This window comes from Callospermophilus lateralis, unplaced genomic scaffold, assembly GCF_048772815.1.
Source record: "Callospermophilus lateralis isolate mCalLat2 unplaced genomic scaffold, mCalLat2.hap1 Scaffold_101, whole genome shotgun sequence".
Lineage (NCBI taxonomy): Eukaryota > Metazoa > Chordata > Mammalia > Rodentia > Sciuridae > Callospermophilus > Callospermophilus lateralis.
Window position 1 is genome coordinate 2,344,356 of NW_027510272.1, and position 72,089 is coordinate 2,416,444.

Sequence of the window (72,089 nt, forward strand, 5' to 3'; positions counted from 1 at the left end):
CCCAAAATATACTGTCTGACCCTAAGAACTCAAGAGGAACTCAGCAGCAGGATACGCCCTATTCTAAAGGGGGAACACCCTAATCTCCTATTATCCTAAACCGCCCTATTCTAAAGGGGGAACACCCTAATCTCCTATTATGCTAAACCGCCCTGGTCCTTGAGCAAGGTCACCTTTCAGAAGTCCTTCCACTAGACAGCATGGAAGTAAGCTGGCAAGGAGATTGTCATACCTACTTGGCTGATGGCTCCCAGCATCTCCCCCCTTCTGATTAATTAAACAACAAGTAATGTGGCTTAAGGACCGTGCCTGGTAGGTTGTCCAGTTCAACATATGGCTCTTACCCGTCATTGGAAAACTGACCTTTAGGCGTCAGCCTCCTGTCTTAGGTTGATACCACTGCAACTGGATCATACCCGTCACTGACTACCGGTCCAGCATACAGCCATACTTGTGGATAGGTCTATGCACCAGTGGGGGGGTGAGGTTCTTTGCCTCACCTCTGTTGGCCCCCAAATTTGGCCTTGGTGCCAGTGGGGGAGTGAGGTTAATGTGGCTTAAGGACCGTGCCTGGTAGGTTGTCCAATTCAACATATGGTTCTTACCCGTCATTGGAAAACTGACCTTTAGGCAACTGACCTTTAGGAGTCAGCCTCCTTTCTTAGGTTGATACCACTGCAATTGGATCATACCCGTCACTGACTACCGGTCCAGTATATAGCCATTGGCCCCCAAATTTAGACCATCACTAGCAGAAGGGAGGAGGATACAGAAATGCCACGACACCAAGCCAATTGACAGTTCCTTTGGAAAAATTGCATCATTGGTGACACCTTCAGCAAAGATATGCCAGCATTACCACAATTAACATGTGGTGCGCTGGCAAGAAAATAAAAATTGCATCACTGGTGACACCATCAGCAAATATATGCCAGCATTACCACAATTAGCTGCACTAAACGTAGTTACATAGTCCAGGCAAGTTCTGCAAGCAGTTCAAAGTGGAGGAATCTATCAATATGTCCGTCTTCTCCCAAAGTCCGTTGCCTCCCAAAGTAAGTTGGCTCCTTGATTGAGCATACTTGTTGAGTTATATTCATTGGGATGAAGATAGGAATTCTGGCAATGATGCTAAAAAGACATTATCCTGAAAAGAATTATTAAATATAATGAAAAGGAAAGGTGAAAGTAAACAAACAGATCTGTTAACCTTCTTAAAAAACAATCCTTAACAGCTGTTTACCTGATTTAAATTAGTAAACAAGCAGATCTGTTAACCACCTTTAAAAACAATCCTTAACAGCTGTTTACCTAATTTAAATTAAGCCATTTAAATCACGTGAATAGAAAAAATAATAATTTGGATCCATTTTCTCATGAGCACTCCTCATATATGAAATATGGACATACGCACACACAGACATATAACACAAAACACAAATGTGCAAACAAACGTACAACACAAGATAATAATAAAGGCCTTGTAGCTTTACCTAGGTGAAATCTCCATTGCAATGTTTAAAAACTCCACAGTCAAAAAATAAAACTGATCAAAAAAAACATTAACCTAAGTTTGTATGAGCTCAAAAAATAAAAATAGAACCTTATGATGTGGAAAAATGCAATAATAAAATCGATATTGAAAAAAGCATCCTGGTTAATCACAGTCGCAGATGTAAGAATGGCCAAGCTGGAGTTCTGGATATCAGCTGTTATGGATTTGAGTCAAATCATCTTCTTTTCGATCTGTAGAAATCGTTTTAGTTAGTCTTTCTGGAATCCAAATCGGCTGCTGTTCTCCCTGTGGAAACACGCAAACAGAGCCCCGACTCCAGACAATCACTGGATCAGGACCTTTCCATTGTCCTGTTAGAATATCTTTCCAAAGAACTTTAGGCTTATGCACTTTTTTTGGATACATATGCCTTTCCGCAGCACTAAGTCCTGATGAATCCAAATTTAAAAAGTTTAGAGTAAAAAGGGTTATTTTAAGTTTATCTTTGGGGGATATATACCCCTTTCCCATTTTTAAGATTAACTAGGCTTCGAATGATGCAATCTTTTCTCCATCATGAAGGCATCTTAACCACCTTCAAATTAACCTTTTAAAGTCTTACAATTATCATCTATACTGTACTTTTAAACGTACTTTTTCACCACCTACAGCTTCACTATTTTAAACGAGGCTTAGATTCTGTTTAAATCGCTTAATATTAGTTTACATGGCTGCCCTTCAACCAAAGGCCTTTTTTACTCCATTAAGAAGCTTTGTCTCAATCTGCCATGTACAAATACCTTTTTCTTTTTCTTCCTTTCTCAAGCTTTTAAGGTAAGTCTAGTTTCCTCAAAATCTTTTTAAATGGCATTTTACAACTTTTTACTTTAAAACAGAGATTATCTCATCTAGAAACATTTCTTTTTCTTTTAAACTTCCATATTAAAATATATTTCCACATCTTGAATCTTTTTATATCTCTTTTTAAGCCATTAACCCTTTTTATAAATTCACATTCTGAAACAACCCTTATAAAATTTCTGATTTAGACAAATTACTCCACTTTAATAAGATGAAATACTTTCATGTTTTTTTTTTTATGGTACTATAATAATATAATTGAAACCCAACTGAAAATTCTTATACTCTTTGTATATAAATTACACCTGATAGAATCTTAACTCTTAGTAACCTTGTTTTAGCAAAGACATAGACCAAAGCAATATTAAACTTTTTTTCCATTTACCAATTTATGAAAACACACATAATGATTAAATATATTACCTTATGGAACTTAATAAGTAAAGAGTACTTGATTTCATATTTAGTGGTTGATATTTTAACACTCTAGTTTTGTAAATTAATCAGATGTCTGTAAAAACCAAGATTTTAGACAAGCGTAGTAAACAGAATTAGCCATCTCTTTCTTGTTGAAGAAAAATCCTTCTACAGGATACCATGATGGTCCCATTGATATATTTAACAACTTTTCATTTAAAAGCCATGGGCTGCATTTTTGTATTGTATCAACATACGCCCTAGCTGTTCTTGGTCTTACTGGGGTGCCTTTTTTCTCTAACAATTTCTCTCCCTCGCTGGTGAACAACTTCAAACCTTGAGTTAACCATTTTCCCCAGTTTGCCTGAGAAAGTTCTAGGAACAGGCAACTTGAAATAAAAACAAAATAAATCAAAAAAAGAACACATTGTTTTTTGAAATGGTCACCCATTATTTCACACTTCCTCAGGGTCGAACAATTTCACTTACCTTCTTTTCAGATGTTCCCCGTATGGACCGCCAAATGCCGCAGTCTCTGGCTGGGCACAAATCATGAGTCTCCACACAGCTTGTAGATTCAAACAGCAATTCTTTATTCCCGAACTCACACCGGCCATCTACAAACACGTTCTGGGGGAATCCACGTTCTCTGCCCAAATCCACTTCTCCCAAATCCACTACTCTGCCCAAATCCACTCTACATGGGCTTCTGTCTCCCAAAATATACTGTCTGACCCTAAGGACTCAAGAGGAACTCAGCAGCAGGATACGCCCTATTCTGAAGGGGGAACACCCTAATCTCCTATTATGCTAAACCGCCCTATTCTAAAGGGGGAACACCCTAATCTCCTATTATGCTAAACCGCCCTGGTCCTTGAGCAAGGTCACCTTTCAGAAGTCCTTCCACTAGACAGCATGGAAGTAAGCTGGCAAGGAGATTGTCATACCTACTTGGCTGATGGCTCGCAGCACATGGCAACATGTGTGCATCTTAAGAGCATAGTGCTGAGTTGAAAAGAAAACATATATATATGGCATATTATTTATATAAGTTAAAAATATGTGTACCCAGATAACAATACATATTTTACAAAGACACTTGCAAATAAAAAGGTAAATATTAAACTCAAAACATGATTACTTATGGGGGGAGAATGGGAATGGATAATGGAAAGAAAGGATTTGCCCAAATCAAGGATGAAAATGTGTCATGAACTAAAAGACATAATTTACTCTATCCTTTGAATTGAGATGGGTATCAAGAGAGATTGTACCCTAATGGTGGATTAAGAGCCCACTGGGTATGCAAGTGATTACATGATCTTTAAATATGAGTCTGTCACACAAGATCACATGATCAAAAAAAAATCAAATAATAATCATTAGCCAATGATTATAAGGGCATATGCATCATATTACATACTCTTACTCAACATATTTTTGTTGCTCATTTTGAATAACTGATTTTCTCTCTAATTATAGCTTATGTTCATATATTTTACTCTACTCCATTGATTATGTCATTCCTATTAATTTAATATTTTTAACTTGAGTGATTTTACTACAATATTAAGCTTTTTTAAAAAAACATAAATTACTATACCTTCCCTTACCATCAATTGCATGTATGTTTGCTTTATTCTTAATAGAAATTCTACCATCATCTGTCTGTTTTTCTTCATGGTGAATAAAAGTGGTGCTTTGTCACTCTGAAACACAACAAAATAGTTTATTCATGAAATTACTACTTCCCAACTAAACTTAACCTTACAAAATACTGTATGAACATAAATATATAATAGTCATGTAAATTAAGAGTAGCCACTCTCTTCTCTTCCCATTCTGCTTCCATACATGCTGCTATTTCATTTTTAAATGCCTCTCCTCTGCCTAGAGTGGCCACATGAACTCCAGTCATTTTCAAAATTGCTTAATACATTACTGTTTCTATGGATCTTTGCCACTATCAAGCATTCATCATGGCATCTAGGAGTTATGTAACATGCATCCACCTCAACCAAGAGCATCTTGAGGACATAAACTGTATCTTCTATCTCAGTAGCCCCATTCCCTAGTACATATTAGTAAAGGACGTAATTATTATATTCAATTAAGAAGCCAAATTCTCAAGTCACTAGTAGGGTGTATCAATCATATTCTGAAGAATGTCTACTTTTTCAGAAATACCAAGCTGCATAGAAAAACTTTCCTTGTAAATGGGTGGAATAAAAGAATATCATGCTAATTGAAATAAGTCAAACTAAGAAACTCAAAGGTCAAATGCTTCATATGTGGAAGCTGCAGTTAAGTAAATAAAAAGAGAAGGGAAGAACAGAATATTAAAAGATGTAGGGAAAATCATTAGGGTACAAAAAGGAGATTGAGAGGCAGAGTAGGAATGGGAATGGGAAGGCAAAGAAGAAGGAATTCCTTAAAATTTATGTTAAATGCATATATATCATAGGAAACTGCACCTTTATGTATAAGTAAAAAGAAACAATCAAAAATAAATAAATAAACAAGTTCAAGGAAGTCCAGGAGTATAAGAGGAGGAGAATAGAGAAGGAAGAGTAGGACAAGAGGGAAAAGAGGGAATCATGAACTCAACTGGAATTCCATGCATGTATGATTTTGTTGGGATGAACTAAAAACTACTATGTAAAACTATAAACTCTAATAAAAATAATATTGAAAATGTATTCTCAATTATAATGACAATCCTGGTAACATAATGCTAAGGTACTTTTCAATTTTTTTTTACTCTCATTTCACTTTAATTGCTACTTAAATTATTTACAATTTAAGGCAAAATTTAATTCAGAATTATTATGTATCAACAAGATTCATGCTGATCTACACAGATTATTTTTATTATCATGAAAGACACTACATCATTTGCATTTTTAAGGAACAAATCTGAAGAGTAATACATAGCACATCTTGAAAAATCCATGAGTGATCTACTTCTAGCAATAATTTATACACTTCTAGCAATAAGTAACCTAACCAGCCTTTCAAAAATTTCAATGAGAACATGATTTTTATAGTATATAGAAAGAAAACTATTTAAATGCCATATTTTAAATTCAAAAATTTAATCCCATTTGAAAGAGATTCATAATATATTATGTAGGCCATATTCTTGAATATCAGTAGAAATAACCATGAAATCTTTATCAGAATACATTATAAAACAGGAGTTGTAACCTCATTTATAGAGGCAAAGTAGGTGATCTGAATGAATACTACAGTTGCCAGTAGCAAACTGAAGAATATGTGTGCCCAGCATGTGGGAGGAAAACCCTGCACACCATACCACACAGTACTATGGTTCAAGGGGGACCACATCAGGTTTCCTCACAGAAGCTTGAAGTTAAGATTCCTGCATGAGTCTCTTCAATTCTAGATGTGGACTCAATTCATGAAGGCAAACTAAACATACACATGAGCTACAAAAGAATGAGTAGGAATACAAGGAGAACTTCCAACATTTGCTACTATTCCAATCAAAATAATTCTGCTTCTACTCAGTATTTGTTAACATACATCACTGTTAATTTTAAAGAAACATTTCATATATTTTGGAAATAGTGGTGATTGATGTATATACCGTGTTTTTGGCTTCAATATCTGCATTGAATGAAAGCAGTTTTGTTGCTAATGATGTGCTCCTATAAAAGATAGGACAGTGGAGAGGAGTTTCACACTTGTTGTTGTGAACATTTGTATTGGCAACATGTTATAGAAGAATAATTGCACATTCCTCTTCTTTGTATTGTTAGGGCCTGTCGGGTTTTAACCAAGAAATACAATGTAAATATGAGAAATACAAGAAAAATATTTCACATTTCACTCATTAGTTATAACTAACTGGCATTACTCATTTTTTTCTTCTAAGCATTTCATCAAATTCATTTCCTGCAAAACCATTGGCTACATCTTCCTTCATCAATGATGTATTGCCTTCACTGTCACACAGGTCGACACTTCATTTCCTCTTTACTAGAAGAGCCACCACTGATGAATTGCCATTGGCACAGGCATAAGAGGCAAGTAAGAGGCTTTGTTAGGAATTCATAAGACACATTTTGAAATACACAACTATTTATGCAATTATAAACATTAAGTAACTCATTATTCCTCTATTTTCTTCTGAAAAAGATATAATATTTACTAGCTGTCATTACTTATTAAATTAATGAATGATTGGCCTATGCCATTGACACTTTCTTTCTTATTTCTTGTTTCTATACTACTGGAGATTGCACCCTGGGGCACTCAACTATTGAGTCATATCCTAAGCACATTTTATTATTTAAAAAAAAATTGATGCAGGGTCTCACTAAGTTGCCCACCCTAGCCTTGAACATCCAATGCTCTTGCCTCAGCATCCTAAGTCACTGGAATCATGGGCATGTGCCACTGTACCCAGTTCCATTGATTTTATTTATTTTTGTTTCTTTGTTTTCATGGTGCTGGGTATGGAACCAAGGCTTGAAACATTCTAGGTAATGAAGGGCTCTACCATAGAACCATATCCTCAGAGCAGAGCAGCCCACTTGCTTAGAAAGTATGTGGCCTTGAGATTTAGCTCATCTTCATTATAAGTTCTATTTTAGGCTCTGTGATATACTAGTTATCCCACAATCTTTGTCTTAGTCAGTTTTCTAAAAAAGTAAGGATTAAAATGAGTATCTCTCAGGGTCTACAGTGATACTTATTGGAGAATGTATGTAAAACATTTGAAGAGTTTCCAGCACAAGCAACAGCTCTATAATTGGTATCTATTGGAATCAATACTATTGCTTTTACCAACTATAAGTATTTCAATTAATAAATTAGTAGCATTATAGTGATTTTTACAAATATTTTTAAAAAAACTATATTTAAATAAGTCTTAGATGCTTTTTTCAATGATTTTAACAACACTGATATTGGAATGCCACTAATAATTTAGGCTGCATTACAACTATAATTGGTAGCATTTAATTTTTTCTTCATACACAAAATAAAGAACCATCATATAATCCATGGTGCTTTACCTTAAGTGAAATGCAAGACAAATAATTGATTTATGGCACTTCTCATCACATTGATGGAATTTAAATTATGTTCAGTTTTTAAAAGTACTATTGGAAAAGTAGGCTGGATAATAACATCCAAATACCAAACTAAAAGCAAAATACCCCTTATTTATCTTATTTTTTTCCCAAGTAACTTAATGCCAAAGGAAAAAGAACCCAAATAAATTAGTATGTTTAAATTAATTCAGTATTTAGATATACAGAATATATGTGAATCCGGTATTTTCAATGTTCAGTATTTAATACTGTCTTAATTTTTCACAAAGGCAGTTTAAAATTTCTTACCTCCATCAATGCCTAATTGGAAAGGAGGAAGAACTGATTTATTTGAAATTGAATCCTAGCACTTCAGTTTTAATTAACTGGTCATGTAAAGGAAGTTTTTATGTAAGAGTTCTGTGAGATAGTAGAATATGTGAAATACAAAATAAGTAGCTGTGCAGTTTTTTTAGCATAAAAAAGTATTCAGTTATGAGTAGAAATGAATAGAATTAAATAATAAATAAGAATAGTTGAGAACTTCAGTATTTTTAAGCAAAGCTTTTATAAAGTAAGCAATAGTTTTGCAGTAGTAATAATCTTTTATACTCGCTCTCTTCTATTTTCTTCATGATGCAATAAAATATTGAAATAAAATATACATATATAAGAAATGTATGTGTAATAATACCTACAATAGATGAATTGCACTATAGGACGTCTTTATAGAAATGTATAGAAGAAAACACAAATGCCTCTTCACGTTGGCAAAGGTGTTCTAAGAAATAATAAATTGAAAAGAATTCCTTTTTTTCTACCTCTCTTTTTAAAATCTATTATGTTGATGATGATGACAGTGTTGTTGCTGTTATTGTTCTGGGGATTGTACTCTTACCCTTGACTTTGCCATGCAAGAAGTACTCTAACACTGAGCTACATTTCCAAACTTGGAATTCTAATTTAAATCAGATAAAGTACTTTTTTACAAATGCTCAAGTGACAGTGACATGTGAACATAGAAAAAATATATAGTGTCCTTGGTAAGATAAGGAATTTAAGTCTAACAAATGAAATAGATTTCTCAGGTACAATGTTTTCAAAATGCAGAGTAGTGGTATTGGGCTGTTGATTAAGGTTTGAGCTGTTTAATGCTCTTCATATAGATGATTGGATGGCAACTTCTGTGCAACATTTAAAACTGTGCATGTCACTACCTACCAATTCCATTTTACTATTCTTCCAGATATTTCAGTATTCTTTTTATCCTGTTCTACTCCCTACTCTTTTGGCCATTGGTGAACAAGTAATTTGTGAAATGGTTCAGAAAAACTAGCACTTCTTTTCTTTTAGAAGATGACTGTGTTCCTTTAGTTGTTGTTCTGGATAGCTTGTATGGGATGAGATGAAGGAAGGCAGCCTGAGTCATAGCCCAGCCATTGTTTTGGGCTATCAGCATCCTCTGTAGAGTACAGAGAAACCAAGAGCTCTGGAATTTTATGCCTCTCTCTGCCTCTTACTAGCTACATCTGATTGTGGCATACTAGTAGAGTAAGGCTTCTTTGAGATAGACACAGGCATTGGCTGCACATATCTATGTGCTCAGATTTGTGTGTGTGCTGGGCCTCATACATGCCAGGCAAGCATTATGCCACTCAGTCACACCCCAATCCCTCAAGATAATTTTCAGTACAAGTAGACTTATGCTTAAAAGAGGATTAACCTTCAAGTGTATTGGCTGGGATTGAGAAGATGATCAAAGATGACCTCAAGACAAGATGATGAAAAGTATTTTTCTGGAGTCTTTTATAATATGCTTTGGGCCTACTTCTTTTCTATTTAGTTTTTTTTCTGTCTTTCATATAACTATATTTAGGAAAGTTATGCCTTAATAAGTTTCTTGTCATAAATAGCTAATTACGAAGCTTTTCTTTATTAGGAGTATATCTGTAGTTTATATGCTATCCATTTTGAACACGTTTGCTAAAAATGTTAAGGCAGGAAGTATTTAAAGTGTTATCTAAAAAAAACTGATTTGACTAATTTCTTCTTTCAACAGTGTTTCATAATCTAGACCCTCAGTGAAGACATATTTGGTTTTCTTCTTTCCTTTTTTTTTTCCAGTCCTGCGGATTGAATCCAAGGTGCTTTAATCTACAGCCTACTAATCTACAGCCCTAAACCTTTTTATTTTTCCGCCTCAAACATACAATCCTCCTATCTCAGCCTCCTACATTGCTGAGATTATAGGTCTATGCTATCACAACCAGCCATGTTCTTATTTATTTATTTATTTATTCATTCATTCATTCATTCATTCATGTACTTTTCTTTAAGGAACTCATGGCTGGTGGCAGAGGGAGACCAGTGACAGGAAGCCCAAGACAGTTAATCCAGGAGTTTTTAGAAAGTTTCCCAGACAATATAGTATCAGAATAAATCTTGAAGGAAGAATAGGAGTTAGTTATAGTAATAATTATAATAAATGGCACAGCATGTACTTACTGAGGGCCCAGAACTATACTAAGTGCTTCACTTCTTCATGCAGCTACTACTGTCATCTCCATTTTACAGATGAGATCTCTTTTTTAGAGAAATTTTAATATGTGCAGAAACTAGGAAGAAGCAGATAGAGATTTTATCCCCAGGCTGTTTTACTCATGAAAGTAAGCTCTTAATCTGGCCATATGTGAAGGTAGAGGAAAGGCATTTCAGTTTTAGGCAAAAGCTGAAGAGTACAACACCATAGTGCATTTACCAACCCACAGAAGTTCAACATGACTGAAATGTAGAGTCTGGATTACCCATTTATGAAAAGAAAGGCAGGAGTCAATTTATGGATGTCAGGCTAAGGAGTTTGGATTTCATCCTGTGTGCAAATGGGCCCTGAAGAACTTTGAGATGAGAAGTTACATGATAAAAGGATGCATTGGTAGGGGCAAATCTGGCAGCAGGTTTAGAGAATGATTTAAAAGGGAAGGCTAGACACTGTTTATGTTTGGAGTGTTTGAAAGGTTTGAGAAGAGAATCACTTGAGAAAATTGAAGGATGTAAAACTGATATGACTAGTGATTGTATGGGCATGAGGGTAGGGGGAATCAGACATGGAGGGGTAACGGGTGGAGTCAGATCTGGATTTCTGGATTAGGTAACTGGGTGGATGGTGGTAACATTCATTTAGGATTATAAAAGGAGTAAAATTTTTCTTAGTGGGGAAGAAAGAGGGTGGTGGATGCTGGAAAATGCTTAGATTTTTTTTTTCAATGGACTGAGTTCAATATCCTGGAGCAGTCTATAAAATTGTTGGAAATAAGTCTGGAACTTAAGATAGAGATCTGGCCCAGAATAGCTGATCCAGATATCACCAGCATATAGTGATAGTTGAAGCTGAGAACAGATGAGGTCATAATGCAAGACTGAAAAGGAAAGATGTGCCTAAGAAATAATATACTAACAATGTCTCTTTTCCACTTAGAATACAAGTTCTGAAAAGACATGAATGGATGATTAAATAACATAACCCCCCCCCCAAAAAAAAATTAGGGAAACTGAATCTATGAGGTATAAAAAGTGGTACAAAGCAGTTGTGAGGCAATTGTTTGTTAGAAGGAACAATGTTGAAGATACACATACCTGAGTCTATATAATAAACTTGCCCCTGGAGCTATGTTGGGTACTGAACCACCTTCCTATCTCTGAGTACTGATTGTTAAGTTTTCCATAAGTTTTGTGAGGCTTATGTATCCAGCCAAATCCTTCTGTTCTTTATTTACTCATATAGTTAATTTTCTGTGTACCCAGAAGAGTCAGACTGATAGAAGGTACAAATTGGAGATGAAGACAATGATTAGAGATAACCAGATTAGAGAGTCTTGTATATTCTAAGAACTGGCAAAAGGTCATCAAACAAAATATTAAATGTTGAAGGAGAGAAGGGCCACAGCAGTTGTGGGTGTAGCTCAGTTGATACAGAGTATACTTAACATGAATGAGGCTCTGGCTTCGATTCCCAGCAATGAAAAATAGAAGGGTATATTTTTTTCTATAGCTTTCTATTTCAAAATAATTTCAAATTTAAAGAAAAAGAATATAAAAAACTTTTGTTCATCCTTTACCCAGAATTCCTAATTATTAAATTATTTGCTTTTCATCATTCTCTCAGTATATATGTACACATTACTTTTTTTCTATGCTATATAGTGGAGGGAAAGGAAAAGGTCTGCCCCAGGATCTGATTAACGTTATGTGTATATGTGTGTATGTGGTAGTGGAGCTATAGGTATAGTTCAGGGGCATGTCCAAGGCCCTGGGTTCAAAGCCTGGTACCACACACACACCTACAAAAGATTATGTGTACTAGTAGTAATTAGTGATTACTTGTATAGATAGAAATTTTATTAATAAAAATTAAAATTTTAGAAATAAATAATTTCCTCAAGTGACCTTGAGTTACATAGGTTGGGCTCAAGCTATTCCATTGGGTTTTTAAATAATTTGGTTTTTGAAGAGAGTGGCATAACTAAATGAGTAAAGTAATTCAAAATTAGATTTCCTTTTCCTGATTTTTCATTTTTTTGCTTTATATAATTGATTCATATGTTTTTAAAATAACAGTATTGAAAATATGTTGTTAGATTTTGTTTTCATTGTATATTTAAATGATTTTTGACTAGTAAGAGAAGTATTTCGTGTACAAGTTCTACAGTATCCTTTCTTTCATGACAGTAAAGTTGAATCAGAAGATAACCAAGAAGAACAGAAACAGGTCCACATAGGAGAAAGCAGCCTGACACCATGGGAGGTGTGGTTTGTTGGCAAAGAAAAAGAAGAACATGACCTGCTGCAACAGAAAGCTCTAGAGGTACAAGTAGACAGTATTCTTTCTATATGACAATGAGCTCACAGAGTAGAGTTGCTGTTGTAAATTAAAATGTTAATCTTATTGTTCCTGAAAACAATGTGTGTGCATTTATTTGTATTTGTTTACTATATTAATCTTAATAAATCTAATTGTAGAAGCAGTATATTTATTAGAAGTACATTTAGAAAATATAGCTAAATATAATTAAGAAAATGAAAAGCTCTTTTAATTTCACCACCTAATAATAATCTTTGTTAAAATTATGGAATATAGCCTTCTAAACTTTCTTTGTAAGTTTTTTAAAAAATAAAAACAGTCATCTTAAGTATCCAAGAGGTTTGATTCCAGGACTTTCTTGGATTCCAAAATACTCAATGCTCAAGTCTTTCTATATAAAGGCATTTAATGTATATATCTCCCAATCTACTTTTAATCTTTTCTAATGTAAAAGGGAAATGCCAGAATATACTAATTTACACAATCATTGTAATATCACCTAAATATCACCTAATACAATATGAACACTACCTAAATAGTTATTATACTGAATTGATCACAGCATAATGACAATAAAACAATGTGTCCCTGCTCAGTATAGGCACAATTTTTTTGGCATATTTTCAATTTATGCTTGATTAAATCCATGGTTGCAGAACCCATGGATACAGAGGGCTGATTATATGTACAAATGTATATCTAGAGAGACATACAATAGAATTTTGCTCTTAGGTAAATTAAACTATATACTCAGGAAAAGTTCTAGGAAAGAAGAGAAAAATTGAAATAGAGACAGGAATCTATTCTACCTACCAAAGAGCATGTGCCCTGGCAAGTAAATAGATTTGTGTAACTTGCCATCGCCTAAGCTCCCTATCCAGACTCACTCTCTGATTTCTTTTTATCACAGAAATGGTGAAAGATACTTCTTGTTTTTAGTGAAATAGTTTCAATCTTTTTAATCTGTTTTTTTGCCTGTTATATTATTAATATATTTCCATGTTATTTTAATTTTTTTTGTATTTTTTGGAGCTGCATTGGGGATCTAACCCAAGGCTTTGTGCTTGCTAGGAAAACATGTTACCACTGAGCTATATCCCAGCCCTCATTAAATATTTTTCAACACCACTATAAAATGATTGTTTATTATTGGCTGGGGATATAGCTCATTTGGTATAGTGCTTGCCTCTCATGCACAATGCTCTGGGTTCAATCCCTAGCACCACAAAAAAAGAAAAGCAAAGAAAAGAAAAAGATTGCTTATTATTAAAATGTATTAATGTGTATTAAAATATAGTAAACTGGTACACTATGGTTGGATATTTTAATTTATTCTAGTCTGTTAGTAACCATGTTATTATAAAAAATCATGGGAACTAAAGCTTTGCACATTCTTTGCCCTTTATAATCTTCCTTGAAATTTTTCATATTGGTTTTGAAATTAGTTGTTATTTTTGTGATGAGTTTATACCAGGTAGGCAATCATCTGTTCAGGAGACTTGGAATGATTCAAATGATTGTGTAAATTAGTATATTCTGGCATTTCCCTTTTACATGATACTTTGTATTCTAGAATACAAATTTATTCCTGGAAATGTACACTGTGAGAGTAGTATTTATTTTCTCTTAGCAAGCACAGGGCTTGAAAAAGACTTTGTGGTTTGGTTTCAGCCAGGCTTAATAAAAGCCCTAGTTCTAGTCTTTTTACTTGCTGGATGATCTTAGCCAATTTATTTAGATTTCATACTTCAGTTTCCCCATCTGGACAAGGTGGGAAAAATAGTACCTGTCATGGGATTTTTGTGAGGATTAAATGAAACAAAGTATAAAGATGGCTGATTTGGTTTTTTATTGGTATTGGCATTTTTATCATTGCTAGTTTTAGCCTTTGGGGAAGATTTTTTTAAAATTTGTTTTCAGAATTAATGTTTATTTTTAAGACCCCAGTCTCTTCCCATTACCTCAACTTTAGATTTTAACATTACTAGTTCTTTTAACATTACTAGTTCCAATGTTTAGTGTGGCTTTTATTTTTCCTGCTTCTTTTTTTTTCTTAGACTGCTAGAGATCAAACCCAGAGCCCTGCACATGTTAGGCAAGGGTTCTACCACTGTTCATCAGTCCTTGGGTAGTGTTTTTGAAAAATATTTGTTCACAGTGAGAAATCTAATTTTTTCATGTTGAACATAACTATAAACCTATACATAGATGTATATACATATATATTTGAAAAAGTATCTTACTTTATTCAAAACATGGTATTCTTTTTTATGATAGTCAATTATAATCTGTTAAATTGATTTTAGACTTACAACTTGGAAAACACTGGTAGAGTAAGTTAGTGGTAAAGCACAGTTCATTTGTGGTTTTTTCTAGCTACTATAGAAGTCACTTGTAAGGAGAATCACTATCAGTGAAAGGGGGAGAATAATATTTACCTCTTATTGTTATTATGAGGTCTAAATGAATATCAGGATATGGCCTACTATATATAAAAAATTCAATACGAGTTAGTTATTACATATGAAAGTATATAATAATTACTCTGAAAATTTGTTTCAAGAACAGATTAAAATAATAAATATAAAGCCCTTACCACAACCATTAAGCATATAGCAGGGTGTAATTATTTGTATGTATTAAAGCCTTTTAATGTTTTGAGTAATTTGACATTTCTTATGGCTACTTCATTACTTAACTTTGAAGAAATTTAAGATATTTTTGAATGAACCTTGCCTGTTAGTTATGCCAAGGAATTGTACCTATCAACCATAACATACGGATCATATACTCAGTGTTTTGTTAGCTTATTTTGAGCTATTATGGTCTTTATATTTTATTTCTTTTGAGTGAAAACTTTATTTATTTTTTTCTTTTAAAGAATACTGCCTAAAACTATTATAGCTTTCTGCAGAAATAATATTTAACTTCTGTCATCCAGAAAGTGTAAATTGGAGGTACTTTCATTGGAAGTAGGATCAGTTTGCTTTGCAGGATATATGAGGGACATTTGGTGTTGGGGGACTGATGATATTGGTAGAAAACAATGCAGAATTAGAAGATGGCTTATCATCATAAATTTCAGCCAAAATCTATTTGGATTTTCATGCCTTTCTCTTTATTTCCTAAGTCATGCTTTTCCTTATTTTTCTATTCCCTAATTTGCTTACAAACCATGTCATTAAAAGCACAGATTTTTGACCATAAGGAATTGTTTATTTCAGATCCTTATAAAAGCTAAGAAGCATGAAGGAGAGAGAAGTAACTTTGCCAAGGTTTCGGTTAGTGGCAGAGCTGGAACTGGTATTAAGTTCTTTAGATTTTCAATTTATGTGCTTTTTATTAAGAAACATTTTAGAAATAAATAGATCAGACATATTATTTGCTTTTTAAACTTATTCTTGCTTTCTTATTTTCTTCCTTTAACATTTAAAAGAAATTTTTTTTCAGTACCACGCAGAGGTACTTAACCACTGAGTCACATCTCCAGTCCTTTTTTGTAGTTTATTTAGAAACAGGGTCTCACTAAATTACTGGGGGCCTCACTAAGTTGCTGATTGCTTTGAACTAGTAATCCTCCTGCCTCAGCCTCTCAAACTGCTGGGATTACTGGCAAGTGCCACCATGCCCCACTTAAAGGAAAACTTAAAGGATAGTTGAATCATTAAAAAGCTCATTTCATTCATGAATTTGTTTTCAGTAACAGACATTTAAATTTGTTTTAGACATCTCTGTGAGATTGAGTTAAAAAATTGTTTTAACCCTTTACAGTTACCCTATTAAAAATGTTATACATTTGTAATAATGTTGAAATGATAAACATGGTAAACACTGAAAATTAACATTGACATTATGCAAGCTAACATATTGGTTTTGTAGGTTATTAAATATATTTACATTTTTATTATTTAAAATAATTCTTTAATTCTTCTAAGTTCTCTGTGGTTTTTGGCTAATTCTAATTTTTAACATTTGACTTAACATTTTAATGTAATCTGTTCAAAATTATAAAAATTATTTATTTTGTGACTAGTCCAGGTACTTTTTTTCCTGTTATTTTTTAACCTCACCATTTAATCTTCAGCTATTTAATTTATCAGCCATTAAGGAAGGAATAGGGTAGGATATAGAGTTGGTGAAACTCAAAATTGTCAGTTTGTTTTTTGTTTTTGTTTTTGTTTTTGTTACCTTCAATAGTAAAAAATCATTTGAAAACAGGCAAAGTGTATTGAAATAATGATGCATGTTTAGGACCCTCTTTGGAGTTTTGTTTTCCATTACCAAATGTTTATTCTAAGGGAAAATAGCTATAATCCTGTTGAAATTCAGTGGTGTGCCAGAAGAACACACAGGGTCTTTTGGAAAGAAGACTCCTGCTGTATCCTGGAGGAGGCCTGCCTCAGTGGTGAATAGATGGAGCCATTCAGCATGGGAAATTCTAAGAGTAGCTAGCCTTGGAAGAGAGGGTAGTGTATGAGAACGTGATGTATATTCTGGGTAGGCAAATACTTAAATAGACATTATAAGAATACAGTACTATTCAGGTCAGTGGTAGCATTTTCTAGGTACTTTTGGATCTTTTATTTATTATCACCTATATCAACATTAACTAAAATTTGGTATTCATAAAATAGTAATGCAACATCTTAATTTTCCCCCTTTTGAGTTACTTGAAGACTGTTAAAAAGTATATAAATATAATCAATTATGCTTAATCATACACTTAAACTTTTTTAAATGAAAATTTAGAACTGGTTTGGAAAATTTTGAATGTATAGTTGTCAGATTTATATCTAGCCTTTTACTATATGTAAATTTATACACATGTATATACACATACATACACACATGCGTATCTGCACACCCACACACACTCTGTGTGTTTTTCCTTTTACTTGTTTTCTGGCACAAGTCCAGACTGTCTTCCCCTTATAGGGTATATTGTCGTAACCTTCTAGTCAATCTCCCTCAGAATAGTACTGATCATTTCAAACTCAGCCTTCAGTCTTAATAAGAGCAGTAAATCATCACTTTTGACTTTTATTCTTCATCATAGTGTTCAATTTACTGTCTTCAAAAAACCTCTTTCTATCTAAAGAAGAAATTAGTACCACACTTTAAATTAATCATCATCCCCACCCACATCTTTCACTTCTTTTAAAGTCATCTTCTCTCACTATTTTAAGAACTGCTCATTTCTGACTATCCTGGTTCAAACCATTTTTCTTTGTCTTCCCTTTTTGTTCTTTTCTCCAAACTCCTTTTTTTATACCCAGTAACTCACAGTGTAGCACTTTATTCTTTGGTATATAGAGAAAAGATTAGATGAGAGACTTCTAAAATTTCATCTTTCTGTGTGTGTGTGTGTGTGTGTGTGTGTGTGTGTACATGCACAGTTCTTGTTAGATCAATAGCAGGCACTCAATTAGAGTGTATTGAGTGAGTAATGAAGGAATAACAGCTATGAGGTAGTGAAGAATCCTATCAAGGTGGATATTTGTTTTGTGGGATATGGTATTTCAAGGTTTGAAGATTTTCTAAGTGAGATAGGGCAACTATTTTCTTTGCAGTGAAATTTTAAGATCAGAAGTCATGGTAAACAAGTATCTTTTGATTAGTCATTCTAAAATGCAAAAAAATATGTTCTTGGTGTAAAGTTTTATCTTCATTTAAGACCCTGGAATTAACCTGAGAGTTGGAAAATTGCCCATGGAGGTAAGTATTTGGAGAGAAAGGAAAGATGGGAAGGAGAAAGGGAGAACAATGGAAGATTCATAAATGTATCCGATTATTAGTATCTAAGGAAGAAAGAAAACTAACCAGTAATTATGATTGTAGAGTCCTAGAGAAGTCTAGTTTGAATAGCTTTCTCAACTAAAGCCATAATTTAGTTGATGAGTGACAGAGTGGTAGCATTCAACTTGTAGTTTTATTTGGCCATGCCTTCCACATTCTTTCTTCTAAGGAAATGCCCAGATGTGTAGATTCTGGTGACAACAAGACAGTTAAATAATCTGAGGTATGAATTTGGTTTTGTTTTATATCCCAGTAGCTATAAAATCTGTGAAGAAAACTCTGATTCTTCTTTTCTCTATGGAAAACTGAATACCTTCTTTAGATTTCTTCTTGGGTGTAACTCAGATTTAAAATTTTAATTTAGGGATTACTTAATTCCTATTCTGTAGCTTCAGCAAGAATCTTGAACCTTTTTATAACTGTAAAAAAGTTGCAATTCTCTTGAGCTACTGCCAATAGCTTACAGTGGTGCCAAAATTTATGTATGGGAAAGTTGATTTCAATGAGGGTAATTTAGCTGAAATTTAGTCTAAGAAACTAGTGTTTTACTGCCAAGCAATTATTTGCATTTCTAAAAAATGACTTATATTTTTACCAATGCTTTCTTTCATTGTAGACTAGTTACTTAAGTAAGTTATTATCAGTAGTGGTATATATTGTATAATGGAAACTATATTCTTGTTTAATTTGGTTAAGCTCAACCTTTTTTAAAATATGTGATTTGGGAACTTCCCTTAAACATTGCCTTTTGTTTAAATAAAATCCACAGGAATTAAATCAACAACTAGAAAAAAAAATGAAAGAATGTGAAAAAAAAAGATAATTGCTGAAGAAAAGCACAAGGGATGGGTTCAGAAAAAGAATGAACAGGTAAAAAGGAAAAAAAATGCATAAACAAATCCTAACATCTCTTTTCAAAGTCTTTCTTCCAATTAGTCCTTAGCTATATTTTTCTTATATTTCTCTTAGGTTCTTTCTCTTTTGGGGTTTTGCTTTTTTTTTTACCCCTACCCTCATGAATATTTATCAAGTCTCTTGTCTTCTGCCCTTCGCCCTTTACTCTTCTTTTGTTTTTGGTACTAAGGATTGATCCCAGACATGCTTTACCACTGAACTACATCTCTGCCCTTTTTATTTTGTTTTGAAACAGGGTCTCACTAAGTTGCTGAGACTGTCCCTAACTTGCCATCCTCCTGCCTTAGTCCCCTTGAGTCACTGGGATTAAAGGCATGCACTACAGAGCCTGGATGCTCTCTAATTTTATTCTTTTCTGTCCCTGTGAACTCTACTAGTGTCTGCCTGAATTCAGCAATTCTAAATATTTTTAAAATATTTTTAGTTGTATATGGACACAATATCTTTATTGTATTTATTTATTTTTATGTGGTGCTGAAGATGGAACCCAGCACCTCACATGTGCTAGGCAAGTGCTCTACCCCTGAGCTACAATGCCAGCCCCACCAAGTCTGAATCTTTAGACTTGAATTTTTTGAGTCTTGGATTTCTATCCATTAGATCAGCAGGAAACTCCAAATGTGTACACCTAAAAAAATACCTTTGCCCCATTCCTCTTCATAGACTTTTTCCTATTATTCCTTTATTTCTATTACTTCTACTGTGTCTTCAGCCACTTAATAATAATAATTATTATGTTGCTCCAAAACATCCCTTCCTTTACTATATATAATTGCTGCTTCTATTTTATTTTCTGAATGGTCTCATTACTTCCTTCAACTTTATTGTTTACTTCTCCACACTAGGATATAAGTTCTTATAAGATCAGGAATTTTACTTCTTTTTTTCAGTTATCCAACAGCTTATTCATTACCACACATTAGAGGTACCCAGAAATATTTGTTAAATGAATAAACCCTTCCTGTATGTCTCTGCAAGATTAATCTTTGCTGAATAGATCTGACTGTCATTCCTTATGTCTATTTTTTTTATGTTCCACACCTGTACTGTCTTCTGACTGAGATTTTACCAACTCTAGACTGACTGTTCCAAAGTAGCATTTCAGCCATGTCTACCATCTGTTTTCTCTTTATTCTATGCTGATTCTTTTTACTGAGAATATTTAGGGAGCTCACACAAGATAATCACAGCTGCCCCCAATCTTCTTGGAGTATTAGTTTTACTGGAAATGTTTTGAGAGGAAAATGTTATATTTTTATAGTAAAGCAAACATAGGTATATAAAGAAGTAGACTGTAAGTTTTATTTTTATTTTATTTTTCAAAGTGTTCATGATCAAACCCAAGGCCTTGCATATACTAAGAGAGCACTAAATTTTTTACATTATTTTAAAGATACAAATAAATTTCCTAGAAATCTTGAGCTTTTGGCTGTACTGCCCAGGCCTCAAGAGTATGTATTCTTGAGAAATTTTGAGAATACTTATCTTTTTACTATTTTTTATTTCCTAATTTTTACATATGGTATTTTATCAGGATGGAATCTCATCATATCCTCTGTTCTACTTTTCCATTTGTCATCTAACTCAGATTACTTCCTATATACAGATTGGCTGTTCACATGTTAGAGATTCTTTCCTGTGAATCTTTGATCAATTTATATTAACTTTTATAGCACTTTATCATATGGTGCTTTGTATTTTCTGTATGTTTTATAAAAAAGAAAAAAAAATGGCTGTATTGTATTATGTACATCCCTTTGCTTTCCTTGTAATTTTAAGATCCTTAAGAACAAGAATTCTTTTTTTATTATTTTTTATCCATTACAAGATTTATAATCCTTTGTATATAGTAAGCTTTTGTTAATTGAATGAGTGAATGAATTTTTTTTTCTTTTTCTTTTTTGCAGTGCTGGGGATCAAACCTAGGGTTTCACTCATGCTGGGTTTTACCACTGAGCTATGTTCCTATTCTTCCTTTCAATTTTTTTTTGTTGTTATTATTATTATTATTATTATTATTATTATTATTATTATTATTACTTTTTAATTTATGGTGCTAATTGAACCCATGGCCTTAAGCATGTTAGGCTAGCATGCAACCATTGAGCTATCCTTCATATCCCTACTTTCAATTTTAATACATTCTAATGTTGGATCACACATTAGAATTTTTTTAAAAGGTCTTTATTTTGTTTATTTATTTTTATATGGTGCTGAGGATCGAACCCAGTGCCTCACATGTACAAGGCAAGTACTCTGCCACTGAGCCACAACCCCAGCCTGATACATTAGAAATTTTAAAATAACTGGGCGTAGTGGCACATGCCTGTTGACTCCAAGTACTTTAGAAGCTGAGATGGGAGAATCACAAAGTTGAGGCCAGTCTGGTGAATTTTCTGAGACCCTGACTCAAAATGAAATGAAAAAAGGTCTAGGATAGGGTGTAGCTCTGTGATAGACTGCTTATCTAGCATGCATGAGGACTTGAGTGGAATCCCTAATATTGCCCCCCAACCTCCATTTAAAAAAAATACTCTGCTATCACTTTGTTTTATATTGTGATTCTGTATTTTTCAAATTGATTTTATTATTAAAATATAACTATGAATTTAGATAAATGCTCAAATTATAGGACAAAGATTTAAATTTTTAATTATAGTTTATGTCCTTACCTATTGTTGAATGTGATGCCAAGTGATATTATTATGAGTATCAAATAATTTCAGTAAGTTAAAGATAACATAATCTTCATCATCCAGGCATTAGAAGAAGGAAATTGGTTAGAGAGGTGTGTGTGTGTGTGTGTGTGTGTGTGTGTGTGTGTGTATTATAACCATAAAAGTATTTGATCCTTACTTAGATTGTGTTTGTTTAGAAATCAATTATTATGAATTGTGTTTGTTTACTTCATCCCCAAAAGAGTACTTTGAATAAATGTCACAATCAAAATAAGTCTATATGACCATTACAAAATTTTGATTGACACCTTTTTGAAGTTTATATAAAAATAGTTCTCCATGTATGGTGTGCTCTCCATTCAAGAAGCTTCTCTTACCTTCTAACTTCATTAAGCTAATTTTACCATGCCAATCAAATATAATCGTTGTTTTTTCTAAGAATGTAAGATGCTGCTGAGGGATATATGATATATATTCACTGTTTTAGTTAGTTGTAGTAGACCTAATCCAATTATTTTTGAGGAAAAAATTCTTTTGGAGTAAGTGGCTTGCCATGACATAAATCACTAATTATTGAAAGCAAGATTCCATAAGGTAGAAAATGATTCAGACATGAACCCTGAAAAATTAATTTACCTATTCTGCAGCATTCTTGTGCATGTTAAAGAATAATTGATCCCTCTTTTTTTTCTTAAAAACTATCAGATTTCTTATTCAGCCTTAGTTACATTTACTTGTATTTGTAAAGACTGCTCTCCTGGTTCTTCTCTTCCTGTCTGCCATCTAGCTTTCTGTTTACATTTCATGGTGTGTGGTCCTCTGCTGCCTACAGCTTTATTTTAGTTTTATCTTGGGCTGCTATTTTCTCTAAGTCATTTTCACTGTGTTTTATCAAAAAATCAGACAAAAGAATTTATGTATATATTAGTAAGATTGCTTTCTTCTAATATGACTGTAAATTGTGAAATTTTTTTAAAACAAATATCTTATCTCATTGAGTACACTTAATATTTGTGTTGCTATGCTAAATTATTTTCCAGATTAATGTTTTTACACATTAATACAAATTTTGAAAAAGACCTCTACTTTCAATGTTTTGAAAAGTTATTTAAAAATAAAATTGTTTTTAATTCTCAAAGCACACTGATATTTTATTTGAAAGACTTAATTCAAATCAACAAGGTGTATGATTGATAACACTGTTATCAGTGTATCATTCATGATTTCAACAAATGTTTACTTAGCTTTTTCTATGTGCCAAGTAGGCCCTATTAGAAGAATTAAAATAGAAAGTCAAAAACTTTAAGTATCCAGTTGTTAATTTCTTTTACTTGTAAGAAACAAAGGTTCTTTCAGGGCACCATTTTAGAAAAAGATGATTAATTATTGTCCTCTGTGATATAGAACCAGTGTGCTAGAAATTCCAAAACCACTTAATGGCTGACTGCTTTCTCAGTAGCAGTGACTATTCTGACTGCCTGCTGTGCAATAAAATACACCTATTTTAAGTTTATGAGTTTGACAGATGTGCATACCTGTATGATTAATAAGCACCACAGTCAAGAATACAAAATTTTCATCACTCCGGAAATTTCCCTTCACATCCAACCCCCATTCCCCTTCTCATAGCCAGCCACAGCTCCAAATATCTTGGTAATCTTTCTATTCTGTATATAAGATTGTACTGTCTATACTTTCTTAAAAGCAGAATGAAAGAATATTTTGGACTTTTTTGTGTTGGACTTTTTTTTGTTTTTAAATATATCCTGATATTTCATATATTGTTGATTCATTTTTATTTATGAGTAGTCTCCCATGGAATAGCACAAATTGTTTATCCATTCACTAGTTGATGGTCAGTGGATTGTTTTCCATTAGGAGATATTATGAATAAAATTCCATGACCATTTATATACAAGTCTTTTTTGGACATTTGTTTTCATTTGTTTTGGGTAAATGTTTAGGACATGAATTGCTGGGCTATGTGGTAAGAATGTGTTTATGAGAAATAGCCAAAGTATTTTCTCAGGTGCTTATACCAATATATCTTCCCATGACTATTTATAAAAGTTCCAAATATTTTACATCTTTGGCAAACCTTATAATGTCAGTCTTTTATTTTTGTTCTTCCAGTGTATGTGTAGTATATGCCATTGTTTTAATATTCATTTCCATGAGATCTAATGCTGTTTCACATCTTTTTATAAGCTCATTGTATTAGTCTTTCAGGGATGCCATAACCAAATACCACAGACTTTGGTGGTTTAAACAACAGAAAATTTTCTCACATCCCAGTGTCTGCAGGTTTGGACTCTATTTAGGCCTCTGGCCTGCAGATGGCTTGTCTTCTGGCTTTTTCTCTGTGCACACATATCTTTGGTGTATTTTCTTCTTTAAAGGACTTCAGTCTTATTGGATTAAGACCTCATTTAAGTTTGATTTACTCTTGGAAGGTTTTATCTCCTCACACTGGGAGATAGGGCTTCAACATAGGAGGTGAAGGGACATAATTTAGTTGATTATACTTGTTGACCATGGTAGGCAGCATTCTACAACTGAGCTACATTTGTTGTTAGCTTCTTTTGGACTTGTTTTGTGTCAGTTTAAGTCTTTTGCCCATTTTTTTGAAGGGGTTACATGACTTCTTATTAAGATATAAGAATTTGTAAGAATTCATGGTTGAGTAAAACTTAGTGGCAGAGAGCATGCTTAGCAGGCTCTGGGTTCAGTCCTCAACAAGTCTCCTTTCTCCGTCAAAAGACATGTAGGAATTATTCTTTCTTTTCTTTTCTTTCTTTCTTTCTTTTTTTTTTTTTTTTTTGAGATGGAGATCTTGGTGATATCACTTTTTTACCCCGGTTGACCTCAAATTCCTGGGCTTGTCAGGTGATCCTCTTGTCTGAGTCTCCCAAGTAGCTGGGAATATAGGTACATGTGACACTGGGTGAATTTTGTACATTTCTCTTCAATTTTTCTTTTCTTTTTTAATGTGGTGCTGGAGATTGAACTCAAGGCCTCACTCAGGCTAGTCTAGCACCTGTCAATGAGCTAATCCCCAGTCTTTGAATTCTTTATATATTCAGACCACAAGTCCAATGTCAGATAAATGCATTGCAAATTTTTTCTCCCATTTATTTATTTTCTTTTTTCTTTCTTTTTTTTTTTTTTGCCAAGGACTAAATCCAGGGATGTTTAACTACTGAGTCACATCTCCAGCCAGTTTTTTTTTATTTTTTGTTTTGAGACAGTTTCTTACTAAGTGGTGTAGGAGGGCCTTGCTAAGTTGCTGAGGCTGACTTTGAAGTTGAAATCCTCCTGCCTCAGTCTGCTGAGTCATTGGGATTACAGGTGTGTGCCATCACTCATGGCCCATTTAATTTTTCTGAATACTATGTTTTAAAGAGCAGAATGATCTTCCTTCCTTCCTTCCTTCCTTCCTTCCTTCCTTCCTTTCTTCCTTCCTTCCTTCCTTCCTTCCTTGCTTCCTTCCCTGGGGATTTAACCCATCTAGTCTTTACCACTTAGATATATCCCCATCCTTTTTTTTGAGACACAATCTTGCTAAATTGTGTAGGGCCTCCCTAAGTTGCTGAGGCTGGCCTTAAAAATGTGATCCTCCTGCTTCAGCCTCCCTATTCACTGGGATTATAGGCATGCACCTCTGTGCCCAACTTAAAGAATACAAGTTTTAAATTTTGACAATATTCCATATTTCAGTTTTTTCCTTTTATGGTTATGGTTTGTATGTCTTTATTTAAGAAACATTGTGTAATTCAAGAGTATAAAATATTTATTGTTTTCTTCTAGAAGTTATAACTTCAGCTTTACCTGTATGTTTATTTTGAGTTCATTTTAATATCTTGTTGAGTTAAAGGTTGGGGTTCATTCATTTGCATACATATATTCAATTGTTCCACTGTTAATTGAATAGATAATCCTTTCCCTTTCAAATTACCTTGGCACTTTGTTTAAAATCAATTGAACACACACACAGACACACACACACACACACACACACACACACACACACACATACACACACATAGATCTATTTCTGAATTCTATTCTCTTCTATTGATTTTATATCCTGTGTCAGCAGTAATAACTTATTACTACAGCTCTATAATTATTGAACTTATAGTTTTTTAAAAATAGATATATAAATCAACTTTTGTCTTCTTTTCCAAACTTATTTTAGTTCCTTTGCACCTTTCTATATGTAATTCAGCATCTGATTATCAGATTTGCTAATTATGCCTGCTTGAATAGTGCCTGGCACTATTGGGATTTTGTTAAATGTGTAGATCGTTTTGGAGAAAATGGCTTTTAGTAATATCAAATTTAAAATCTATGAATATGTTTTTTTTTCCATTTATTTGTCTTATTTCTTCTCAGTTTTATTTAGTTTTTAATGATGGTATTATGCATCATTTGTTACATGTATTTCTAATTATTTCACATTTTGGGCTATAGAGCAGTTATCTTGCCTTGTTTCTGATATTATCTTGAATCATAAAATTAATTTGTGTAGTCATTTGTTATTATTTCTTTCTTAAATGTACATTGCAAACTACCAATGAAGCTATCAGAAACTAGAGTACTTTGTGGTAAATTTTTAAATTTTGATTTTTTTTATAATAAATGGTTATCCAGATACTATTTCTTCTTAAATTAATTTTGAGAAGTAGTATGTTTTAAAAAGTTTTGACATTTCACTTTGGTTTAAATTTTTTGGCATAACATTATTTTTAGCATTCCTCCATTATGAAGTCTTTGTGGTCTATAGTGATCTACTACTTACTGTGTGATCTTAGACAAATTTCTTACCCTCTTGTGCCTTCCTTTCCTCCTTTGTAAATAGGATAATAATAGTACCTACCTCATACTGGGATTGTAAGAATTAACTGATGGTCCATATGTATAATAAAGTACATAGAGTAGTGTGAGGTATAGATACCAATGAAGTGTTAGTTTCTGTCATTAAAAACATTGTAGGGACTGGATGATTTCTTGTTGGTGAGGTTAGGCAGGAGAGTCATAAATCACACAGATTAAGAGAGATATATTCCAAGACCATTTTCAGTTTGTAGATTTTCTGTCAGTGAGGAGTAATTAAAACCCATTATTGTTCCATTGGCTACTGAGGTTTTGTTATGAAAGGATTCCTTTTCACAACTATTGACTGCAGAGCAAGAAAGAAATATATCAACTTGAGGAATGGTACAAGCCCTGATTTTCAAGACTTGCTTGTGCTGCTCAGCACTGAACAGGACATGTATTGTATGTAACTGCTGTTTATTAATTGGGTGTTAACTTATAATACAGTATTTTACAAGATACTTTCAGGGAAGGAATTTCTCTTTTGGGATCATCTCTCTTTGCTCCATGAAAACTGACGTGTGTGTGTGTGTGTGTGTGTGTGTGTGTATATATATATTTGTATTCCATATTCCTTTTATACTTTTCAGGTTAATTTCTAAAAGTTTGATAAAGAGAAATCTCCATGTCATTATTTATTTAAAATTTAACTACAGGTGGTAGGTTATCATTTGAGTAAGGAGAAGAAAAGCATTGAGTTATATTTTATGTCAAAAATTATTATTTTTTTTCTGAAAAGGGCCAGATCTTAAACATCTCAGGTTTACTGCTCATGCAGTCTCTATGGCAACTATTCAATTTTGCTATTGTAGAATAAAATAAACCATATGCAAATATATAAGCAAAATTAGTTGGCCATACTTATATACAATGTTGTTTACAAATACAGATGGCCTGTGGGCCGAATTTGATATTTAGCCTTGTTTGCAAATCTCTGATCTCTATAAAACAGTATACCTAAATATTTGCCCAATTATGTCCTTATATGCAATCTTCAGCAGGCATTATTCATTTGAATTCTATAACACACTTTTGGTGAATACTTATCCAAGTATTTGTATTGAAAAATTGTCTATCTAGAAATGTTCATATATATGAGGGTAAACATCCATTAAAAATACTAGGATTCAGCAGTCTAACAGATAGAAATATTTATTCACTAATTTATTTAAAGAATATTTATTGAGAACCTGTTATTTACTCAGTACTATCCCAGTTGCAGGTATATGTTGGTGAGCAAGATCTTTGTCAGTGTCCTAATGAAACTTACAGCCAAGCAGTAACTATCTGTTATTGACATTGAACAGGTAATTGCAGTATGTTATATATTCTCATAAACCGCATTGTGCCAACCACTGTTACACCACTTATTTTAAGAATAATAGAAGTTTAGAAAATTATTTCATATAACAATCCTTCCTTATGTGAGAATAATTACAGGTATTTCAATTAAAATTTCTATTTTTATTTAAGAAAAGGAAAGAAAGAGAACAAAAAATGAATAAAGAAATGGAGGAGAAAGCAGCAAAAGAACTAGAGAAAGAACATTTGCAAGAAAAAGCAAAAAAAATATATATCAAGAATGGTTAAAGAAAAAAATTGCTGAAGAATGTGAGAAGAAAAAGAAAGAAAAGGTATTTTTATTAAAGTATCCAGTTAGAATATATGTTTTTGGTGTTCATAGGTGCCAACCATATTTTAGAAAAAAGTATAAGATTAGAAAATTGACCGTATCATAGCATAAAGATATGAAACTATCCTTACTTATATTATGCTGTCTTTAAGCTTCAAAATGAATATGTATTTTTGGTTTTCTTACATTGAGTAATTTCAATAAGCTTATATATTTTTCAGTCATATTCAAAATTGTTGTTAGTTGTTTTAAATATTTTTTCAATATACTTTTATCTAGTCATATTACTGTATAATAAATTACTTTAAAAAGAAGGTGGATTCCTTTTTCTTGGGTTTGATATCTTATTGTTTAGAGGAAGACACATTAATATCACATCCCTGATCATGTTCAATTTTACTCCCAAATTACAGAAATATAATTCAATATTGTGGCCAGTAAGCCATTGAGAGAGGAAACAGCTCGGAGAAAAGACTCAGTAGAATTTGAATGGAAAGTTTAGTTATAGAATATCCTTGGGAATGCTTTGGTCTTGTCATTTTAAGGAAAAAGAAAAACAATGGCAAGCTGAATTACAAGAGAAAAAGGAAATAGCAGATAAAAGTTTAAGGAATGGTTGGAAAATGCAAAAAGTAAACCTTGTCCAGCTGTAAAGAGCTATGGGTATGCCAATGGAAAACTTACAGGTTAGTTTTAATGTTATGTGGCTTACATAAGTATGGTTTGCAAAAGCAAATTTTATACATTTTGTTTCTTTTTCACAGAAATAGAAACTTATAAAATTTATTTTTCTTTCAAATTACTATCTTTTAGAAAATTATACTATGTTGGTAGGAATTTATTCATTCTCCATAAATGATATATAGAGGTAATGGTTGTAGAACTTCAAACTTACACTTTTAAGCAATGATTTCTAACATTTGGAAATAAGTTAAATTCTCAGGAATGGAATTGTAGTTCAGTCACAGAGAACGTTCTTAGCATGCATACAGCCCTGCGTTCAATTGCTAGCATCCCTGTTAGGGCTCTCACATTCTTGGATGAAAAAGCCTTACTCAGGGTGTTTTTAATGGTTCATCTTGCCTACCCTTTTTCTAACCTTCTCTAAGGCAGAGCTTCCAGTGTCTTTGGCACATTATTTTTACAGGGTGGGTTATAGATAGCACATGATCAAACAAAACCAATTGGCCTTTAGGCTTGGTCTGATGATAAATGGCATTGCATATTTTTCGTTCTGTTTTATGTTGAAAGCTCATAACTTGATGACAGCTGCCTTCGCTTGTTTAAATGATTTATTTTTAAAAATACTCCCATTCTCTTTTGTTCACACAGTGGAACATATTCCAGACTTTGTTTTGACCATCTTGGTGAAGTGTGTGTTGACATATTATGCAGTCAAAGTGGGCTGCCAGGGTCTGAAAGAAACATTCCTGCTGTCAGGATTAGACCTCTCTTATATGTCATAGAGGTCATCCATTGTATCCATTAATGCATTTTAGCTACTGAGGATGGCTTCTTTGTTCTCCTTCTCCTCCTCCTCCTACCTCAACATTCCTCCCTGCCACCCTCCCTTTCTTTCTTTCTCTCTTGCTTAAAAATAGGGCAATAAGCAGTGATTTTAACCTACTGATTAGATAGTAAAGCTAAGACTTTAGGTGGGAATATACATATTGACTAGAAATTAATTGCTAAAACAATGGACTATTTTATTAAATTACTTTGCATTTTGAATGAGTTTAATTCTTTTTTATTTGATTGGTTCTCTTTAGTCATACATGACTGTAGAATTCATTTTGATATAACTAAACAAATATGGGACATACCATCCTTATGGATGTACACGATGGTGCAATTATATACATCATGTGAAAATTATTTTAAATTCATTTCACTCTATTTTTTTCCTATCCCCATCCCTTCCCTTCATTCTAATAAGCAACATATTTGGCTGCATGCTGTACTTCTGTTAAGTCTTTATTCTTTATCCTATCATTTTTATAAATTATGAAATAAAGGAATTTGTGTGCCTATAATAACCAAAGAATTTGAAGATAATTTACAGAATGTTCTTCCTTCACATAGTTATTATTGTCAGGCATCACAATTTTTAAACAGTATGTTCATCAAAAGATGCTCTCTCTAATTCGTAATAAAATTTCACTGATTCTGTGAAATCTTATTAACTTGAATAACAATAAATCAAAATTCCCTTGTTCTAAAAAATCTGATTCACTTTAACTGTATAAGCAAAATAAATTTTTCTGTAAATTTTAGTCTCTGACAAGGGGAAACTAGTTCAAAAATAAGTCATTTCCTAGACAGGGTTAAGAAAATGAAGGTTTTATTCAATTTTATGGTTCTGAAATTAATTCCATATTAAAAACTTTGCAGGTATTATTATTTGCATTGATTTTAACAATATTATTTGGGTTCTCAGCATTATTTTTTGTATATGTTTTAACTATTTTTTGGCTTCTCAGAATTATCTTTTACTACATTGCTATATTTGAAAGTGTTAGATTTTTAAAAGTATTCAGATTAGCTTGGTGTGTCAGTGATAGTTCGCCTTTTTGACAGTTTAATATTTTCTAGGAATTTTAAAATAAGTAATTGTTGTCAAGAAGTTTAGTTGTTTTGTTTTGTTCTGATTTTTCAGTGATTGTAGGTTTTTACAGTGGAACTTCCTATCCAGAACCAGCCTTTTGTAATTCAATTCCATGGAAACCAATTCATATGCCACCTCCCAAAGAAGCTAAGCATCTATCAGGAAAGAAGAATAAAAGACCTGTGATAGGTCAGCCACACAGGTAATCTCTGGTAATTCATAAAGCCAGAAGCAATCTCTGCCTGGGAACTCTGTGCAAAATGGAAAGATAGTATATGTGGAAAATACTATGCTTTTACCTAAAGCTACTTAATTTTGAAATCAAAAAGATTTTTTACCTCTCAATCAGCAAGTTAGTACTTGATGTGATTATTTTTGTATTTTATATAGAGTCTAAATGATTAATTGAGAAAGGTATTTTTTACATTTTGGTTTTTCTTCTAAGATTGATCTTGGCATATTGTTTTGCATGATAAATCTAACAATTTTGCTTATGTTTAGCTTGTTTTAAAACCACACTGTAATACCCATAAAACCGAAAATTTTTCCTATATTATTTCATACTCTATATTGTTTGCTGATGTTTATGTTCAAGAACATAACATTAAGATTAATTTGTCTAAATATGCATTTCTAAACTGCATGATTTATTAAATGGGTTACAAACCAAGAATAATCAAAACAGTCTTTATTGATGTCTTTTAGTATACTTTTTCCATTTTTGATATTTTAAAAATAACTGAGTAAAAGTTTATTTTGTTACAGATATAAGAGTTGGGACTTCCAAAGGAAAATCTAAACACATTGTTTTATGCTCTGTGTCTTAGATTGATGTGTCATAATCTTGAGACCTTAGTAATATTGTGCTTTATTTTGTAAAAATAATTATACATTAATTGTACTTCTTTGTTAGCTTTGAAATTGGGATTGTCATTGCAATATTTTTTAATATTGAAAGGTTAATTGTCAAGTTTATGTTGCTGAGGTTAAAATCACAGATCTTATTCATAAACACATTTTAAGGATAAAAGTTGAAATGATTACTAAAATAGCACACAATTTGTATTAAAGTTTATTAAATATGCTTTTTAGGAAAATCCTGTTATCTTTTTTAAGGCCTGAGAAAGAAATGAAAATTTATTCATTTGAAAGTGATTTCTATTTAGAATATATTCCATATTTTTGCCAGATTAGTCACCAGCCAAGTTTCTGGTGATCAGGTAGTATGTTGAACAATGCAAGAACACAATTTTTTAAGCATATTCATGTAATCACAACTTTAGAAAAATGCAATTCTAAGCATAGAACAATTTGTTAGCAATCAGTAGTGTTTGTTTAGTCAAAATGTTGGTGAGATTTAGGTTTAGTTAGTTTGTTTGTTTTTATGCAGTACTAAAGATTGAACCTAGAGCCTCACACTCATGAGCTATGCTGAGTTATGTTTCTGGCCCTTGTGACCCTTGACCATATTTCTTAGAACTCCTAAAATAGTGATACTTCCAGATAATCATTCCATTTTAACAAATTTGCCTTTATAGAAAAAATGTAGAATTTTTCAGGGTAGCAATATTTTTTTTTCTGTTAAAAATATATGTGCATTTTCCCTATAAAAGCAATTTTGGCTTTATATAATTCTGTGTGTGTGTGTGTGTGTGTGTGTGAGAGAGAGAGAGAGAGAGAGAGAGAGAGAGAGAGAGAGAGAGAGAGATGTGTATCTGAAGTATCTGAATTTCTGAGGGTTTCACATGTAGTTGTTATATCTAATAAACATTCTATTTCACAGCTGAGATTAACTGTTAACTATAACTATTGTAGCAAGACTTTTCATTCAGTCATTAATCATTTTAGTGTATATCCTGAGTTCAATAGATATCAGTAGTTTTAATTTAATTCTTTCTCTTTTTTAGTACTGTGGATTGAACCTACAGGTGCTTTACTACTAAGACACATCCATAGCCCCTTTTTTTTTATTTTGAGACATTGTCTCACTAAGTTGCTTAGGGCCTCGTTAAATTGCAGAGGCTAGCCTCAAACTTGTGATCTCCTGCCTCAGCCTCCCTTGATGCTGGAATTATAGCTGTCCACCACTGTGACTGGATTTAATTATAATTGCCTCTGAAGATTTTAAACAGGAAATTGATAAGGTGTGGTTTATTCTTTGAAATTACATTGGCTGCTCTGAAGAAAATTACTTAATTGGGAGGAGGGGAGAATGGGAGGAGGGAAATGTTTAGAAGATTTTTTATCATCTAGCAAAGAGATCATGATAACTTGGATTAAGATGGAAGCAGTAATAAGAAGTAGAGATGTGGGCTGGGGATGTGGCTCAAGCGGTAGCGTGCTTTCCTGGCATGCGTGCGGCCTGGGTTCGAGCCTCAGCACCACATACCAACAAAGATGTTGTGTCCGCCAAATACTAAAAAATAAATGTTAAAATTCTCTCTCCCTCTCTCTCCTCTCTCTCACTCTTTCTTTAAAAAAAAAAGAAGTAGAGATGTATCTGAGGTTTTTTTTTCCAAGATGAAGCAAACAGGCCTGCTATTATTTGAATATCAGTTTGAGAAGAAGGAAGAATCAGATATGACTTCTAGTTATTTGGCCTGATAACTATGTAAATAATGATAATTATGACAGATATAGAAAGATTAATAGAGCAGATTTATGGGCTAAGATGAAGAAAGAGGGAGGTCTTTAAGAATTCAGTTCTGGATTTGTTCGATTTTCAGTACCAACTTAATATCCTAGTGGAGATGGTAGTTAATTATATGTGTCTGATGCTCAGAAGAAAGCCAGGATTGGAGATATGAATTTGAGCAACATCAGCACATAGATGATATTTAAAAACATGAAACTTGATCAGAATACCTAGGAAGAGTTTAGATAGTAAGAAGGGTGGGCTGAATATTCTAATTTTTAGACGTTAAACAGACATCAAATCCTGAATCAGCATCCAGTAGAGTAGAAGAAACCCAATAGAGTGTGATGTCACAGGATCCATGAATAGAAGTGAGTTGTGAACTCTATCTACTGCCTCTTGAGAACTAAGACAAAGAAGAGCCTTCATTATTGGATTTGGTAAGATGAAAAATGGTTCTTTGTTGAACATAATAGTGAACATGTATTGAATTATTTCTACAGTTCTGGTATTCTTATGCTTTCATATGTGCCATTTAATCTTCACAATAATCTTATGAGATAGTTACTTTGATTATTTTCATTTTATACTTGAGGAAACCAAGATACAGAGAAGTTATATTGCACTTATTGATAGTAACTCACGGAACATTAATCAGAGCCCAAGAGGTTAAGGTTCAAGCTTAAAAATCAGATTTGTTTCCTTTCCTATATAATAAATATGAAGAAAAACTGGAATGAAACTATAATGAAATAGACTTCATAGAGAATCAGAGGTAACTTTTTGCAAAAGTTTTACAGTGAAAGGAGAAGCTAAATGGGATATGAGCTGGAACGAAATGTAAGGTCAAGATCACTTTGTTTTGTATTAGATGAGTGATATTAAATGTGTTTCTGCTGATGGTAATGCTATAGTTGAAAGACGACTTGATGATTTAGGAGAGATTAGGGATGATTTGAGAAATGCAGTTCTTAAATAGCAAAAATGGTGGCCTATGTAGAAGTAAGGAAATTTCTTCTATTTTAATAGAAAGCACATTGTTCAGAGATTCAAATGTAGCTGGATTGAGAGTATTATAGGAAATTGATGTAGGTAATTCTTGTCTTGTGGTTTCTTGTTTCTATAGAGAAATCAGAAGAGCTAATTGGCAATGGTACTTTCCATTTGATATTTTTGGTTATAGGGTAAAACCAATTAGCATTGTTCTATCATGTTTTTCTCCCTTTCTGGAGAAGAGTTTAGCTATTTGGATTTAGGCCCAGAGTAAGGTTTATTCGGGATTATACAAGTAGACAGTTGGATGGAGAGAAAGAGGAACAAAGCAGTTAAAGTGTTTTCAGGGAGTGATTATCGTTCTGGAACATGATGTTTCACAAAGGATGGGTAAAGAGGGGTGAAAAAGAAGAGGAGATCTTTAATAGAAAGTTGTTTGTTAAGATGTCACAAAGGCTGGGTGAACTGGAAGGAGACTGGAGAGGCAAGGGCTTGTGGTCGAGACTAGCAGTGACTGTATCCAGAGTATAACCAGGGCAGTGGGTCGTCCAGATAGAAAAAAAAAAAAATATATATATATATATATATATATATATATATATATATATATATATATATATATGAGAGAGAGAGAGAGAGAGTGAGAGTGTGTGTGTGTGTGTGTGTTGAGGAAATTAAGAATTTGGGAGACCACAGTATGAGGAAGAGGATTATTATTTTTAAAGATGGGTACTAAAATTGCCGAGAATGTGACACAAGTAGTGGAAAAGAGGAAGACAGTAAGCCAGGTACTAGAATTTCAGTGAAATGAGGTCATGTCTTAGCCAAATGACAGTCAAGAGGAACAGTATTGGCTAGTGTGGTCAGATAAAATAATCTTCAGAATATCTGGCAGTTTTGAAGGAAGAAAGGGGGATGAAGTTGTTTTGAAATAATATTGGAAACAAGGTAGGTGGGAAAACACCTATCTACCAGTATCAAGCCTCAAAGTTTCAGAGGGAAAACAGTATTTTCAGGAGGTTACTACAGGCAAGAGCAACTTTCAAAAGCATGCCTGTAGTAGGATGGTTTGGATGGGTAGAGACCAAAGGTAGAGCCACCAGTAATAAGACTGTGGAACTATTTCAGGGAGAGGTGAGGATCAGACAAGGCCAATAGGGTTGGAGAGAGATGTTTGAAAGATCCATCAGAAGCATAACTTGCAGGACTGTTTTAGAAAAAAAATGGTAAGATAATTGGTAATAATATTGGCAGAGAAAGAGAACACAGAAATGAAGGACAGATTTCAGGGGAGGAAACTGAAGGTCTTTTTTGGGGAGGGTACTAGGAACAGAACTCTCAGGAGCGCTCGGCCAATGAGGCACATCCCCAGCCCTATTTTGTATTTTATTTAGAGACAGGGTCTTGCTGAGTTGCTTAGAGCCTTGGTGTTGTTGAAGCTGGCTTTGAACTCTTGATTCTCCTGTCTGGGACCCCTCAGCTGCTGGCATTACAGGTGTGCACCACCGTGCCCAGCTTTTTTTTTTTTTTTTTAAGTCAAATAGTACTAAATTTTTTTTGTTAGGAAAACAGTATTTTGTTTCACTTCTCACTATCTCTTAGTGCTTCTCTCAGGAGGATATTATATTTTTTTCTGTAGTAATTGTCTCCTATAATATTTTTTGTTCATTTCCCCCTTAGAATCCTGTTTGGCAGTTGTTGGCCTTTCTGATTTAATTCTGTATTTTAAATGTTGCTTTTCTTCTATCTTACTCCTACCACCATGAATCTCTACCTAGTGAGGAGACTATTTTCTGAGAGATTTCTTTAATATCATCTTCAAATTCTTAGATAACTTTTTATGGTACCTTATTTTTAAATTCCAAGCGTTCTTTTGCTTATTCCATTTTCATAGCATCCTATAGTTATTTATGGATATAACATCTTCTCATTTCTAAAGACATTAATTACAATTTTTCTTCTATTTTCATTGGCTCTGTTTGCTCTGTATACCTTTTTCCCTTTCATTTTATCATATTCAGAAGTTTCCCTCAATTGTTTATTAATCTCTGTCTGACTTTATATTCACAATACAAATCCCTATATGCTGGTATTTAGCAACAGGTCATTAAAGAACTGAATAGAAGCAGTGTGGGCATAGGTAGGGCTTGTCAGTGGTGGATATTTTTGTTGTTTGTGGTGCCTCAAAACTTTGAGAAGTCATTCCCCCTGGGGCTGTCAAGTTTCTTGGAGAAGCAGCTTCTAATTTTCTAGGGGGACATAGGCCTTGTTCCAGGGCCTGGTGCCAGGTTCCAGATAAACTGACAGTTAAACTGAACGAGTTCATTATACGTTATGTACTGTCAGTTTATCTGGGTTTCTGTCTTGCCAGTACATATACTGTGCTCTCCTTGGTTCTGTAGGCCAAATTAGTTGTTGTTCTCCTCCTTCTCCTCCTCCTCCTCATCTTTCTTTCTTCTTTCCTTTAGTAATCAATGCTTAGAAAACTTTAGATGGTTAATGAGAAAAGCAAGGAAAAAAGCACCCTGTGGAAACAACTAATTAAAAAGAAGAAAAAAAATCAACTATTGTAAAGTCCTTAAAATGAGAAAAAAAATACTGCATTCATACTGACTTCTAATTCAGACATTTCACTTCTATCTGCTTTCTTACAAAAGTTTGTTGGAATTTTTAGTTAACCACTGTATTCTCTTCTGTACTCTTTGTCCTTGTAAATTTGTATATATTTTCTTCAGGAAATTTCTTAGCTATCATTCTAAGGAATGGGACAGATTAATCTGTGTGTGTGATTAATCTGCTATTTTTAATTGGACTTCTTAAGTTTCATTTTGAACATATTGCTATAGATATGCTTGTGGAGATAGAGGTTTGTTGCCAGAGTTGAGAAATTTTACTTAGTGATAGATATTTAGACCTAATCAGATTAATATCATTTTTGAAGCATATCCCAAGGAGTCTGAAGCATGACATTATTTCATTTATTTACTCAACATGTAACTATCAAGCGTCCACTGTGTGCTGGCAAGAAGATGACAGACTAGGATGGAACGTGAGGAAGGAGCTAGAGGTAAGGCAGAGGCAAAGAAGCCATTGAAGAGCACCAAAAGTGGTGGGAGGAGGACATGAAGAGAGATCTCCTATAGTGAGAGTGGGTACATTCAGTAAGGGTGAGCAGAAGGTGTTCTGTAGCATCAAGTAAAGCTAAGGTTCAGGGAGAATGAGTGAGAACTTCTGCTATTTACTGCATCCCTAACATGGTGCTAGATTCTGGGTGAACAAGATTGTCCTAATCTGAAAACTGTAAGAGCTTAATACATGCCATCAGAGATAACAACAATTAATCTTATACTTACCCTATGAGGAGGTGGCCCTAAGAGTTATTAAACAGACTCAGGATGAGCCACCCAACTAAACAGAACTTTGAAGAATTAATAATAGACTCAGAAGTCAGGTGTATTTCCACATGTAACCTTTTTTTTCTTTCAAAGAACAACCTCAGATGATATGTAAGCTTTTGAAGAACAAAGGGATTTTCAGAGGGTTTGGACACATTGACACATTAATACAAAATTACAAAGGAAATTTGAAAATTATTAATCATTTGTAAAGAAAATCTTAAGTATTTCATGGAAAAATATACTTTGAGGCTTTTAATGTTAAAAATAGTATATTTTATTAATATAAATACTATATTTCTGTGACCTCAAAGACTGAGGTGACAAAAATGGGCTATTTATTTGAAAAACAAATTTCCAGTGAACTAATTGGCAATTCAGTGTTTACACTCTCATTAACTTGCTTACTATGATACCCATGGCCCAGGGAAATAACAAAAGTATGGAGTAGTTTACACCAATTACACTTTAAAACTAAAAACTAAATTTTCTTTATTCAAACAGAAAACAATATTTGTGTTCTTACTATTGCCCATTAATATCCTAAATTAAATCAAATGTTGGCTTGAGAAAAACATGCTCCCCCCCAAAGCTACTTTACCTACCTACTGTTAATAATGGCAGTATGCCTGAGAGAAAATATTTTTCAGAAAGGACAGCAGTGTCATGGATTTCCTCTTAAAATTGAGAATACATGTAATTATCTGTCAACCAAAAGAAAGCTGTGCTGTATGTGCAGGGACAAAAGTTGGCAAGGAACACTACCTTATTTTTTCCTAGAAACTGCAGAGCCCTTCCAATCACCCTGTTTCCCTTTTCTCCTTCATGTTCTTCTAGCTGATAGAATCATCACAGAACTTAGAAAAAGGAGAAGCCTTACTGGCTGTTTACTTTTACAGCTCTGGGAACACCTGAAGGCCAGAGGGAGATGAAATCTCTCATTTTTCCTTTTTAGTGGCAACACAGGATGGTGTGGGAGTGGAATGTTTTCTTAATTTGAATACATTTACCAAAAAAACCCACCTAACCCCTACCTCTCTACAGCTCCCACTCCCTCAGCAAAAGGCTTTCCTCCCTTGGTGTAGGCTGAGATGCAAAGTGCTTACACAGATAAATCTAAAAGGTGAATCAGAGAAAGTGTCTCTCAGTAAAATGCTCACCAGTTTTATCTGTTCAATAAAGACCCTAACCTGGATGATCTCAAAACCTCTTTTGTATGCTAACACTTTATTATTCTGAGAGATTAATTTTTGTAATTTTAGGGTGCAGATGTTGGTTTCTAATCTCTACTAAGGACAGAGAGAGCAGCAGCATTTCCTTTGTAGAAGGGTATGTGTGAAATAAAAACAGCTTCCTTCAGGGAGTCTTCCTATGGGCCATGCCCAGCTCCTGCTGGGAAGTAGCAGGACTCAGGAGAGCAGTAGCGACTCACCAGAGTTTGAGTACATGTTTTGTGGGGACTCAGACAAGTCTAAACCCCCTTAAGCCTCAGTTAATTCTTCTAAAAAATGGGCCCAATAAAGCTTAGTCCATAGGTGGATGCAAAGATTAATTATGTAAAGTACCTAATACAATGTTTGGCACATGGAATTGCTTATTATGTCATTTGACTGTACTTATTAATAACGGAAGTAGTATATGCCCTTCTTAGTTTGAATAAATTTACCAAAACAACCACCTAACACCTACCTGTCTACAGCTCCCACTCCCACAGCCAAAGGCTTTCCTCCCTTGGTATAGGATGAGATGCAAAATGCCCACACAGCTAAATCTAAAAGGTGAATCAGAGAAAGTATCTCTCAGTAAAATGCTCACCAGACATACCCATGTACAATTTTCCCAATATTTTGTGCAGTTACAGAGAATTCGCCATTGTTTCCTGATCCCAGAGTGGACCCAGCCTCAGTTTGCCATCACAAGTGCTTTTGAAATACTGTCAAGTATTTGACATTTTCTTCACTCAATTGTAGTGTCATTTTGCAGTTGTTTTGTAAAACATTGGGTCTTTGGAAGTTGCATGATCAGATATCTATCTGAAAATAGGTGTTGCTTTAAGGATTGACTATCTTTTAATGATGTAGATAGAACATTTAGTATAACCAGTTTTTTTGTTTTTATTTGGTAGTACTCTTCCATTTGAATTTAATAAATTAATTCAGGAACATTTTGGTTTTCTCTGGCTAGGTTGTTTTACCTCATTAAATTTGATGCTTGGTTAATATGTCTCTTGGAAACTTATGTAAGTTGTCTTTGGTGGAAATGATGGGAAATTATTCCTCACATTTCATAAGAATGAATTACAAAAAATTCTCAAAAGTTATCACTTTATTATGTCTGATTTGATACTCTAAGAAACAGACACTAAAATAATATTAATCATTCAAGAGGTTATTTGGGTCATCGCCTTGGGGTAAATGGGAATGAAGCCAATGAATCCCAAGAGATCATGATGCAAGTCTGGTCCCTGTGGAGGAGAGAAGAGAAGGATTACAGTTTGGTAGTAAGAGTCTTATTACAATGCAGTTCTAAGAAAAGTTCCACCAGTCTGATGAGTTTCCAACCAAAATTGCAGAGGTGTCCACTTGCAGTTATGGGCCTGCTTTAGAATCCCTTCTGTGCTGAACCACAAGCAAGAAGTAGGCCACTGGCAGGGTGGCCTCAGATAAAATCCTGCTTCTGCAGTAGATATGAGACTCCCATTTCCATGGCCACTACACTTTTATTTATTCCCATAGCCTATGTTACAGTCTTATGTTCTTTGTAATTAATATATTCTCAGCTATTGGTTCACAAAATTATTGAGATACTTGACAGTATTTCAAAAGCACTTGTGATTGCAAACTGAGGCTGGGTCCACTCTGGGATCAGGAAATAAAGAGACAATTTCTGTGTAAAGAATTTGAAAATAATAAAGCTGACGAAAATATTCTGGTCTTTTTTTATCACCATGTGCTGGCAATTCTAAGTGATGTCACTGATAAATACTTCAACCCATCAGGACAGACGACTCCAGCCATCACACCCCCAAACTTTAATGTCACTGCCAGGCTTTCTTTTTCTCTTCTTTTTAATTCCAGCCATGAAAGTGTGCCAAAAAAAAGTTGTACAGTTTTTCTCTCCAGATTCCTGATAGGAATGTACTTAAGAGCATCTTTGGGAATGCTAGATACTGAATGACTTTAATGTTGCAGTACTATATGGTTTCAAAAAGTGAAGACATTACTTTATTTTATTTATTTATCTATTTATAGTTGTAGTTAGACACATACCTTTATTTATTTATTTATTTATTTATTTATTTATTTTTATGTGGTGCTGAGAATCAAACCCAGCTAGATGAGGGTCACTTGAATTACTTCCTTTTCAGTTATCCTTTCCAAGGGAAACCTGGTGATCTCCCAGCAATACAAATATGACCATGTCAAATGCTTCTGCCTTTATCTTTTCCAACATCTTCAATCCTTTTTTACCTCCTTGCTCCACAACTTTTACCACTATAACACAGGCAGGTCCTTCGATGAGTATTCTACATGGTGATTTTCAGCCTATATATACCCCTTGGAACAGTGTTTAGAATCTTGGGAAAGAAACTCTTTGTTCTCTCCACCATTTCTTTTTTCCCTGTCCCCTTTTCTCCATTCTGAGACATATTCTTCTACCAAAGGGCTTGACCCTTAATATGGTAAACAAAGCCACTTTATGAAGTATCCCTGTTTCTCTAATCTTGTCTTTCACCAAGCTCTATTTTGTTACTTTAACTTCTTATACTCCAAACTTCTGAAAATTTCCAGAAGAGACCAATTATTCCTAAATTGTGTGCCTATGCTTAGTTTTCTCTTGTCTTTTTAGAATGCCTCACCATTTTAGCTTCTCCAGTGCGCTCTCTCTCTCTCTCTCTCTCTCTCTCTCTCTCCTTCTCTCTCTCTCTCTCTCTCTCTCTCTCTCTCTCTCTCTCTCTCTCTCTCTCTGTGTTGTAAATGGACCTTTTATTTAATTTATATGTGGTGCTGAGAATTGAATCCAAGGTCTCACACATGCTAGGCTAGTGCTCTACCACTCTCTCTTAAAAAAAAAAGAAAATCTTGAAGTTTTGAAAGCAATCAGCAAATCTCTCAATGTGGGGATTATCTCTTTGGAGATTACTCTGACTCCTTACTCTGCTGGGTTTGGACTCTTTTTTTATTATCAAGGTTGCTATGTATTTTTCTTACTAAGCTTGCTGTGTTATACTATAATTAATTGTTTTAATAGGTCTATAACTGTTACCTATGTCCTCTAGATTTTAAAATTTTATAATATTTTGATTTAATTTAGTTTTTTGACTTCAAGAAATTCAGAGAATTATTCTTAACAGAAGCTAACATCAAAATACGTCAATATTGAAAAAAAATTATATATTTTTAAAGAAACTTTAACTGCTACATAAAACCATATATATTTATGGGGTACCATGTGATGTTTTTGTACACACACACACACACACACACACACTCTTTGTGTCATGTTCAAATGGAGGTAAACATATCTATTTCTTCAAATATTTACTATTCCTTTATGGTGAAAACATTTAAATCTTCTAGCTTTTTAAAATGTATAGTACATTATTGTATAGTCACACTACTATACAGTAGCTCATGAGAATATCTTTCTCTTATCAAATGGCACTTAATATCCCCATCCTTTCTTCTCCCCTACTCTCCCTGGCCTCTGGTAACCTCCAACCTACTATGAATTTCTATGAGATTAGCTGTTTTAGATTAGACAGACCTAAAACAAAAGTAATTTATTTTGTTTAATCACAAAAGTGTGTTTTATACTTGCTGAATTTGGGGAGGGTGCCATCTATTCAAATGGAAACATTGCAACATGTTTTAAAAATATGAAATTACACTACATGCTGGAAAACTTAATTAAAAAAGGTAGGTGAAACTCCAAAAATAAAGTATATATAGGAAGAACAAAGGACTGAAGACCAATCATTAGGGCAACATCTGCCTTCAAAAAGCAAACATTCAGGAGTTGAGTAGACAAAAGATTTGTAGAAGGAGAGCCAGCATAATGTATAAAAACCAGAAAAAGGAGTGTTTTGAAAGCAGAAATGTGATGGAACTAGTATTCCAGGTGGCAAGGGGTCTTGTGAAGTTTCTCTCTGGTGACACCTACTCTGGGAAGCAGCATCCACAAAAAAGGAACCAACATCTCCAGGAATCAAACTGGATAAATTAATTGAGGCTCCAATCTTTTTAGCAAGTAGTTCTTGGCCTTTTTGAGACACATAACTTTTTGAAAAATCTCATAAAATCTAATGACTATCTATCCTTAGGAAAATGCACTTGGGTACACATACATGTGCAATTTTACTTCTAATTTCTCATGGTTCTCTCTACCACTACCTCTAAACCATCCCCACTCAAGCTTTTAAATGGACTTCCACATTACAAGTATGCTTCCACCATCAGATCACAAACAATGCTTGGTCTCTGAGGACAGGTGATATGCTTGAGGATTAAGAATTATTATCTCTGTTCAACTCTTAGTAGGTTTAAACTCATGGAGGCCTTAGGAGAAATCCTTTTTTTCCTTACCATTCTAAGGAGCAATGGACTGAGAAGAAGTATCCCTTGGTGCCTGCTAGTCTTTCCAGCCTGCCAATTGAGCATTTTATGGATTTCTACCTATTGACTAACCAAGGCACTAACTTAGGCTTCTAGCTACTGTGGTTCTGCAAGCCTTGGCTTCCTAAGAGATCTCCTTTAGATTTTTAACCAGAAAATAATTTATTTCATCCATGTCTGGCTTTTGGCACCCCTTCTTTTAAATGACTCACCTTCATTAATTCACTTTTTGAATATAAGAATTTAGGAAAGCAATGAAAACATTCTGGCTTCGAGAAATAGTTGTTTAAATTTTTAAAGGAAAGGGGAACAGAGTGATAATCAACTTTTGTCAATATTAGCTGAAGGAAAGAGCAGTGCTGTGAGAGATTCAGAGAACTCGACAATAAAAAATATTATCTTTGACTGTGATTTATATTATGAAGTTGTTTTGTATGTATTTTATGATTTTATTTTTTCTGAATTAGCATAAAATATTTTTGCAATAACTGTTTCAAGAGAGAAATCAGATGTGTTGGGAAATTGTTTTGGGATTCTAAGTGTATTTATTTGATCTATATGTGTCATTAGTGATTAAGTCTTGATATCTCTTCAAGAGAGAATTTTAGAATTTGATAAATGGAGATTCCTTTAAGTAGAATATGATATTTTGTGAAAAAAAACTAAATGTAGTGAATGTGAAAGAATATTAGTATAGAAATAATTATTATAGTCAATATTATATTTGATTTTTAAAGAATAAAGTGTTTGCATAAAAATGCTGCCCCATTTTATAAGGGGTCTTGGGGGTGATGGGCTAGTCTGGTGCCATGCTGTTGAATTACATTACTCTGCATTTTTCAAAACACATAGAACTGTATACCCCAAAAGTAATTTTTCTTGCATGCAAATTTTAAAAATTAACCAGTATGGAAAGCAGACTAACAAATGGATCGAAATATGTTACAAAAATAACCTCTCTGGAAGGGACATGGAAGAAAGGACTTAACCTAAATAACTTTGGGAAACAATGTTTCATATCTAGGTAGTACAAAGGATCCAGAAGTAAAGACTAAGAAACCATTGCAGATCAAAGGAGTCTTAGGAGGAAGATAAAAGCAGTATGGTAGCCCAGGATAGTATAGGCCATCGAAGGAAAGACTGCAGAAATTCAAATGAAGTCTGCAGTTAAGTTAACAGTGTTGTGCCATGTTAGTTTCTTAGTTTTGATAAATGTGCCTTGGTTATATAAATGTTTATACATGGTTATGTGTTAATGTACCATGGTTATAACTAAGAGGAATATGGGTGAAAGGTACAAGGAAACTCTCAATAATAGTATGTGCTCACCTGTTGTAAGACCAAATTTATTTTCATATAAAAAGTTAAAAAGTGCTGCCTCAAAATCCATAAATTTAAAAGTTAGGCTTTGTTGATTCTAGTAAATACTGGATATTTTGGTATTCTTCTACTTTAATATGATAGGTTGTCATTTGGTAGAAGACCATTTAAACATAGATATAAATGGAATTTAATTAAAGAAATAACTTTATTTTTAGGTCTTAAATAGAAACTAAAACCAAACTGAATAATTTATCAAGACTAAAACAGGTTATGAATGTGCATGTGTGACTGTGTTTCATCCAGCATAATGCTTTTGCCAAACAGAACAAGTGTTTGAAATATTTCCAATAGAATATTATTCACAGAGAACAATGCATGATTTCACACTAAATGCATGAAAAGAAACTGTAATTTTATGGTGTCAGTGGGGGAAAAAACAGCCTACTGTTTATGTCATTGTATCTTCTATTTTAAAAACACAGGGCTGGTGATATAGTTCACTGGTACAGTGCTGGCCTAATGTGCACAGTGCCAGAGGTTTCATCCCCAGCCCCCTACACAAACACAGACACACAGTTCTTAACACTGCCTATTGCCTCCCATCCAGGCAGTGATAATTACTTTATCATCCTGCCCCTCTAAGCTTATGCATTTACATTATCTGGTATGCCATTATAGTTTGGATGTGGAATGTACCCCAAAAGCTTTTGTGATAAAATCATGATCCCCTCATGCAGCAAGGTTTAGGGAAGGGTTTTAAAAGCAAAAAATAAAAAAAATTAAAAAACTGTATCTGGCCCTGGCCCTTTCCTCCTCCCCCACTCCTCCACTTCTGCCACCTTCTTGAGCTGAGCAGTTTTTCTCCAATATACTCTTCCACCTGATGTTTCTGCCTTGGAGCTGTGGACCATGGACTGAACCTCAGAAACCTTGAGCCAAAATCAACCTTTCCTCCTCCAAGTTGTTCTTTCCAGGTATTTTGATCTCGGGGATGAAAAGCTGACCAACACACCTACATAATGGGAATGGGAATAACTGTTTCCCTACAATTCCTGCAATTTTGTTCAGTATAAATCTTAATAATTAAGTTTTTATTTAAATTTACTATAACTATATTTTAACTCTACAATAGATTTGTTTTTTTTCCTCCCTAGAAGTGGTAATTTTCTGATAAATACTGAGAACAGATGAGCTTTGTTTAAATTTTTGAATTTAAAAAGTTGTACAGTTTCAGATCTAAAACTAGAGATAGAGCTTTGTCCCCTTTATACTAATCAGTGGCAGTCCAAAAGTATAATCACTCAAATACAAAATGACTCCTCCAGCTTTTTTGTAACCTGGTCTAAAGGTCTGCCTTACCTCCCCCTCTCTGCCCCCATACTCCTAGTACCCCCTCTGATTTCTCATTACTTACCATTTAATCATTTACTCTAAGTAACATGACTTAACTTCTGTATGGTTGTGTCTTACCTCCCTTTTTAGATTGTAAAGGCCTACTGAACAGATTCAACATTTTAAATTTTTTAAAAATGTTTTAGTGCAGAAAAATGGAATATGTGCAAATATTTGAATTAGTGACCCACGAAACCAAAATATTGCCCTTTACATTGTTCCTAATTTTCCTAAAGACCTAAAAAGAGCATACTACAGGGATACTGCTACATCAATGTTCATAGCAGCACAATTCACAATAGCTAGACTGTGGAACCTATGTAGATGCCCTTCAATAGATGAATGGATAAAAAAAATGTGGCATTTATACACAATGGAGTATTACTCTGCATTTCACACTTTTAATCAAAGCTGACTCGATTGGTGTAGTGCTCAATAAAACATCAATCACCCTCCTTCCCTTCCTCGTTGGTTTCTGCAATAACAAGCTCCAAGCTTGTGATGCCTTGGGCACAATAAAGAACTGAAAGGCAGCGAGTGGCTTCTCTCAGTTCCGCCTGTTAAAGAGCAAAGGAGGGTGTTCTCGTTTATACTTCAGGGGGCTCCATCTGTAGTGACCACAAGTGTCATCACGAGCATTTAGCTACATGAGGAGGTATTCAGAAGTCGGGAGAGGCCAGACTTTTTCCCTTATTGCAAAAGGTGAATTGAGGAAACTCAGGCTCACGTTTAAGCAAAAATGAGTTAAAAGCTTGATTCTTATAAAAAACTTGATTGGGGCGAGGGTGGTCACATTCTGAGAATCTGCATATGGCAGAAATAATCACCCTTTCATTTCTGTACTCATATGAATGAAAAAAAGAAGGAAAGAAAGAAAAAGAGCCAGAAATAATGGTACATGCCGACAATACCAGTGGCTCAGGAGGCTGACGCAGGAGGATCACAAGTTCAAAGCCAACCTCAACCAAAGTGAGGCCCTAAGCAACTCAGGGAGACCCTGTCTCTAAATAAAATACAAAACAGGGCTGGGGATGGGACTCAGTGGTCAAGGGTCCCTGAGTTCAATCCCTGGTACCTAAACCTCCCCCCCAAAAAAACAAAACAAAACAAAAAAAAACACTTGAACCCACGTCCCTCGATTTCACTGAAGTTAAAAGAATTCTAAGAAATCATTTGGTAGTGGAATTTGCTCTCTTAGCTTTAAAAGAATGAATCAAAAAGGATTATAGTACATTCTAATGCAAGGCGAATTTTTTTTCTTTCAGTGGAAAACAATATATTATAAGACATAATAAATTTTCATGTGGAATCTTTAATAAAAGGAGAAAAGAAATTACTTTGACATCAGAGTTTTCACTGTGATGCAAAACAACTAAATCCCTATTTTGGTTCTCAATTTCTTGTAACTGTTGTAGTTGAAAAAAAATATATATATCATATATATATGATATTTATGTGTATTTATAGAATGCATATGACATAATAATATGCATTATACGTACTTCTCAACTACAGCAGTATAATATATATTATATGTAATGTACAATATTATATATTATATTGCTATAGTTGAGCAATATGTAATATTTATATATGAACATGTATTCATATATAATAGCACTTATTATATAATATATTAAAATATATCATTAAATTTTGTATATATATTTATAAAATGTATCATATTATCATATAATATGTAATACATATTTATATATTACATGTATAAATTATAATCATAATACATTTCTACATCATATATAATCATATGTAATGTGTATATATCAAAATATAAATGTTCCCATATTTTATGTGTAGATACACAATATATTAAATATATATATATAAATAAAAGTATATATTTAAATATATTTAGTCTATTAAATATATTATATATGTAATATATTTATATAAAAATATAAATATACAAATATTTATATATTTAAATATATAATATATTTTAAATATTAGATAAATTTATCATTGATGGATTTTATATATTATATAAATATCATATATTGTATTTTTTATATATCATATAAATTCATAAAATATAGAAATACATTTATATAGAGATACAAAATATATAAAATATTATATATCAAATATATACATATGTAATATGTAATACATTCTATATTAAATATATAGATATGTAATATGTAAACATTTCTATAAATCATATATACTCATATATTTAATATAGAATGTATTTTATGTATTATCTATTTATATATTATAAACTATACGTATAAAAACTATATGTATAAAATACTATTTATATATTTATTTTCTGTATTTGTCAATTTATGTATTTACATATTATAAACTATATGTATAAAAACTATATGTATAGATACCTTTGTATACACCACGTCCCATCATTTCAAAGTCATCATCATCTTTTTCTACAAGTGGGTTCAGTAAGGATGACTAATTCAATCGAGCAGTTGGGGTTAGCTCCTGATAAAGCCCTTTCTTGTAGGCCCAAGGTCCACGGTTCAAATCCCAGTCCTGCAAATACAAAAAAAAAAAAAAAAGAAAAAAAGAAAAACAAAATCTCCACCTTGGGTTCTGCAGAGTGGCCATTACCCCAGGCTGACTCGTTGCCAGCTCCCAGTATGATACTCGGGACGATGTGCGGTGAATTAAAGGGGGTGGACCCAGGCGCGTCTTTCTCCAAAGCTCCACTTCTTCACTGATGGAGGAAAAGATCCAAGATGGGATGGAGGCGATGCCTAGGGAACTGGGAGGGATTCTTCAGAAGCACAGGGTGCTCCTGGGCCATGCAACTCCACAGTGCACTCTCCTGCGCTGCGAGGGCCAGGGGTGAGTGTGCAGGAAGATTGACACCGGACATCTGGCCGCTAGGGTGGCCCTTGGTGACACTCTTCCCAGGCACACCATCTTGCTATTCTGCAATTGCCTCCTTTCCTGCCTCAGAAGGTTGCTCTCTGGACACAGAGCAGAGGGCGCCACCTACTGGTCGGCTCTGGTTGCTTCATGGAACCCGTGGCATGGAATTGGTGTTTGATTGATGGGTTTTGTTTTGTTTTGTTTTATTTCTTTGCTAAAAGATGTTTCTCATTGAAATATGGATGTATAGGCGTGAAAAAAATAGAAACAGATAAATATGCATAGGATGTTGATATCACTTATGGATCTTTTTGATATTCCTATCCTAAAATCTTATGAGGAATCAATGAAGAAGGTCAGTCAATTATCCAAAGTTAAGCAGCTGAGAACATGGAATTCAGGCAGGATCCAGACCACGCGCTCTCCTCGCTCCCAAAATATTGCCTCCAGAGGTGGGGAGATGAGAATGAATGAGCAAATCATTGTCCCATCTTCTTATTGGGACAGCTATTTAAAGGACCTGCATAAAGTGATACAAAGTATCTTTAATGGCTTTCGAAAATACCCTCCAGACCCACAAGAGGTGAGACTCTGTTCCCTGATGTATACACCAATGGCTTCTGGTTTATACATTGGCTTTGGCTTATGGAATGCAGAAAGAACATGTTTTTACCAGGAAATCCTTTTTTGTTACACTTAGTCTTAGACTGACCTTCCGTTTTGAATCATTGGAACAAATGGGGTTATCAATGATTATATGTGCACATATGTAATTATATATGCAATTTATCCTCGTGAGGCATACATGCTGTTTTCTTGTACTAGATCATTTGCACACATGCATGTGGTCAGCTATAGATATGGCTTATGGGCACCCTGAGCCATTAAAAGTCACATCTGCCAGAGGAAGGAGAAGACCACCTTTGGTTTTCTTGTAGGAGGTGACATACATGTCAGTTGAGCTGGAACATGCAAGTGGTCCTTTATACTATGGTCTTCTTATATTAGCAAAAAAATGGGATTTATGTGACTGGGGCAATAATGAGAATATGAGGAATTTGCTACACAGGTGTCAACTGATCTCTTTGTGGGTTGAAAGATACCGTGTCCATGTCACTAGATGGATCCCAAAGATGCTAATGCAGAGAGACTCAGCACATGTTCTATGTGACTTTGTTTTCTGTGATAGTATAGCTTTGAATAATGTTGATATCAAGAATAACAACAAATAACCCAATAAGGAAAATGTGCTATAGCTACAGAATGGAATTCTATTCAGCATTAAAAAAGACATTCTGACCAGGCGTGGTGGTGCAGTCCTATAATCCCAGTGGCTCAGGAGGCTGAGGCAGGAGAATGGTGAGTTCAAAGCCAGCCTCAGCCAAAGCGAGGCCAAAAGCAACTCAGGGAGACCCTGTCTCTAAATAAAATGCAAAATAGGGCTGGGGACGGGGCTCAGTGGTCAAGTGCCCCTGAGCTCCATCCCTGGTACCCTCCTGCAAAAAAAAAAAATCTTACAAAAATGCCCTAATATGTATCTATGTCCTCCTTTCCTTCATCTCTCAGGGATACCTTCAGAGGATATTTAGCGGGGAGACGAGGAAATTGGGGTGAGGGAAGTATAGAAAAAAGAAAAAAGGAAGAAGGAATCTGATTCTTCCATCTGAACACCCCAAGTGAGTAACTGCATGATTCTCAGGAGAATCCATGTCTGCCCCAGTGTGACCTTGACGGTGCCTTGGAAATGGTTCAGGGATGTGGGTTCTGGGTGGAGTGAGCTTGCTTCCATGAAGTGCTTCGGTTTCTACCTCAGAAAGAAAGTGCATAAAAATAAATACCACAAAGAAAATATCTTCCTTGATTAAGTTGTTAATATTATAAAGAATTTTTGCATGATTATCACATATGATTAATATGATAACCTCATATGCAATTATATATGACTCTATATCTGAATACTGAATATTTTATTGTTTTATGGCAGATAATTGTGTTTTAATATTATGCAATTGTATTATTAATATTGTATTTAATCATATTAATACAATATATAATTGCATTGTTAAGATGATCTATGATATTTTTAATGTATGTGATGGTACTAATATTACACTTTATTATTTATGTAAAAGTCTATTAAGATAACACCTAATTACATTATTAATGTATGAAATTGCATTAATATATCATTTTATTCTTTATATATACAATTACACCATTAAGATAATATATATAGCCAGATGCGTTGGAACACGCCTGTAATCCCAGCATCTTGGGAGCCTGAGGCAGGAGGATCGGGAACTCAAAGCCAGCCCCAACATCTTGGTGAGGTGCTAAGCAACTCAATGAGAGCTTATCTCCAAATGCAATAAATACAGAAAAGGGCCTAGGGTATGTCTAGGTGGTTAAGCACCCCCTGAATTAACTCCCCAGTGCCAAAAATATCAAATGCAATATCTAATCTCTTGGGTGACCTGAGCCTTTGTTCTTCAGAAATGAGGGACCCCTTGATCCATGCCATATCGCCTGGTGCCAATGGAACTGGGGACCAGGGTTCGACCACAGGCATATTTTAAATCATTTCCTTTCCTGAGAGGGAGACAGACAGGCCATGTGTGTTTTTCCCCTAGCCCCCACGCTGGCTAAAAAGGTTAATGTCCTTCCCCCTCCATTGGTTCAGCCTGCAGGTTGCTTAGCAAGGAGGCTTCAAAGATTGGAAGACGTCAATCTTCCCAGGACACAGACAGAGAAGCTCCTCTTGCAGTAGCTCTTCATGGGAGGGTCTCTGCTCCTGGACATTCCTTCCAAATGTGTACCCCTGAGAGGTCCCCTGCACCCACTGTCCCCCAAACAGGCAAGCAGGTAGGCAAGTTGGCAGCCTGTCACTCTCTGTGATTGCATGTCCTGTTTGGAGTGGCCAGGAGACTTCTTCCCACTGGAGGAATCCGGTGAAGATATTGGACTTGGGTGCTCACCCTGTCTCTAAATAAAATACAAAATAGGGCTGGGGATGTGGGTCAGTGGTCAAGTGCCCCTAAGTTCAATCCCTGGCCTGAGTTCAATCCCTGATACCCACCCACCACCACCAAAGAAAAGAAAAAAACAAAAACAGTACAAGACAGTGGAAGAAAAATACTTGAGTTAACAGCTCAGAATATGTAACTATAAAATTTGAAGTTACTTTTGGGGGTACAAAAATGAATGCCAAAAAAATGGTCAGAAGCAAAGGTTCCTGTTTATTTCCCCTGTTGCATATGTGTGAAATATTTCATGTGTGTGTGTGTGTGTTTCCCTATCTTTAGGGAATAATACTTTCCAATACGGTATCCAGACTGCCATAGGGTAATGTCTTACATGCAAACAAACAAACAAGCAAAAATCAATAAAAATAAAAAAAATAATGGGACCCCCTTGGTTATACTTGCCATAATTCCTGACAGACTGCAGAGGAAAATTCAAACTATTTAATGAGAAAGGCAAAAGGCAAAGCTCTTGATTATTATTTGACTCAGCCAATTTGTCAGGCTTCACCACTTTCAGTGTTCTGCCTCTTGCCTAGTAAACCACCAGCTATGAATGCTTCCATGATCTCCGTTGTCCTCCACTACAGTAAAATTTTTCTCTAAGAACCTACCCTATGTCAATAAAAGCTGGTCACCAGCTCCAGTACTTCTTTACACACCAGGCCCTCCTCCATTCATTTCAAGTCCATCCAGAAGTTCCCAGTCTTCATACTCTTGACACATCTTCACATCTCATTCTTTATGAAAGTGAATCATATGCATATCAAATTGTAAATTGTGGATGAAATGATACATCATATGATGTATATATACTGAAGAAATAGGAATATAAGAATTTTGAATAAAAATTTAAATCAAAATACACATCATGTCCCATATGAATATACTTTCATTGATGTTAAACTGGGTCACTGACAGTAGAAATATGAGGGTTAGTACTCAATATTCACTGAAGTTCATTTTGAGTATTCCGAAATGAATATGTATGTCAAGAAAATGAATATTTCTGAAAAATATCTCCTGAAAAGTTGATTATAAATCCACACAGATAGACATGAAAGAATCAAGGTACTATAAGTATATGACACATATATTTCATGTTTGCAAATTCACTCTCTCTCTCTCTCTATATATATATATATATATATGTAATAGTATGTATGCCAATCGAAATTCATAAGGGGATATATATCCTTCACATATGTACCCAAAATATTCATTTTCCTCTACATTGTTTCATGTCTAAACTTGTTGAGCTCACCACAGATTGAATTTTCAGTTACCTCAGTGTATTGGGGGGCAATGATCTCTTCATGAAATTCGTATTTTCCAAAGTGAGAGTACTCTCAAGAATATACCTGTGATGGCAGTAGGATTATATATATGTATCTAAAAATATACATTGTGACCCAGGCGACAGAGACAGAGAGTCAGGAAGTTACATATTTGTTAATTTTGAAAATTCATGGGAAGTAAAATGAGAAAAATATGTCACAGGTTTTATAATATGTATCTCTCATGAAGCAAAAGGCAAGTCCAAGTATACACCATGCCTCCTATCAAATGCCCCTACTTCTATTCTTTTAGGATTATTTTTATAGATGTTAGCATACGTAGTCAAAGCCTAGAAGGTTAGTGTCAGAGATTCAATATTTCAAATGGCAAAACGGAAAATGAGTCTAATATATATGTTAACACGTGGCACATAAAAATCTTCCACTGTCATCCACCACAATGCCTGGACATTACTATCACCCCAAAGAAGAGATAATGAGAGAAGAAAAGGAAAAAAGTCTATGAATACATATCTGGAATTGGAAATTCTGAGGAACTCACAAACATGGGTGTGGCAGAAGAGATCCCAAAAGTAGAGGACAGGACAAACATTGCACAAACATGGAACTTTGCTGGCCTAATGACTTCGTGACTATCTGCCTCTGACATTTGTGCACTAGAAATATAGCTTTGTGCTTTAGATTCCTTTGTAGTGAGACCATGAAAGCTTGGTCTGTGTCTATGTGAACAGAAGGACATGGGTTTATATTCTCCAATAGGAACAGGAGCCAGCAGAGCTGAATCCTCTCTTTGCAGGTAACTGTGGCCGTTGAGGTATGAATGTCACCCTGGGTGGATTGTGAAGCCTTTGGCTCACCGTCCAGTTTTAATGGCATTTCTTGCAGCTTCCCTGGAAAATTGGTGTTTGTTTTTAAAATACAAAAAGGTCAACCAGGACACAGTGCTACAGGGAGCTCTGTCACGTGGGGTGAGTCAGGGTCTGAAGGAAAAAACACAAACTGGGCTGCAATCCCATATATCTTTCCCACTGGAGCGTAGCAACTTGATATTGAGCATCGCACCCAATCCTCTCCCCACAACAACATGCCTTTACATTTTAGAGTCTGCTGGCTGCACCTTGTCAGTCACATGTCATTTGGAAGCCAATGACAGAACCACAGGGGCCCACCACAGATGTTGGATCACACACCTGCACTCCATTGCTCCAGGCCCAGTTCCCTGCTGGATCCTACTCACTGGCATCTCTGTTCTTCACCATGGTCATAAATTCCACTCAGTCAAAAACAGCACTTGCTGGTTTAGTCATGATGAGCAACAGGAGATCTAAAGGTTCTCCAGGGAATTCTGGTCATTGGATTCTCAAAAACTTCAAGGTATTGGCCTAGCCATATTTCAAGAATGAAGAAGTTGGCACTGTGGGTTTTAATTCATTCTGGAGCCATTAACTGTTGAGGAATCTCCTTTCAGTAAAAGCTCTGGAGATCCCATACAGGCAAGGCTTTTCAAGGAGTGGCGAAAGGTCCCAGGAATCCAGGCCCATTGGGGTCTAAAATGTGAGGTTCATGTGAGTTTTGGCTCTCAACTCTAGCTGAAAAGGCTTTAACAGCAAAATCATGTAAACTCCTGGCTGAGATTCCCAGTGCTCTGGAGAAAGCCACCCTTGGCCTAGATATCAGTTTCCAAAAACTCCTCAATTGCCTGACCTTGTAAAATCCCAACACAATTCATGGCAATAGTTCTCTGATATCAGTTCCATAACTCAGTCTCTAATGGCATCACACCAGAGTTCAAGCTGAGCTGGACCCAGTCATCTTTTCCAACCACCACACAAAAGACCACTATTCTAAGAAAAACACTCCCACATGGCCCTCATCTTCTTCCACACAGACACTCATCATAACATTCTTGCTGGGGGTTTCCATAGTGGGAGAAGTCTAGGATGGTGTGCAAAGTAAGCTCTCATGCCCATCATATGCCAAATGTCACGGTGGTCTGGACACCCTTCCTGAGAAACAGGATAGATAAAATGGTTCTGTAGTTAATACTACTCTGTTTCTCCAATTAGAGGCCTCCTGCCTGCCAGGGGTAGATTCTTTATGTGTACTGGACTCATGAAAAAACCCAAACCCCTGTGTGCTAGTTACTGGAGGGTTTGCAACAACTCATTTGACTCAGAGGATCCCTGTTCTTACTTCATAGGGGTCAGGAGCCTGACCAGAGGAAGGCAAGAGACTTCATCCAATATTACACTTCTTTTTCACACTTTTAGATTTGGATGGACACATGGGATTTTTCTTGAGTTTCCTGGGGTGCTGAGAATGTAATTCACAGCCACACACAGGGCCAAGAGTCTGATTCAGACACAGCTTTTACAAAGCACTTTACCTAAAAAGGCACAGATTAGGCCTCTTCATTTCCATTTGAAACTGTTTTCTTGAGGATTCCCACAGGAGTGCGCCAAAGCAAACACCTCCCTGACATTCAGGGGAACATAACAATAGGTAAGAAAGAAGCCTGGAGAAAAACTTTTCTTTAATTGAACACTGTGGCACTGACAGCTCCTAATCATGCAACTTGGGTTGCTATCTATCCAAGCAGGGATTCTCCAGAGAGATCCTTACCAGTCATGCTAATTTTTGAGTAGTCTGAGATGCTTGGCATTCCCTTCAGCAATGCAGTCCATGGCCATGTCACAGAGCTTGAAGGTGGTATGCATCTTGGACACAAAGCCAGGAACCCCTTCAGAGAGTGGCCAAAATTCAGGAAGAATACAGGAACTAAGGATCTTGGTAGGTGTTGCCCATCTGCAAGGCAAGCAGCAGTCCATTCATAAATTGGCCATGAGGATTCCTGCAGATTTCCACTAGACAAAGACACATTCACGGCTGCATTCTTCTCTCTACTTTCGTTAACCACAAACCCAGTGGGATCCACTGACATAGAAAGACTCACTAGTTAACAGTCCATTTCAAACCTACAACAACAACAACAACAACAACAACAACAACAAAAAAAAAACGATTTGCCCTCATGTTCTCAGAACATGAGACAAAATGACAAATTGAAACACACACCCACTAAGACACACAAACCACCCCTGTATTTGGTCTGCATCTATCCCCTCTGTCCTCTGACTGGTGGGTGAAAATATGTTCCCTAGCAGTGGCCTGTCCTGTCTCAGCTCTGGTCTCCTTGGCCATCTCTGTGTAGTTGTCAGGAGCCTGCAATGAGCCAACACTTCTTTCTCAGGAAAGGCCCCTGTTCAGACCATTCAAGGCATTTGGCTATCCACACATCACTAGGTGTCATGAAAGAATGACTCTGGCCTTGGTACAGACAAACAAGTGAGCCCACTGGGACTGCAACTGCCTCTGGGTGCCTCGCCTCCTGGATTCCAAGTTCAGAGAGTTCCATCACCAAGAAAGTGAGGTGAGGTCACTTCCTTCAGGGAAGTGAATGAGGTCACTGCCTTGGCAACCACTTTGTCCTAACAGTTGTTTCCAAGGGTCCCATGAGATTGAGGCTGCTCCACCTTCATGGGACATTTTCACAAGACAGAAAGGTTTATATACTCTAGGAGCCCGGGATCAGCCATCCACACAGGCCTGACTGAGTCCATCTTCCCTGCATTGAGAAGAGAGAGGCTGATTCAGCCACATCCCTTCATCCTGACTGGGTTGTTGGCCATGGAAGATGACTTTAGACCCCACAGGTCCTATCTAGCTGCCTATATTTGCTCCAGGGATCATTTCTGCATCTACCTTTGAGCTTCTCAGCAGCTGTAGGATTCCCACATACCTGTATGGAAAGATCAACTCAGGACATGCTGTTATGTGAAAATAGATAGAGGGAACAGAGTATGGTTAAGGGACATATCATGTTTGATTTGGATTAGGAGTCATTCTGCTGAATGAATACAGGATTTTGCAACTGGGATATTTATAAGAATGTAAGGTGAAATGTAAGTAGGAAAATAGAAATCTAGGTAAGATCTGAAGCACACAAAAGTGTTGGGCCCTTGGTTTGGATACATAGTTTTGAATTATGTTCTGCAGAGATGAATCCTCTAAATCCATATACAATGGCATAAGATCATGTACCTGGGACTACTGAATGTATAAGAGAACTTCCAGTGAAATAGAGATAGTAGGCAGGATTCCAGTGTATGGTTTATATACTTATAAGTATGCTAATAATCTTTTTTTAAAAAAAAGTAGAAACAGATGTCATTCTTCATCTGAAGCACATAGATTGCCACAGTGCCTTATCATTGAAATGTCAAGTGGTCACAGGCACGTGTACACACACACACACGCAGGATGGGAGAATCTGCCTTCCCCTCAGAACCACAGCTCAGATCTCCCACAGGTCTCGGATCTAGAACAATTAACTTGGATCTGGAAACAACATATTTTGCCCTTTCTTTATGCCATTCTTTCACTTCACTCAATGGAGAAGTATTTACTGAGTCCCACAAATCAGAATGAAAGGAAATTCTTGTTCTTACATATTCTGGCTGTAGGAGACAGACAGAAAACAACCAAATAAATATGATAAATAGTGATACGTGTCAGGGAGGAAAACAGAACAGGGATGAGACATTGGAAGTTTGAGGGTAGAAGGACATCAGCAAAGGCTTTCCTGACACGGGACACTTGAGCAGGAATGAAAAAGAGGAGAGAGAGCAAGACCTGGACCTTCCTCTAGAGGAAGAGAAAGTACAAACGTCAAAAAGAGGAGGCCAGAAGAGAGGCAGACCAGTTAGGAGGCTACTGTGACAAAAGGTCAATAAAGGACGATGAGTGGCTTGGGACAGGGTGATAGCAGTGAGGTGAGGACTGGTATGATCCTGGGTATATCTTGAAGGTACGACCAACAGTGTTGGTGGATGAATTGGATATAAAGTGTGAGAAAAGGTGTCAAAGAACTACCAAAAACTGGGAGAATGGCATTGCCATTTATTTACAAGGAGTAAGTTTGGGGAGAAGATTAGGAGTTCAGTTTTGATAATACTAGTGGAGATACTGGGAAGTCTCTTGGATATGCAAGTCTGGAGTCAGAGGAGGTAGAGCTAGAGATAGAAATATGTTTCGATGATGATATTTAAATCTTGAGATTGGATAAGATCATCAGGGCTCCAAGAAGTGCATGCAGATAAAAAGACCTGAAGATTAAGCCTCAGGACACTGGAACAATGAGAGGTCTAGCAGAAGAGAAACCAGCAAAGGAGTATGAACAAGAGAGTTTAAGAGGCAAAAGGAAAATCATGAGAAAATCCTGCCTGGAAGCCAAGGGAGGGCAGTGCCATGAGGAGGAGGTGGCCAACCATGTTAAATTCTGCTGATCAAGATGAAGGCTGGGGGGCTGGGATTGTGGCTCAGTATTAAAGTGCCTGCATAGAATGCATGAAGCACTGAGTCTGATGCTCAGCACCACATAAAAGAAATCTAAATAAAAGGTATTGTGTTCATCTACAAATATATATATATATATAAAATGATGAAGCCTGGGAAAAGATACCAGAAGCTTTGAAAAAAGAAGCTCAGGCATTGTGGACTTAAGGGCCTGGTTGCAAAGAACTCAGGACAGAACAGAAGTTTGTCCTAGAGGATGTAGATATATTTGAAATGGGTGTGCTTTTTTTATTTTTGAAATAATGGCACAGAGTCACATAGTGGCATCTTGTTGTTTTAGGATAATATATAAGATGATGCAGGAAAAACTACAGATCTGGAAAATGTCCATCTGTAAATGAGAAATGTGAAGTCTATGGAGTCTGAGGCACCTGTCCAAGGTGGCCCTACTTGGTAACATTGGCGCTGAAGCGAGAAGCCAGGTGGTATGATTCCTAGCTCAGTTTTCTTTAGACTGTACCAATTTGTTGGCCTTCTTTTACTGAATTTGAGTTTTGTGAATTAGCAAATGAATGTAATAAAATCAAGGACTCTGTGCTATGAAGTGTATTTTGTTCATTTACTTTGACAAGGGTAGTTCTGCCTCAATTATTTATGTAACTTGATAGTATACACAGGAGAATGCCCTGTGGTGTATTTGGGAAAAGTAATGGATTTCTTCTAAATCAGCCCTCCATTTACTTTCCTGCAATTAAATCTTTGTGAAGAAGTGGGGCAAGGCTGTTGGGGTTTTAGGACAGAGGGAGAATGATAGGGTACCAGTGGAATGAGCCAGTTTGAACTGCCAGACCCCAGGCAACTATATCATTTATTCTTGCTTGATGCATTTATAATTCCACCAATACATTACTTCTAAATTTTGATGTTATGCAACTGCAATGAATGCTCAGTTTTAATGTGCTTCAGCATCCATTTTGAACATAAGATGAATTTTCTCATACGTAAAGCAGGGCTCAGTTGCCCTGACACAATTTCCAGTTCTTACACATCCCCCACTCTAGTTCTTCAATCTGGTCCATCTAGGCACCTGCCCTATATAGCTGCTCCCTGATGACTACTTCCCTATGGGACATCCAGGCATGGCCTGCTGGACTGGCCCCATGATCCTCCCACCCTGCATGGACTGTGGGGACATATGTAGTAGCCACCGCCAGTTACAATAAGACAAAAGGAATTCTTGTCTGTTTGCTTTAAATCTGCCAATTAAAACTCCCCAAGGGAAATCTGCTTGGAAGAAAACCCTGGACTACCCATAGGTATTGACTTCAGTGTTCCCCTCCTCTTGGTAACTATGCTCCCTGACTTCTGTACTACAGGCATGCAGTGCACCCCTCAGGACCTATAAGTACTAGAACTTGTAAACTTTCACATTGTGTTTGTATAACTGCAGCCATTTTTGAGATTTGTCTCCTGAGGGTAAAGCCTCTGTGAAATGACCCATGCAGGTGGACCTCTGTGAGTACTCTACTGCCTGGGCCTCTAAGTTGATAAAGAAACCTGAAAGTTCCATTCACATCAGTAACTTGATGAGTTTTTAGGAATAGTCAAATATCAAAGATATTACATTATTGTTTTCTTCCAAAGCAAATAAGAATCTAGCATAAGCATAACACTTTATTTTTTTATACAATTCTATGAAACAGCTGCCGTTCCCTGCAGTACCTATTCTACAATAACCCAGATGCTCTTCTCAAGGGTCTGACAGATCAGAGCACACCAAGAAGGCTAGGGGGCACTAATATTTTTGTTCCCCGCCTTCTTTTTAAAATTATCATGATTATTATGATTATTATATTACTATGATAGTGGGGATTAAACCCAAGGTCACTTAACCACTGAACTACATCTCTAGTCCTTCATATTTTGACACAGGGTCTCATACTCTGTTTGTTTAGAACCTTGCTAATTTGCTGAGAGTGGCCTCAAACTTTGGATTGTCCTGCCCAGCCTCCTGAGTGGCTGGGATTACAGGCATGTGTCACCATGCCTATAGTCTTTTATTTTAACCTGGTTGTACTACTTGTTGGAATAAGTTTTTCTTTTTAGGGCTATAAGCCACCTTAGAGAATGAGAATGCTATGGACCGATTTGAGTCCCATTCCCAATCCAGGTATTGATGCCCTAAACCTCAACGTGATGTTATTTGGAGATGGGGCCTACAGAGGTGGTTAGGATTAAAGGAGGTCAGAAGGGTGGGTCACTAGTGATGGGATTAGTAGCTTTGTCAGAAGAGGAAGAGCGAAGTGTTCTATCTACTCTGTGAGGACACAGCAAGCAGGCCCTCTGCCAGACAGAAGGAGAGATCTCAGCAGGAATCATTCTGTGGGCACCTTCATGTTGAACTTCCCATCCCCAGAGCTGTGAGTAATAAGTGCCTATTGTTTAAGATACCCACTCTCTGGTATTTTGTCATAGCAGTCTGAGCTGATGAAGACAGCGAGATTCCTGGAATTGGTGAGTCTGAACAATGACTTGGTTGCTAAGACAATCCATTTATTGATTCTGCAACACTTCTTCCTCCCATGTGGACCTTCTTCCAACTCCCCTTGGAAGAGAAGTACTTGAGGGCTTTCAGCTGCTGCTACTGCGGCTGCCATGGAGTCAGATGGAGAACTTTCATAAGACTACAGTAACACGAAACTTAATTTTAAGAATTTCTAAATGTAGTCTGCATAATATTAACCCAGACAAGAGAGTCACCAAAACCAGTCACTTCACTTAAAGAAATAATGCTCAAAGTCTGTGAACCGGGGAATTCTTTGTTTTGTAAACAAAGAATTGTTTACAAGTACAGCCGCATTGTTCTAAATGGAAATGACTATAGTATTTAACACTGGGATTGTCCTTGCTTGCGACTGGATTTATGCTTCATAATGATTATCTTCTAGACACAGAAATAGCATTTCTGTAACTCAAAATTGTTACTGGAGGCATTTAGTAGAATCTTGCCTTAAAAATATAATGATTTTTCATCTTTATTCTCCCCCATTCAAAAGGTTTCACTGCTCCTGATGTTTAACGTTATGCAAAGACGTGTTTCTGCCAATGAATATCACCTTATGGTTATGCTTCTGCAAATATCCTGCTGTGAGCTGATAAAGGGATTAATGCAGCCAAAATTCTTAATCTGTGAAATTACAAATTAAATTCTCATATTAAAAATACCACCCTGAGGTATTTTTTGTGGTTTTAATTCCCCTCTGGTGTTCTGCATACATTGTGCTTGTTAATGATGGGGACAAGGCTGTCTCCACTGGCAGTCTGCTGTGGAGTGATAATGTGTAGGCATTTACTCACTGATAGAAACTGGATTTAACCACTGGCTGATAAATGTGTAGGCATTTACTCACTGATAGAAACTGGATTTAACCACTGGCTGATAAACTAAGTGGCAAGTGGGTAATAAGTCCATATTAGCAGAAAAGTATTACTACAGAATTCAGAATTCATAGACCATCAAAATCCTGGCTTAAACTCAATCATCAAGTCAGATGGGATTGAGATGTCACAAAGGAGGAGTGATATCAAGTTACAAGTTCCACAAAAGAGGGAAAACAAGCCATATGCTTGAGTGTGGTGAGCAGTAAATGAATGAGCCTGTATACATTTTTTTTTTCCTCAGTATAGTAAGATGTGTCACAAAATCATTATTTTCCATAGAAATTTCATGTTTTCTTTTTTTATTTGGGGGAATAACTGTTATAATGATGGCCAGTGGGTTGATTTTTAGAAAGGAAGTAGAGTAGAATATAGAGTGAATATGGTCAGGGACATTATGAAATGTTAATGAGAATTTGCTAGACACAAGGAGAGTAGTAGATTAATATATCTATAGTCACTTTCAGGTAAAAAAAAAGTTGTTGGAAGTAAGTGTGGGATAGCAAAAAGATTTAGGATAGGAATACTCAACAGGAGTTGTTACTTGGGGTTTAGTTATAAAGTAAAGGGCTACTGTAAAGGAGAAACCAGTGCTGCAAAGAGGAGGGGAAAAAAACTAAAATTTAAGAGACAAAGGAAATTAGCTTTGTGTCTACTGTAAATGTTGTATACACAAGGATTAATATACATATCACAAATATTTGTGCACAGAGGCAGTATGTTATTTTAAGGCAATCAGAAGGGTATGAGAAAAAATATAATGGGCATTTAAAAAAATGCATCACCATTGAACAAAAATATTCCTACTGCAACAGTGTTCTGCATAATTTCACAAGAATTCTGTTTCACACTTGGGAAGAAAGCTGAGATCCTCCCAGCCATAAATCCTCCCCCAAATATTTTAAATGTAATTAAAAAAGCCTGTGTAAAAAAGAATACTTTTGTAAAAACAAAACACAAACCCACCCAGGAATGTGTTTTGTTTTAAAAGATCTAGAGAAGAGCTGTCTGTACAAATAGCAAGAGCATGTGCAGTTAAAATGAACTACATGTCTTCAGTCTGTACATGTCAATTCAGTGCATTAGCCAATTGCCAACTCTGTTCCTCAGCTCACTGAGTAGCAGTCCTTTTTAAGGTCATTGTTACAACCAATATGGTTTCTGAGAATTAAACAGAAATGAATCATTTCTCCGCTGTGTACTGCAGCCAGTTAAAATAGTACTGTATGCATAAAGCACTAAATATGTAAATCATATTTTCCTTTATGACTGCTCAGATCATTTTTTGGACACACACATAATCAAATACAAAGATGCACAGCTGCAGACTGCAGAGCAGAGATAGCAAAGAAGGAATCCATTTTCTTCCTGTGTCTGGTAAGCTAGAAATTGAATAGCAGGATTCCACTAAATATATATATATATATATATATATATATATATATATATATATATATATATGTGTGTGTGTGTGTGTCCCCCACCCCTGCTCTTGTGCACTCACTTGCTTGTTCTCTCTCTCTCCCTCCCCCCACCTACCCACCCCCACACACAAAATGCAAACACATATATACATGATCTTGTGTTTGTGCAAACATAAGCAAATGAATCTCTCCTCATGTATGTTCTCTATAGATAGTAAAGTACTTTGATTGGATATGCAGATGTGTCATACTCACTATCAGTTCCCATAGCCATGGGGGAAGGTCACTAAAATACTCATGGCTCAAGGCAGCCTGTGCTGATAGTCTGTTCTTTGGGGAACACTGTAGGAGCTTAGAGGCCAGATCTTCTGCATGATTCACATAGCTGAGCCTGAAAATACAAACCAAAAAAGAAATCAGACCAAAGAAGAAAATCTACCAAATAAGACATAAGGATAATGTAATTTTTCTGTATTTCAATTTGTGCCTGGCCAGGAAGACAACTTAAATTACCTGCTGAATTCACACTGGTTCTCAGAGTATCTTTTACTCAAACTGACATTTACTCTAGTATCAGTGACATTAGGTATCATAGTACCAATGATTTAAAATGTTTCTACTGTAAGCAAAGGGTTGCTACTTTCAGAATGAATAAAACTAAGTCCAGAGAAAGAAAATTTCAGAGACAATTTACCAAATGGTTGCCAGCATTTTGTTCATAGGCTCTATATACTGCATAGACATCTGGATATAGTTATAAGAAATTAATACCAAATAACTAGGAGAATTAAAATAGTACTGCTATTAAAATCTCTAGTTACTAAAAATTACCTATCTTTCAAGAGTTTATATTTTCTTGCATTGAATATAAAAGTATGAAAACAAGTGCCCCTGACAAATATCAGCCGTCATGATATTACAGGTTAACAAAGGGGATATGCTGAAATGATATGGGGCAGAATCAATTCAAGAGGACAGTTAAAACAACAGTAGATAGAAAATACGTGTCTCAAGATTATCGAAAAAAAAAAAAAAGAAAGAAAGAAAGGACAGAAGTGAAGTCTTTTATAAGCTTTCAAACCAGAGGCAGCAAAACTCAGCCCAGTCCTGCCTTGGTTTCCAGGGAGTCTCTATTTTTCTGCTGGAAGCAATCAAATACTTATGATTAACATAATACTGATAAGAAGAGTATTCCTAATAACAGCTACTCAGGAACTTTTCCAGGCATTTTTCATAATCTCATGTTTATTATGGTCCACAAGGTAACATCCCCATTTTCTAGGAGTACAAAGTAAGGAGGAGTCAGAGATGGTAATGGATTGCTCAGTTACAATCCAGCATCTCTAAGGGCATTCAGCCAAGGACCCTGAGTTTGTGCAACACAGTGCAGTATGTGCTTTGATCCTCAGAGGAGGATGAGAGAAAGTTGCTTCTGTTGAGAGGGCTTTTTTTTCTTTTTGGAAAGCCTCCAAGCTATTAGCACACAATTAGTAAAGAAACATCTTTCCTCAATGACCAACACAATTCTCCTCATGCAACTCATTAGTATTGATTTGAAATTATTACGGGGGGAGGTGGTCAAGATTGAAAAAAAGGAAAGGAGGTAATGAATATAGGTTTCAAAACGGAGAAAAGCAAAGAAAGACAGTACCTCACAGATCCAGTCTAAGAAACTGCTCTGAATATTCATGTATAGAAGATTCAAATGGGTTCAATGGTTACTGTGATGACTGTTTATTTATTTACAAATAGATCAACAGATTGATTTATTTTATTTGTGTTCGTTTTTGTGGTCCTGGGGATTGAACCCAGAGCCTGCTGCATCCTAGGCAAGTTTGCTGTCACTAAACTAAATCTCCAGCTCCAATAGTTTGGTTTAAAATGTTTCTTCCTGGCAAAGAGAAATTTGTTTACCAGAAAAGGACATTATAAAATGACAAACTATATAAGGACATTGTAAGAACCACTTGCTAAATCCACATAAGTAGTGTGGGTTGACACTTTTGGGAATCTACATTTTATCCTAATTAGAAGTTTTATCTGAAACCCTAATTGTGGCTTATCAGATTGCTAGAATGATTACTGTTCTCATTATCCTATTGTGATGTACATTTTTTTCAATCTTTCCTTGTTAGACTATCAATTTTTGTTTTATATATTGCAAATCTGTGTAATTAAAGGCCTAACAGTTTAACAATGTTATACCTTCCTGGTAAATTAAACCTTTAATCCTTACATTGTAATTTTTTTTCTTTAACAAAACTGTCTAAAGTTTGGGGGTTTTGTTTGTTTGTTTGGGTGCTGGGGATTGTACCCAGGTCCTTGGGCATTCAAGACAAGCACTCTACCAATTGAGCTATATTCTCAGCTCAAAGTTTGGGGTTTTATTTCCTATTAATGTAATGACCTCTGCTTTCTTTTGCTTAATATTTGCCTGGCATACCTTATGTCAACTACCTACTTTTATTGTCTCATATCCTTAAATTTAAGGTGTTTCTTTTGTAAATATTGTGTAGTTGGTCTTAATTTTTATCTAATCCCTGTCTTCTTAAGAAGAAAGTTTAGTCCTTTTACATTTTGTGATTCCTGATATTTTTGGAATTACTGCTACCCACTTAATTTTGTATTATATTTTATCCTCCTTTACCTTTTTTCTTTTCCCCATCTTTTTTTTTCAAATCAAGTTTTAAAATTCAATATCTTCCATCTTGTATTTTAGAAGTTCTACATTATATTTCCATATACTTAGTAGTGATCCTTAACTCTTTTTTTCCTATTTCATTATTTCCTGAGGAGCTTAAACTCTTGTAGTAAGTTTTTACAAGTTGGAGGACACTGAGAAATTATTTCATCCACAGGACTACAATCACAAATAAACACTTTCCAAGTAGTACATGTATACAGATGAACTGACATCGATATAAATCATCATTTTATGGGTTATACAGCAAAACACACTATTAAACATGCAGCTATTATATCACATAGCTCAACAGCATATAAAGTATTAGATATCTGCTGAATTAAACAGTAGAAATTCACTTCTATCTTTGCAAGAGAGTTTGGGAAGAGAAGGGAAAAAGTTACACTTCTAACAAAAATAGTTGGCAAACAACTTTCAATAGATCTGGAAAAAATTACAGGATTTTAAAAAAATTTATGATTAAGTATTATTTTGGTTACAGCCACAAATCATCTCTACTTTAAAAGAATATTTACAAAATTAAAGGGCATATGTCCTGCAGAAGGCAAACACATTTTGCTAAAAATATTTAATGGTTCAATGGTTCACTCCAACTTTTTCTTTAGTACCTCTTTCAAGTTGTGCCCAAAAGTGCAAATATTAAATTAAACTTTAAGACTTTTCTTTTGTCTGGAGACACTAAAGATATGTGCTTCTGTACAATGTGGACTTTACATGAACTTTTCAACTAGAGGTTTGTGATTTTCTCAATGGAAGTTTCATAGCAGAACAAAACAGAATTTATAGAAAGACATTAAGAAATCATCATAAGACTTGGACAAAGACCAACAAAATCAACGGTTACACAAACCTGATGTGTACTGTTTTAAATGTGGGAGATATAAACATAAAGTAGCAGGCAAACAGCCACACAGGCCTTACTAGCAACATGTGAACTGACTGAGGGGATAGACCACAGAAGGTCTAGGCTGTTGTTCATGACTTGTGGGATTTTAATTCTCTATGTGATGCTCAGTATTTTGTTACCTAGTCTCTCTTCATTTCTTACACATTAAAAAGGTTTGGGTGTGGGCATAGATTTGAAGACATAAATCAGGCAGGTCAGTTGATAGAAAGGGCAAGCACATTTTAAAGATTGGACAGCAAGGCATTTTCTGCTAAGTTGATCATAATTTGAAGACAGAAGTTGCAATTCTGCCAAGCTTGAGGCCTGGTATAACTGATATGCCTACGGAAACTTCATTAGACTTATCATTCAGTAAGCCTGCATTTGGCTAATACATACCATAAACCTGGTCCTACCTTAAATTCCATCTCCAAGCTAATAGCATCACACAGTTCAGTTTATTGACTGTAACAGTTGCTTCTATGACTACTGCTGTGTATGAAGTGCAGCTGTATTTTAGGGCAATACTTCTCATAATAGAAAAGTTCTATTTCACTTTTGTCTTCTGAACTTCATATGTTGTTCCACCTTCAAATAATGCAAGGGCACCAAGCACTAGTGCTCTCATAGGGTCTTCAGCCTAGTGACAGCAACATCACAACCAGGTTCTTCAGGAAACTTTATTTTGTAAGACACTTCCAACCTTCCAGTCTGGTTGGATGGCAGCATACCATCATCAGATGGCCATTCCAGAACCTTCCTTAATAGAAAAGCAGTGTTGGGAATTGCTTCACTTGTGGTATTGCCATACTTCTGCAAGTTTTCTGCAACTTCATTTGAGGTCACATGGGTTGGATTACCCTGTGTGTGACTTCACAAGAGGTGGCTGATTCATTTGAGTCATTAGGATTATTGAAAATTAGAAGAATTTAAATATAGAACACAGAACAGATGTAAAGACACTGAAGTCTGCTTTGGTACACCACATTTGAGTATTGAACTGGAGCCACAGGAAGGGAGACAAATCTCCTCAGGAGCAGCAGCAATTCTTTCATCCAGTACTGAGGTGAGAGAAAGGACATTCCTCCAGGTTTACCCATGTAGGTCAGAACACTTGCAAAATGCTTTCCTGGTTTTAATTCAACCCTGTGGTGTCCTAGTTAGCCCCTCTGTGGGGTTTCTTGGTGGGAGAGAAGAGAAAGTTCACTGACTGCACTCAAGTCATGCAGTGTGCCTCACAAGAACCCCACTGCCCTTCAGATTCTTCACAAACCCACACCAGGAACACCACAGAGTACCTGACTTATGGCTAGCATGGCCTCTCTTGCAGCAGGGTGACTTCATGCCTTTTTTTATTTTAACCATCAGGGATATTTGAAGAACCTTCACACTTTATGCTTTTACTTCCAAGTCAATGATTCTTTAACTTTCATTTATTTATTTATTGGGTACTGGGAATTAAACCCAGAGGCTCTCTGCCACTGAGCTATATCCACAGACCCCATTTTTTTATTTTGAGACATGGTCTTTCTAAGTTGCTTAGGGCCTCACTAAGCTGCTGAGGCTTTTCTTGAACTTGTGATCTCCTGTCTCAGCCTCCCAACATTTAACTCTGGATATCTAACTAAAAGTTTACAGTTAAATTTTAATTTTACTCACCTGGAAAACAATTCATAAACATTACAATGCTTTAAATCTTATAAAACTTGTACCATCTCTTATTAGGGTCTAGCATTATATTTTTATTGTCTATGTTTATAAAGACACATATTAGACACTATTATTTTATTTTACTTATCTATATTTAGTAATTTATCAAATCATCTTCCTTCTCATGCTTCATCCCTTGAGTTTTGTTTGTTTCCATTTGAAATACAAACTGTATAAGTTCTTTCTAAGAGGATAATTTGTTGGTAAATTCTACATTTTGTTTTCATTTCAGATAATAATTTGGCAGAGTATATTTTTCCATTTTTCCTTCACCTTTTGAAAATATTATCCTATAGGCTTTCTTCAGTTGTTGCTGTCTCCCTCCCCTTATGAGTTCAACCATTACAATGAAAGATGTTCTTTTTATTTAACCTGTTTTGTATTCATTATGTTTCTTGAATTTGAAGTTTCATATCCTTCATCAATTTCAGAAAAAATACCCTAGCCATTATCTTGTTAATACTTTCTTTCCCCAGTTTTCTCTTTTCTATCATTTCCTAACTCTAATGTAATGACATATCATTAAATTTCTGTTGTTACACACTCATATTGTCTGCTAGTCCCTCTGTTTTCCTGTCTGGATAGTTATTCCAGAGTCATCTTTCATTTCAATTAATTCTCTAATCAGTTGCATATAATATACTGTTTTCCCTGTTCAGGTTTTTTCATTTCAATTTTTTCATTTCAATTAATTCTCTAATCAGTTGCATATAATATACTGTTTTCCCTGTTCAGGTTTTTTCATGTTCAAGTTTTTAATTTGATTTTTAAATTGTTTAAATTTAGGTATAAAACATATCTGATAATTCTCAACATCTGAAGTTCTGGGTGAAGGGAGAGTTCATTTTTATTTCTTTTGCTACTGACCATTTCCCCCAGTGAGGTTTTCTAACATACTTTATAATTTTTGATTGTGAGCTCATTCTCAGTTAAGGTTGTTCTGTGGGAATCCTCAGGAACCTTTGTTGAGAATGTACTTCTCCATAGGGATTTTTTGTTTCTGCCAGGAGTTCTGGGGCTCTCTAAAGACCTATGCACTCCAAGTTCTTGCTGCTGGTTTCTGAAACCCTGCCAAGTTGTGTAAATTTAAGTCAAACCTGTAGGAAGTCTCAGGGGAAACTTTTTCATCTTCATCTAGAAATAAGGCTGGCACAAACCAATTGTTCTTGCAGGCTCTCTTTGTTGGAAGTAGATTTTTTTCCTTTTACCCTAGCCCATTACAGAAGTTGAATTGTATTATAGAAGTGCTTCTCTGTGTGGAGAATCCCAATTCCTATGTTCTTTCTCAGGTCTAAACCTTTGTTTTTATGTTCTTATTAAAAAAAAAAAAAAAACTCTAGGGCAACTGAAACTTTAGCATTTGCTTAACACTCTATTCTTCTTTCTTCACCCTACTGAAGAATTCACTTATTTTCTTCTTGGTTCAGCTGTGCATTTGAAAGGATGTGCTTGCTGTATTTGATCTAGTATGGCAGGTGGTTTTTAGTAGTACTGGAGATTCTTTTTTCTCTATTCGATTACATGTGTGATTTCCACAATTTGATTAGTTTTTATAAGCTCATCTACATTTATAAATTTTGGATCTTTCTCCCTCGAATAATCATTAAGTTGGTGTTATTTTCTTACCTCCCTCTTTATACAAATTATAGGTCCCCTCTATTGAACCTCAAAACTAGTCATCAGAAGTTGAGTCAGGCTACTATTTATTTGCCATACTAATTTTAGATGAATCTCAAATGTATTATCCTAAGTATAAAAACTGAATAAAATCATTCATTTATAAAACATTTTGGAAAAGCCAAAATTATAGAAACAGAAAACTGATCAGTGGTTTCCAGATCATATACTGGAGAGTATATGAGAGGAGTTACCAAAAGGTAAGCTGGAGAATCTTTTTGGATGGCTGTACATCTTAATCCAGAAGGATAAACATAGGGCCATGTGAGAGGATAGGGTTGGAGTACATTCAAGGAAATTCAGAAAAGGGAACAGTTCAGAGCAATGAAACATTACAGATATCTTGCAAGGAAACTTCAGGTATTAAGAATGGAGAGCTGTTCTCAAAGTGGCTGAAATTGGGACTTCCCGTGTCTTAAAATGATTCCCAGTGATATATCAAGGGATATTCTGGTACATGGGGAGATGCTGCTGTGAGTGGTGAGGCCCTCTTTGATTTCAGTGCTCCATTTCAGCCACTGGGTGGGGGATCTGCCTCAGGCTAATGGAAATGTGTCTAGGTTTGTGAGGGTGTACTCAGTAAGCCTCTATGTTCATAAAGGGTCAGATAAATATAGCAGATATGAGGGACAAGAGAGTGTTATGTTCATTCCACATTCATTTTTTTATAAAGAAAAAATATAGTTGGTTGTTTATAGAAACTTTTGGGGCAAGTCCTAAGGAATTTTAAAATTATAAATCTAGATGACAAGACATAAATAATCCTTACTGAATTCAGAGTTGAATGGGGAGAGAATTTTATACGAAGAGCCCCTTTCAAACAAATGCTTTTAGGAGAACTGAAAATAATGGTATGCTGCTATTTAAATCATGACAAATTTTACACATTTCTCTAGTTCTTACCCATGTGCACACACGTGTGCACACACACACACACTCACATACACTTTACCTGTGTTCTATTTGAAAAGGCATTAGAGAAGATAATTAAGTAGTGAAAAGCAGTCTTGGACCATGAATATCAAGCAAGATATTCTCTCTATTTTTTGGTTAAGACACTATTTGCATCTCAGAAATAAGGAACATGAAACAAATAGACTTTTTGGCTTTGTTCTAGCTTTAACATTACATGTGTCCAATCTAAGAAGAACTTGATGGTGAACTAGAGGCAA

General features: G+C 35.1%; 1 pseudogene; it reads left to right on the plus strand.

Moving 5' to 3' along the window:
- The first annotated feature begins 10,937 nt into the window (after nucleotides 1-10,937).
- On the plus strand, nucleotides 10,938-31,468 carry LOC143639940 (coiled-coil domain-containing protein 34-like; annotated as a pseudogene).
- The last annotated feature ends 40,621 nt before the right edge of the window (nucleotides 31,469-72,089 follow it).